Consider the following 63290-nt stretch of genomic DNA (forward strand, 5'->3'; position numbering starts at 1 on the left):
TCAGTTTTAAAGTTAAACAAACACACAAAAAAGCAGATATTTGGGCCACACACACACACAAACACACCAGTTTTCAAGTTAAACAAACACACAAAAAAACAGAAATTTGGGCCACACACACACAGACACACATCAGTCTTAAAGTTAATCAAACAAAAGAACAGATAGTTGGACCACACACACACACACACACATCAGTTTTAAAGTTAAACACACAAAAAAACAGATAGTTGTGCCACAAACACACACACATCAGTTGTAAAGTTAAACAAACAAAAAAACAGATAGTTGGGCCACACACACACACACACACACATCAATTTTAAAGTTACACAAACACACAAAGAAACAGATAGTTGGGCCACACACACACACACACACCAGTTGTAAAGTTAAACAAACACACAAAAAAACAGATAGTTGGGCCACACACTCACACACATCAGTTGTAAAGTTAAACAAATAAAAAAACAGATAGTTGGGCCACACACACACACACACACACACACACACACACACATCAGTTTTAAAGTTAAAAAAAACAAAAAAACAGATAGATGGGCCACATACACACACACAGACACACACACATCAGTTTTAAAGTTAAACAAAGAAAAAAACAGATAGTTGGGCCACACACACACACACATCAGTTGTAAAGTGAAACAAACAATAAAACAGATAGTTGTGCCACACACACACCCACCAATTGTAAAGTTAAACAAACAAAAAAACAGATAGTTGGGCCACACACACACACACACACACACCCACACACCAGTTTTAAAGCTAAACAAACAAGAAAACAGATAGTTGGGCCACACACACACACACACACACGCACATACACATCAGTTTTAAAGTTAAACAAACAGAAAAACTGATAGTTGGGCCACACCCACACCCACATACACACCAGTTTTAAAGTTAAACAAACAAAAGAACAGATAGTTGGGCCACACTCACACACACACACACACACACACACACACACACACATCAGTTTTAAAGTTGAACAAACAAACAAAAAAACAGATAGTTTGGACACACACACAGACACACACATCAATTTTAAAGTTAAAGCAACAGAAAAACAGATAGTTGGGCCCCCCTCCCCACACACACACCCACCAGTTTTCAAGTTAAATAAACACACAAAAAAACAGATATTTGGGCCACACACACACACACACACATCAGTTTTAATGTTAAACAAACAAACAAAAAAATGGATAGTTGGGCCACACACACACACACATACACACACCAGTTTTAAAGTTAAACAAACAAAAAACCAGATAGTTGGGCCACACACACACACACATATACACACATCAGTTTTAATTTTAAACAAACAAAAAAACAGATAGTTGGGCCCCATCCCAGAGTTTCTAATTCTGCAGGTCTGCAATGAGGACTGAAAATTGCTCCGTACTGTGTTTTGCATGGATTATCTCATTTAATTCTCACACAACCTTTTGAAGTAGGTACCCTTCATACTTTTTCTCAGGGAATTTCTCTTCTGCATCTTGGATCTGCTGTTGCTGCTGCTAAGTTTCTTCAGTCGTGTCCGACTCTGTGCGACCCCATAGAAGGCAGCCCACCAGGCTACCCCGTCCCTGGGATTCTGCAGGCAAGAACACTGCAGTGGGTTGCCATTTCCTACTCAAATGCATGAAAGTGAAAAGTGAAAGGGAAGTCGCTCAGTTGTGTCTGACTTCTAGCGACCCCATGGGCTGCAGCCTACCAGGCTCCTCCATCCATAGGATTTTCCAGGCAAGAGTACTGGAGTGGGATGCCATTGCCTTCTCCGATCTTGGATCTGAGAATAATAAATGGCCATCTTGGTGGTAGTCTCACACTGGTCACTACCACCATCTTGACGTGGGTGTCTGTTTGTGCACAGAGATTCGTACGCTTTTTTTTTTTTTAATTCTTCTCAGGTCCAAGATGCAGAAGAGAAATTCCCTGAGAAAAAAGTATGAAGGGTATTCTGATCTTTTGGCCCCATCTGGTGGTTTCAGGTTTGACTGAACCAAATACTGCTCCCCCTGCTGGTGAGAATGGTGCGGTCCGTCAGAAGACCCCGGATGTCGCTCTTCGTGAGGCGGTTTTTTTCTGAAGAGGTTCTGAAGAGGTTCTGCTGAGGCGGTTGTTCCGAGGCGATTATTCCGAAGTGGTTAGTATCCCCTACTCTCTGCCCCTTTTCTGGGTTTTGTTTGTTTGTTTTGTTTTCTGTTTTCATTTCTGATTGATGGGGAGCTCCTATTCAATGTAAAGCATTTATTCCAGCCCCCCGGTGACATGTTAAAAGTAAACATATTTTTCTAGCTATTGAGTCTTTTGCCACATATATATATATATATATATATATATATATATATATATATATATATATATATATACATACACACATATAAATATATAAATATATAATTATATCCTGTGTCAGAGCTGGAGATGTGGCTGAGGGAATTCGGCTGTTAATCGGATTTTTTTCCCCTCTGTCAAACAAACTTGTCTTGGACATCTGACAAAAATACTTAAAATATAGTATTAACTGGAGACAGAGTTTTTATCCTTCCCTCCAGATAGAGTCATTAGTAGTGAGTGAATGTTTTAAACAAAGACCTTGGAGGAGAGGAAGGGGATCTTGGAGCACGAAGCCTCTGCGGTTCCCTCACAGACCCTGTAAGGGGGTTCCCTCCTTCCCCAACACGCACACTTAAGGATCATTAAAATAGGATGAAGACTACCCTAGTATTCTGCTTTGCGCGTGTAGTGTGGCCCCGCGGGGCTATCAGGCTTAGACCTTTTTTTTTTTTTTTTAATTTTTATCTAAGATGACAAAGAGGGTAATGAGTTCATATGACCACTAGGGGGCCTCAGCTGCTTGGAAAACGTGTTTGTACACAAGCTTGCTTTGCCAAGTGACGTGAAAGTTGCTCAGTCATATCTTTGCGACTCTTTGCGAGCCCAGGGACTAAACAGTCCTTGGAATTCTCCAGGTCAGAATACTGGAGTTGGTAGCCTTTTCCTTCAGAGGATCTTCCCAACCCAGGGATCGAACCCAGGTCTCCCTCATTGCTGGCGGATTCTTACCAGCTGAGCCACAGGGAAGCCCAAGAATACTGGAGTGGGTAGCCTATCCCTTCTCCAGTGGATCTTCCCAACGAAGGGATCAAACCCAGGTTTCCCTCATTGCAGGCAGATTCTTTACCAACTGAGCTATCAGGGAAGCCCTCAAAGTGAAAGTCGCTCAGTCTTGTCCAACTCTTTGCTACCCCATGGACTGTAGTCCATGGAATTCTCCAGACCAGAATACTGGAGTGGGTAGCCATTTCCTTCTCCAGGGGATCTTCCCAATCCCGGGATCGAACCCAGGTCTCCTGCATTGGTGAGTCTCCCAAATTGGTGAGTCCCTCCCTGCTAGACTCACTCCCCATCCTAAAAACTGTTTGTATATGTTGTATTTATTTATACTTTTCCTTAATGGCCCCATCATAAAGATGTGTATAGGTTCGAGGAAACGGCGAGACAGTCCAACTCCGTAGAGAACCTAACAGGGCCTCACGTACTTAGCCATTCAGTAATTACTCTTGGTGATATCAGTGATTTTGACAGTAGTGATTGTGTTACAATAATCACTCAGCATGTGTCCTCTGAAGCCTTTTTTAGTTTTATATTCAGCTTGCTTTGGGGCTTACACTATGCCTTGTGTTGTAGTTATTTCATTAGGTGCTTTATCTTTCCAAATACAGAAATGTTTCAGGAGAATGACTGTGTTTTACTCATTTTCATTTACACTGCAAGAGATAGCACTAGGCTGGTCTATATTAGTGAGTGCTTAAGGATATTTACATAATTGAACATTAGTGTGTACACCTGAAACTAATATAATGTTATATATTAATTCTTTTTCAATAAGGAAAGAAAGACAACCATTGGTAATGGTTGTTCAAGAATTGCTATGCCCAGAACCAGACAGAAGTGCCTGGCCACGGCCAAAGATACTGGATCATGTTGGTCCAAAATGCCTGGTTTATTTCAATACCTTCCTAACTAGTTCCACTGAGTGTTTCCTTCCACTCTTGAATAAAATATTTTTTAAAGAACAAATATATTTTTTTAGCCACTGTTATGTTTATAACAGCTTTATTGAAATGTAATTTAGATACCACATACTTCATGTAAGTGTACAACTCATTGATTTTTAGGATACTCATAGAGTTGTGCAGATATCACCATAATAAATTTTAGAACATTTTCATCACCAAAAAAGAAACCTTGTACCCTTTAGCTATCACACCTCAGTTCCCCCAACCCTGTGCCGCCTCAGCTTTAGACAGCAACCATTCTAATTTCTGTCTCTATAGATTTGCCTGTTTTGAACATTTAATATGTGGAATCATACAGTATGTGGTCTTTTGTAACTGACTTCCTTCACTTAGAATAACTTTTTTCCAGTAACGAGTTGTGACAACACGTGTGAAAGGTTCATGAAGGAAGGAAGCTCATTAGAGACTTGGTATCAAGGATTTTTATTGGGGGCTGGTCATGCAGGCACCCTCTGCCTAGCACATACCAAAACTCCAGAGTCCCAGGAGGAAAGATGGTGTTCATCAGAAACCATGTTGTTTGTACAAACAGTGAAAGTATAGTGAGCTATTCTTGTCAATTAAGGTGGTGGGAACCCTCCCCAAATCCAAGTTCCGAGATCCTAGCCAAGGGCCAAACTTACCAACAGGATTTTCAAATGATAACATTCTCAGGCCTGTTATATTAACTCTTTTCTACACAGATTTTGATAGGGATTGCATTGATCATTTTGAGGGGAATTGCCATCTTAACAATATTAAGTATACCAACCACTGAACATGGCTTGTCTTTACATTTATTTAAGTCTTTAATTTCTCTCAAAGATGTTTTGTGGTTTTCAGTGTGCAAGTCTTGTAATTCTTTTAATAAATTTATTTTGGACTATTTTATTCTTTTTGACACCATTGTATTCATTTTCAGATTGTTCCTTGCAAGTGTATGGAAATACAATTGAGTTTTGTGTATTGATCTCGTATCCTACAACCTAGAGCTCATTTGTTAGCTTTAATAGTTTTCTTTTTGTGTGTGTGTGGATTTATTAGCTTGTTAATATGGTGGATTATATGGATTTTTAAAAATTGAAGTATAGTTGATCTACAATATTACATTATACAGATACATAATATAGTGATTCACCATTTTTAAAGGTTATACTCCATTTCTAGTTATTATAAAATATTGACTATATTCCATTTATTGTACAATATATCCTCATAGCTTGTTGTGTTGTTTAGTTGCTAAGTTGTGTCCGATTCTTTTTGACCCCATGGACTTCAGCACACCAGGCCTCTCTGTCCTTCACTATCTCCCAGAGTTTGCCCAAGTTCATGTCCATTGAATTGGTGATGCTATCCAGCCATCTCATCCTCTGCTGCCCTATTCTCCTTTTGCCTTCAATCTTTCCCAGCATCAGGCTCTTTTCCAATGAGTGGGCTCTTTGCATCAGGTGGCTAAAGTATTGGAGCTTCACAGAGGTTAAAGCATCTGCCTGCAATGCGGGAGACCCGGGTTCGATCTCTGGGTTGGGAAGATTCCTCTGGAGAAGGAAATGGCAACCCACTCCAGTATTCTTGCCTGGAGAATCCCATGGACGGAGGAGCCTGGTGGGCTACAGTCCATGGGGTCGCAAAGAGTCGGACACGACTGAGCGACTTCACCTTCACTTTCACTTTCAGCATTAGTCCTTCCACTGAGTATTCAGGCTTGATTTCCTTTAGGATTGACTGGTTTGATTTCCTGGCTATTCAAGGAACTCTCAAGAGTCTTCTTCAGCACCACAGTTAGAAATCATCAATTTTTCAGCACTCAAGCCTTCTTTATGGTCCAATTCTCACATCCATACATGACTACTGGAAATACCATAGCTTTGACTATATGGACCTTTGTTGGCAAAGTAATGTTTCTGCTTTTTAATGCACTGTCTAGGTTTGTCATAGCTTTCCTTCCAAGGAGCAAGTGCCTTCTCATTTCATGGCTGCAGTCACCATCCACAGTGTTTTTGGAGCCCAAGAAGAGAAAAATCTGTCACTGCTTCCACTTTTCCCCCTTCTATTTGCCATGAAGTGATGGGACTGGATGCCATGATCTTGGTTTTTTTTTTTTTTTAAATGTTGAGTTTTAAGCCAGCTTTTTCACTCTCCTTTTTTGCCCTCATCAAGAGGCTCTTTAGTTCCTCTTCACTTTCTCTCATTAGAGTGGTATCATCTGCCTATCTGAGGTTGTTATTTCTCCTGACAATCTTGATTCCAGTTTGTAACTCATCCAGCCTGGCATTTCACATGATGTACTCTTCCTATAAGTTAAATAAACAGAGTGACAATATACAGCCTTGTCCTACTCCTTTCCCAATTTTGAACCAGTCCGTTGTTCCATATCTGGTTCTAACTGTTGCTTCTTGACCCACATACAAGTTTCTCGGGAGACAGGTAAGATGATCTGGTATTCCCATCTCTTTAAGAATTTTCTACATTTGTTGTGATCCACCCAATCAAAGGCTTTAGTGTAGTCAATGAAGCAGAAGTAGATGTTTTTCTGGAGTTCCCTTGCTTTCTCTATAATCCAACAAATGTTGGCAATTTGATCTCTGATTCCTCTACCTTTTATAAATCCAGCTTATACATTTGGAAGTTCTCAGTTCTTGTACTGCTGAAGCCTAGCTTGAAGAATTTTGAGCATAACCTTACTAGCATGGGAAGTGAGCACAATTGTCCAGTAGTTTGAACATTCTTTAGCACTGCCCTTCTTTGGGATTGGAATGAAAACTGACCTTTTCCAGCCCTGTGGCCACTGCTGGGGTTTCCAAATTTGCTGACATATTGAGTGCAGCACTTTAACAGCATCATCTTTTACAATTTGAAATAGCTTAGCTGGGATTCTATCATCTCCAGTAGCTTTATTGGTAGTGATACTTTCTAAGGCCACTTGACTTCATACTCTAGGATATCTGGTTGTAGGTGAGTGACCACATTATTGTGGTTATCTGGCTCATTTAAGATATTTTTTTGTGCAGTTCTTCTGTGCATTCTTACCACCTCCTCTTAATCTCTTCTGCCTCTGTTAGGTCCTTACTGTTTTTGTCCTTTATCTTGCCCATCCTCATATGAAATGTTCCTTTGATATCTCCATTTTTCTTGAAGAGATCCTTATAGCTTATTTCATATATGATAGTTTTGTGACTCAATTCCCTACCCCTATATTGCCCTTCTCCCTTCCCTATCTGCATTGGTAACCACTAGTTTGTTTTCTATATCTCTGAGCCTGCTTCATTTTTGTTATATTTACTGTTTCTTTCTTTTTTTTTTTTTTTAGATTTCACATATAAGTGAATCACATACAGTATTTGTCCTTCTCTGTCTGACTTTAATACCCTCCAGGTCCAACTATGTTGCTGCAGATAGCAAAATTTCATTCTTTTTATGGCTGAATAGTATTCCACTGTGTGTGTGTGTGTATGTGTGTGTGTATCTCACATCATCTTTATCCCTTTACCTGTTGGTAGACACTTAGGTTGCTTCCATACCTTGGCAATTTGTAAATAATGCTCCTATCAACATCAAGGTACATGTATCTTATCTTTTTGTTTTTCAGATATATACCCAGAAGTGGAATTGCTGGGTCATATGGTAGTTTTGTTTTCAGTTTTTTTTGAGAGCCTTCCATACTGTTTTGCAGAGTGGCTGTACCAGTTTACATTCCCACCAACAGTGTACTAAGGCTTCCTTTTCTCAACATCCTCACAAACACTTTGTTATGTATTGCCTTTTTGATGATGGCCATTTTGACAGATGTGAGGTGCTATCTCATTGGGGTTTTGATTTACATTTCCTTGATGATTAGCAGTGTTGAGCATCTTTTCATGTACCCATTGTCCATCTGCATTTCCCCTTTGGAAAAATGTCTATTCAGGACTTCTGTCCATTTTAAAATCAGAGGTTTTTGGATGTTGTGTTGTATATAGCTTTTTTTTTCAGTGCATGTTCTAATTATTCCATTATATATACACAACATATCACAGTCGACTGTAGTTGGCATTTTATCAGTTTGAGAGAGTGTAAAACTTCCTTCTTTTATCCTCCTACATCGATATTATTGTTTTAAACATGTCCTCTACATATATTGAGAACTGCATCAGATAGTGTTATACATTTTGCTGTAACTCTCAGACATAATTGAGAAAGCAGTATCAGAAGGAGGGTCCATTGTATCTACCTGTATTTTTACTCTTTCCACAGTTCTTTCTCCCTTATGTTATTAACACAAGATTCCTTCCATGACTATTTTTTCTACCTTGTAAACTTTCTATTCTTTTAAGAGGAGCATCTGAGAATGACTTCATTTCCCCTTCACTTCTGAAGGATATTTTCCTTAGATATAGAATTCTCAGTTGCCAACTGACAGCTCTTTCCTCTTAGTACTGGAAAAACATTGCCACCTTCTTCTGGCCTGCGTGGTTTCTATTGTCATTTGACAAAATTTTGCTCTATTAGAAAGGTATCATTTCTCTCTTGCTGCTTTCAAGGTTTTTTGTTTTTTTTTTTTGTCTTTAGTTTTCAGAAGTTTGATTATGATGTTTTTGTTTGAATTTCTTTGGGTTTATCCTCTTTGTGGTTTACTTACCTTCTTAAATGTAGGTTTATGTCTCTCTCAATTTTGGAAAACTTTCAGCCTTATTTCTTGGAATAAATATTTTTGTAGAAAAGATTACCAGAAGTAGAATCTCTGGGTAAAATGGTTCAAACTTTTAAAAAAGTCACTATATATTTTCAAATAACGCTCCTAAAATTGGTAGCAGTTTTTATTTCTGCAGACAATGCAAGTGCCTGTTTACTCACCCCTTTACCAACAGAAGTTATTATTAATCTATTAAAATTTTGCCAATATCCTAAACAAAATGCATTGCTGTTTTAATCGACATGTATTTTTAGTGAAACTGAGCATATTTTTATGCTTATTGACCATTTATGTTTCTTCTCTAATTGTTCATTTACTTATCAGGTTTTTTTTTTGATGGATAGTTCATCTTTTTCTTGTTGATCATGCAGTTCTCTTTGTACATTTTGGAAATTATTCCTTTGTCACGTGTGTTGACAATGTTTTTAGCCAGTTTGTTGTTAGATTTTTTAACCTTGTTTTTGTTTACTTGTTTTGCCAAATACTACTTAATGTTACTGAGACTTTTGCTTAAAAATCTCTAAATTTTTGTCCTGTTTAGAAAGGTTTTCTTTATTCAAGATTATAAAAATATTTTTTATATTTTATCTAATATTTCCATGGTTGCATTTTCACAATTAAATGTTGGATCCATGTGAAATATATTTTCATGTTAAAGTGAAGTAGATAAGAGCAGATGTTTCCTACCAGGTTTTAATACAGGAATGTAGTGGGGAGGGGAAAGGAGAGTTCATGACAATTTTGTATGCCTAGGTTGGAGGGAAATACTGGAAAATGGCAGTGTCAAAGAGCTATCTCCTTTTTTCTTAGTATTCTCTCTGAGTGCTGCCCAAAGGAAAGGTTAAGTCAACTGGAAGTTTGAAAGTTGAGATAATTTTTTTTTTAATTTTTGGAAAAATTATAATTTTTACTCAATAACTTTTTTTGTGAAAAACTGGAAGGAAATAGGAAAAATAAATTTCTCATTTTGTGATTTTTTGTGTTGCTATTGTTTTGGTGGATGTACCTTTTCCTCTTTTGACTAAAGAAGATTTATAGTGACTTGTGTTAATACTGTATTTCCTTTATAGTGCATCCCAGTAGGATGCTTGTCCACAGCAATGACCCTTAAAGGAAGATAACCCATTTACTTGGTTAACAAATATTTTCCAGTCATCTGTCCAGGAGACAGGTATGGGGTAGTGCTTTGTCTTTGGTCTCTGGAATCAGACTGTGTGGGTTTAAATCCCAGTCTGATAGCTTACTAGCTGTGTGATCTTGGGCAAGTTACTACAAGCTCCTCTTCTGCGAAATGTGCTGTGTGCTTATTCACTCAGTTGTGTTCGACTCTGTGACTCCATGGGCTATAGCCTGCCAGGCTCCCCTGTCCATGGGGATTCTCAAGGCAAGAATACTAGAGTGGGGTTGCCATGCCCTCCTCCAGGGGATCTTCCCAACCCAGGGATGGAACCCAGGTCTCCTGCATTGCAGGTGGATTCTTTATCAGCAGAGCTACCAGGGAAGATCTTCTGCAAAACAGGAATAGTAACAATTCATTGTATTGTTGTGAGTGTCAAAACAGTGTTATACATACAGTAAGCAGTTGATAAATGTGAACTCTTCTTAATGCTAATCACTGAAGATAGAGCACAATGCCTGTGGTCCTTACAGTTGTGGAGCTTGCATTCTTGAGTGATGAGATAGGTTCAAAAATTAAAAATTGCAATAATTACTCTAAAAGAAATGTAAGGGTTGAGATAAAGTATAAGGGAGTGGGAGAAGAATCCTACTCTAGATAACATGGTCAAGCAAGGCCTCTCTGAAGAGAGGATAGTTAAGCTGAGACTTTAAAGCATGAGAAAAAAAAAGTGATTTAAAGAAGAGAGGGAAGAATATTTCTGACAATGGGAACATCATGTGTGAAGATCCCGAGGAGTGTGATTTTCTGTATATTCAAAGTTTGGGAAGAAGATCATTATGGCTGGAGTGGAGTAAATGAGAAAGAGAGTGGTATGAAATGAGGTTAGTGAGATAGATAGGACTTGTAGTCCAGGGTAAGGAGTTTGGATTTTAATTCTGTGGGTAACTACAAAAGCAGGAGAGGGACATAATTTTTGTTTTTTGTTTTTTAAAAAGGTTAATCACATCATTGTATTGTATTTGCATTAGAGATGAACCAGATTGGAAAGGGGTAGAACAGCTTGGAGGCTTTTGACAGTGGTCCCACTGAGAGATCATGGTGGTAGTGGAGATGGAGAGAAGTGGATGGATATAAAATATATTTTTGAGGTAGAATCAACAGGACTTGCTAAAGGATTGGATTTGGGAGGTTAAGGTGGTGGAAAAGAATAGAATCAAGGATGATACCCAGGTTTCTGGCTTGATTAACAGGCTTGATATGGTACCAGTTTCTGAAATAGGGCTTCCCTGGTGGCTCAGAGGTTACAGCATCTGCCTGCAATGTGGGAGACCTGGGTTTGATCCCTGGGTCAGGAAGATCCCCTGGAGAAGGAAATGGCAACCCACTCCAGTATTCTTGCCTGGAGAATCCCATGGACGGAGGAGCCTGGTGGCTACAGTCCATGGGGTCGCAAAGAGTCAGACACGACTGAGCGACTTCACTTTCACTTTCTGAAATGGGGAGCATTGGACGAAGGATCAGATTTGGTGAGGTTGTGAATATGTTGAGTTTGAGATATCTATTAGACATCCAAGAGGAGATGTGGAATTATTAGTTGGATTTATGAGTCTGGAGTTCAGGGCCAGCTTTTAGGTGATATTTAAAGTCATGGATTTATATGTGATAACCTAGGGAGATTAAAAAGAGACAAGGGCCTGGGATCATGTGACTACTTTCCCTTTAATGTAAAAGCTATGAGATACTATCAGTAAAAGGAGAATGGACTAATAATAAATGTAAAAATGTAGTTTAGTAGTAGAGTGTCTGTATATGCAGGAATTCTTAGATTTTATTCCTGGCATCTCCACTTTTCTCTTTCCTTCCTTAGAACATAGAGCAGGGTGATAAACTCTTCAAGTCTATTATCAGTTACTCATATATTTTTTTCTAGCTCCTGGACAAAAGCAGGTGCTCAATAAATGTTGAATGAATTAATTAATGTACTAATGAAATAAACGAGAATATCAATGGTAGTACCTGCTTTGCCACAATGCAGCATTTTGATATTGGGCAGTTAGCAATCATGGGGCTTCACCGGTGCCTCAGAGGTAAAGAATCTGGCTGCAATGCAGGAGCTGCAGGAGACGCAAATTCGATCCCTGGGTCGGAAAGACCCCTGGAGGAGGGCATGGCAATCCACTCCAGTATTCTTGCCTGGAGAATCCCACGGACAGAGGAGCCTGGCAAGCTCCATAGGGTCACAAAGAGTCGGACACGACTGAAGTGACTTAGCATGCATGCAATTAGCAAGCTACAGTTTTCTTGTGTCTGTAAAATGGCAATAATAAAAGTACCTACCTTTTGGGACAATGTTTAAAACAATTTAAAAAGTTATAGCAATCAGCAAGTTAGTGCTCAATTAATGTTTTAGCTACTATTAGCTATCTGCACTATGGGTGCTATCCATAAAATAGGGGCAATAATTTCTGCTCTGCTTCCATCACGAGGCCATTTGTGAAGCCAGCAAGAGTTAACGTTCAACTCTATAAAAGCTTATTATTGTTGTTGTTGTTATTACTTGGCCGCCCTGCGGTTTTCGGGATCTTGGTTCCCCCACCAAGGATTGAACCTGGGCCAGGGCAGAGAAAGCAGCGAGTCTTAACCCACTGGATCGCCAGGCAATTCTCCAAAGCTTATTTAATTGCTCAGGACTTTAATTGCGCACATAATGCTGCCACTCTCTCCGTCCTCCGGCAGGGTTATTTAAATAAAAACACGTCTTTAAAGGGACCCAGTACTCCCTTTGTCAATCCAGTCCGGTCTAACCAATGGTACTCGAAACCACGCCCCATTGGGAAGTCTATTAGCCTGAGAGTTCACTTTAAAAATATCCAGCCCGCCCCTCCTTGCTAGGCTGGCGCGACTCAACGGCACGCTGATTGGCCCCTGCTGGCCAATCACCACTGCTCTTCTTCCTGGGCTGTACTTTTCAAAATTCTCGTGGATAAATTGAGACGGACGCCGGTTGCTGCAACGCGGAGCTCCGGTCATATCCCTGGCCTCACCTGGCCTAGGAGTGCGTCCGTGATCTTTCCTGTTCTGCCCTCAATCTCGATATGAGGTAGGCGCCTTTGAACTTGTCCTGACTCGAATGTCCGGCTCTGTCGCCCGCGGGTGGGTCCTTGAGGCTCACTCCAGTCCCTGTAATTTTTGCCGGAATGCGTCCTGCCACGAAACTTTTGCTTTCTCCTGTCAGCAGTCTGCGGAGAGAGTCCTGCCCAAGGTTGGGCAGGGAGTGTGTTTTAGAGGGTGAGAAGGCAAAACAAACAAACAAAACCCAAACTGGTTCCCGGCTTTTAAATGGAGCTACCGCTGCAACATTCCTGAATCAGAGTACATTTCTGTAGTCTTTTCCCAAGTGAAGCTGTACAGAATCAATTTAACCTACAAAACGTACTTGAGTTAGAGAATGCAGCGCGAGGGATATCTTAAACACGTTGAAGGATATGAGGGGGGATGGAAACGTGTCTTTTCTCCCTTGTCTCCAGTCAGTCCGTCAGTTGTGTGCTCAGTCGTGTCCGACTCTTTGCGACCTCATAGACTATAGCCCGCTAGGCTCCTCTATCCGTGTAATTTTACACGCAAGAATACTGGAGTGGGTTGCCATTTCCTCCTCTTGGGGATCTTACCGACCCAGGGATCGAACTCAAGTCTCTTGTGTCTTCTGCGTTGGCAGGCGAGTGCCTCACCACTGCGCCAGCTGGGAAGCACCGTTGTCTCCACTAGCTAGTGATAGAAGAGAGTTGGTGAGACTTACGATTTTCACCTTCAGTCCCATCCAGCTCTGGCTTTCCATGGCTCTCTGCTGTGGACCTCCTGGAATCCTAGAATGTCAGAAGTTGAAGGGATCCAAGAACAATGCTTCTTAAACTTTAAAGTGCATACAAATCACCAGGGGAAGTTAACTTTCACTTTCAGATTTGGTAAAGCCTAGCTTGGGAAGTGGGAGAAGGCAATGGCACCCCACTCCAGTACTTTTGCCTGGAAAATCCATGGACGGAGGAGCCTGGTAGGCTGCAGTCCATGGAGTCACGAAGAGTCGGACACGACTGAGTGACTTGACTTTCACTTTTCACTTTCATGTATTGGAGAAGGAAATGGCAACCCACTCCAGTGTTCTTGCCTGGAGAATCCCAGGGACGGGGGAGCGTGGTGGGCTGCCGTCTATGGGGTCGCACAGAGTCGGGCACGACTGAAGCGACTTAGCAGCAGCAGCAGCTTGGGGAGTGGGAGAAGGCAATGGCACCCCACTCCAGTAGTCTTGCCTGGAAAATTCCATGGACGGAGGAGCCTGGTAGGCTGCAGTCCATGGAGTCACGAAGAGTCGGACACGACTGAGCGACTTCACTTTCACTTTTCACTTTCCTGCACTGGGGAAGGAAATGGCAGCCCACTCCAGTGTTCTTGCCTGGAGAATCCCAGGGATGGGGGAGCCTGGTGGGCTGCCGTCTGTGGGGTCGCACAGAGTCGGACATGACTGAAGCGACTTAGCAGCAGCAACAGCTTGGGGAGTGAGTTTAAATTGCTAACAAGCTCCCAGGTGATGCCAATATTGCTGGCCCACTGACGATGATTAAATGTCCAGGAGACTCTGGTCTCACCATCTCATTTTCTTAGGTGAAGGAAGGAAGGCTGGAGATGGTAAAGGGACCATCCAGTGTCACTCAGCCAGCTAGGGACAGGATCAGAACTACACTTAAGGCATCCTCCCCAGCTCAGTGCTGCTTACATTGACATCGTCCTGCTTTCTCTCCCCAGTGTCTTGCTGTCTGTAATCTGCCTTTGTATATAAAAAGAAGTTGCTACTGTTTCCTGAGACTGTCCTATCTACAGTTTTGGACTCTGAACAATTGGGCTTCTGAACAAGCCAACTTGTCCCTGTGTGGGTTTCAACACCAGCCCTGGGATAGAGCCTTTAACACTCATCAGTGTGTATGTAGTGGAGAAGGAAAGTCTGAAAAGTGGAGAGGGTTCTAATTTTCTTGTCTAAGTAAGGCTGAGGGTTCTGTAGGTAGTAGAAGTTGAGAGTGTTCTGCAGAGTGTCCTTTTATGAAAACATGCTTTTGGTGGTGTAATCCCCTCCCCTCTCCTAATGGCAGGGAAATTAGTTACTTAAGCCAGATTATTGTTCAGGATAATGAAAGTGATAAATGACCATCATCTGAAAACTGATTTTCTCTGAGGTTTAGTCATGCTGTGATGTCATCAGCCAAAAGTTTTCTGGCCTGCTGACTCCAGTTCAATTGTTTTCTTTCCAGCTGAAAGATAAATATTTGGGAACCCAAGTCTTTGGTCATCCATAAAGAATTGTATGAGGTGTGAACAATAATAATGGAGTGAGTGGTTTTCATACAGTCCAGTTAAGGCTGGGTTCACTCAATTTAGCTTTATTTCTGCTTGGCTGAGTTTTGAGGGATGAGATGGAAAATGGGTTTGGATTTGGAGGAAGAAAAGGAGAGTACAATGCACCATGTATTCTGAGGACATACCAGGTTAAGCTTCGCACGTGCAAATTTACATTTGAGCCATACAATACCTCTGCAAGTAAGAGGTGGTACATGGCTCTTTTGCAAATAAGGAAACTGAGGCTCAAAGATGCTAAATTGGCTGATTTAGAAGCCCAGTTGCTTCTTTAAAAAGAAGTCTGTGGTCGTTCTAACTCAGTACTCCTCATACTACCACTCTGTGGCCTTTCACTTTGTTCTGTGGGCTGTTTTGGAATCTTTTCACATACAGTCAGAGAGACTTCATGGTATTTTAGAAAAGAGCCCTGGAAAGAGCTGGGTGATCTATGCTGCTCAATAGTTTGTTCTGTGTAGTAAATAACTTTTAACTCATCTGAGACTATGAAGTGGAAAGAATTGTACTTGCCCTGCTTACCCTGCCAGCTCGGGGAGGATTAACTGACATAATAAATGTGAAGGCACTTACTTGTCCTGACTTTTCCTCGCCAACAGAATGTTTAATATTGTCCATCCAAAGCAAAACCCAAGTTAGCCTTTCTCTTTTCTTCAGCCTTTCTCTCAAACTGCAATCTTCTCTGCAGTCTTCACAGCATGGTCCCAGCCCAGCTCTCAGCCTGTTTCTAACTCCTCCCAACACATTATACTTCACACTCTGGGCAACTTGGATGTTTCCAAACCTGCTGTGCTCTACACGTTCAAGCCTCTGCCTGGGCTCTGGCTTTCTTTGCCTGGAAAGCTCACCTGTCTACTTGGGAACCTTTTTATCATATTAAGTCCAGATCAAATATAGTCTCCTCTGTGAAGCCTTCCTCTACCCACTGTCTCCCATAAGATTACTGACTTTGCGTTATGTTTCTAAAGTACTTTGTGTCTGCTGCTGCTAAGTTGCTTCAGTCGTGGCCGACTCTGTGCGACCCCATAGACGGCAGCCCCCCAGGCTCCCCTGTCCCTGGGATTCTCCAGGCAAGAACACTGGAGTGGGTTGCCATTTCCTTCTCCAATGCATGAAAGTGAAAAGGGAAAGGGAAGTCGCTCAGTCGTGTCTGACTCTTAGCGACCCCATGGACCACAGCCGCTCCTCCGTCCATGGGATTTTTCCAGGCAAGGGTACTGGAGTGGGGTGCCATTGCCTTTTCTGGATGGCTGTTATTAAATCATTTGTCACATTCATATGTTGCTGGTAGAGCTGTGCCTGTGAATACTTCCAGGATAAGATCCATGATTTATTTGTGTTTGTCTCCATTGCCTGATGTATCTTGTACATAAATTTGTTGCATTGCCTTGAGGGTCTCTCTTATGGAAGCCTGTTCTTTGTCAAATGTCATTGAACTTGGATACTGAATATGGGTGGGTTCAGAAGAGCAGTTGTATCTGAGTGGGAAGGGTCTCTCTTATATTCAAGAACTGATTCCTCCTAATGTGCTTGTAAGACACTTAAGTGTATCATAACATAAGACACTTAAGTATATCATAAGTTATGATAGTGAGTTCTTAGTTTAGTTTGAGAACTCACAAGCTAAAGTATAGAATGGGGTCAGACATTGAGGTGGGGTGAAGGTAGGACTCTCCTAAGTTCTGTAATGACTTAAATTTTATATGTCAAATGAATTTCACCAAGTAAGTTCCTTCTGCTATTATCTTTTTCTTCCCACCAGTATTATCTTTTGATTTGATTTTTTTTTACCAGATGTCTGAAACTGGACTGCAGTTTCTTGATTGAATACAGCCTAGAATACCTTCTGGCCTATTCTGCATGTGTGTGTGTGCAGTGCATTCTTTTGCCTTCTCTGTAGCATCATTATTGCTGGGGCCAGGACCCCATGCCTTTTAAAGAACATTAACCCTACCAGTGAGCCTCCATACTATATGATTTGTCATGATCTTGATTATTTTCAACTGTTAATTTTCCTCTAGTGTTCCTAGGCCTAAGCTAGGGGCTAGGCCACAGTCCCAGTACCCACAGCGGGTGGCAGGCACTGTGCTTGGCTTTTTACACAGAATATCTCATTTGATTTGAACAGTGCCCTGCAAAGATGCGTATACTTAACCTCCATCTTGCAGATGAGATAATTGAAGTCCAGGGAGGTTAAGTCACTTGCCCATGGTTAAGTGTGGTACAACCAAGATTTGATCCCAGATCTGCTAACATTGAAGTCTGTTTTCTCCTAGGGATGTTATAGAGAGACTGGGTTTTCTCAAGGATCTCCAGAGAATCGGTGCTGTTTCTGGTGAATGTTTTAAAGAGTCTTTTTCTGATTGCAGCCCTGCCTTGGATAGATGCTGCTGAATCTGTAAGAAATGTCGGTGCCACTACCACCCCAACACTCCAAACGTGAGACTAGGAAATCTCAGTCCAGCATTGTGCCCAGTGATCATGAACCATCTGAAAAGGTTAGAGCAAGCTGTCCCTCCCAATAGTGTCTCATTTAGCCTCTTTTCTGTGTTGGCTTAGTCCCTATCCTCCCCTCTATATCTTTTGGAATATGTGTGGTTAATCTGAGAAAGTGAGAAGGCATGGCAAACCTTGTAGTTGGAGGAGACCAGCAAATTATAACTTGGGGAGAAAGCATAAACTCTTCTTTCCCATAAGTGCATGGCTAAGATGAAGGGTGTCCTCCACAACTTTCAAAAGCAAACAATACTCAGTTCTCATTAGGGTCCCATTTAAACTCTTATTTTCTCTGAGAGGCTCAAAGCACCTTGCCAGGTGGCTGCTTAGTACATCCTGGGGAGAGTATGATGATTAGGTCAACAAATGTATTATAATGCTTTTTACAGCTATTAAATTTGAAGAATGGGTCCATTTTGAGCCTGCTGTTTTGACCTTGTGAATAGTTTGACATTGACATTCCAAGCTTGTGATGTTCTGTGTTTGCCATCAGTCATATTTTAATCAGAATTTTACTAATACTGATGAATTGTTGCTAAGAAAGTGTTTCCCGGAGCAAACATCATTAGGCCAATTTAATTTCCTTGATTGGTTTTCTCTCAGCACAGATAAACACTTTCTAATCATTTTCATTTTTGTCTCACTAAAATGGTTTTCTCGGAGGTTAGGGAAAACAAGTGTATTTTTCCTATGTAAATTTGGCAAGGAAGATTTGCTATATTGATCAAATTTTTGTTCATATCAAATTTTATGATTAGAGTTCTGCCACTGTACATTTTCTTTTGTGGCAGTTATTTTTCCAAATCCAACTTTCTCAGGGTGTATTTTGCAAATATAAATTTTATAGGATTTAGTTTCACCATTAATTTTATTTGGGGCTGGTTGTTTCTGCCAGTAATATTAAGCAGGAGTGGGATAGCAGACCATAGTTAATTTCTTAGCTAATTTGTGAGAAAATAATAATTTATTCTTTGCTAATTATTTCCATTAGGATTGTTTATCATGAACTAGATGAAAGACTAACAGTTTACTTATTTCTTAGCTTAAACAGTCAAAAAACAGAAGTAATTCTTCTCAGCTCTTTCAGAATTGCTCCACTGTACTAGAATTGGTCTATTGCAATAAGAATCCAATTCTCTAAGTTTCTAATCACTTACTGTGTTATGTACTAACTGTACATAATGTAAAGAGAGAAACAGAGAAAATAAATGGTCTGACCTCAGTGTTCTGTTTCACATTATAACAACTCTCTGACATAGGTAAGGCAGAGTTCTCAATTCATAAAGGAAATCTGATACATAGGACACTTTCACCAAACAAAAACTGTTAGGGAATAGAGAAACCCTACAGTGTGATTTACCTTAACCTTTAACCCCATAGAGATAGTCTTGCTCATTTGGTAGTGGGATAAGGCATTTCAGATAAACACTAGCTAGAAAGAAAGCTCTCTTTGCTCCAAAATATTCACCCTGCCTCCTTTTCCCCATTCCTCCCTTGCATACACTAAAAGGGATAAATATGAATTACCAAACTCCTTTCTTAAAATACAGAATTTTCCTTATGAGGTTTAAAATCACATTGGACCATGTATTTTTAAAATACTATTTCTGCCCATTTACAGCTTATATAGACTTTTAAAAAATATGTATTCTCTTATTTGATCCTCAAATAAGGTAGGTCATCTTTCCAGTTTTACTGATGAGAAGATTGAGGTTCAGAAATTAAGTGACTTTTCCAAGGTCAATCGCTAGTAAAGGACTGATCCTGGATCAGTATCTAGGTATGTGTGTGATTATCCTTATTGAGAATGTCTTAAATCAACTACTTAACATAAGAGACACTTAAATTTTGTTAAATTATTGAAGTAATTTACCTGGGAACGCCCATATTAAATGAATGACTGGGAGTTGCAAGGTGGTGGTGATGGTCATGATTAATCTTGGCTAGGATAGCCATAGATATGAGAGGAGTAAGAGAGAAAATTAGCTTCACCAAGCTATTTTGCTCATTTTAAGAGTTACAATGAAGGTTGTCCTGTCTCCTCACAGCCTTGTCACCATCATCAATGATTATTACCTCCTTCAGGGACTCTCTAAGCAGCAGTGAGTGCCAAAACTTTCTTTTGTTGTAATTTATTAGGGTTTATTATAGACATTCCCAATTGCTTGGAGATTCAGGCTGTTGAGCTCCAAAGATGACCTGAAGTCCCTGAAAAGACTGTTCACAATTGGATATACTCATTTACCTTTTTCACTTTTTTAGAAAGATGAGAAGTACCAAGCAAAGATATCTCCATCTTCACCTCAGGGACCACTCAAAAAGAGATCAGCTTTTGAAGATCTCACCAATGTGAGTATGCTAGTTCAGTCCTATGGTGTTGCATAAGGTTCAAACAACCTCTTCCTTGAGGGACCTTTCTAGTTTACCAAACCCTGACCCTCTGTAGAATGCTGAGAGCCAATTCCAATTTTATTTGGAATCAGTGACCCAATTTCAGAAACTGTAGGGGCTTTTCTGCTGGCACATACCATCTGTATTAATTGGTGGAGCTCTCTGAAAGCCTCAGACAGAATGATGATCAGATGTGAAATTGTAGACAGATATGAGAACTATGAATTCTTACATTTAGGTAAAGTCCAGAGATGGCTCGACTGGCTGCCTTAGCCTTGGAGGCAAGTGTCAATACTATGATGGGTTCATTGTAGTCTAGGGCAGTGTTTATCAGTTCAGGCACTATGGGCCTTTTTGAATAGGACAGCTTTTCTACTGTGTAGGACTGAATGACTGGGAGTTGCACCACCTTGCAACTCCCAGTCATTCAACCAGCATTCCTGGCCCCTGACATTAAGTTCCAGCAGCATCCCAGTCATAGTGACAGTCAAAACTGACCTCTGATGTATGGAACCATTGATGACCACAGTTCCATAATTTGGTTTTCGACTAAGGATATCTAGAGACTCAATTGTGACTAGAATTCTTGAGTTTACTTCCAAGTTACCTCCCTTCTGGTGTTATTAAAGTACTAGCAAAAAATCAAATTTAATAGTTAGAATGTTACTAATTGAATATAGATAACCTTTGGTCTTAGAAATCAGTAATAACTGATACCTCCTGAGTGTTTACCACATCCCAGGGATGGCAGAGCCTGGTGGGCTGCTGTCTATGGGGTCGCACAGAGTCGGACACGACTGAAGCGACTTAGCAGCAGCAGCAGCAGGCACTATCCACCCACTTAATACTCATAAAATCCTATGAGGCAGACACTAAAACTATAACCCCTTTACAGCTGAAGACATGGCTAGTGTTGGTTTTGAAGTCCGTTTCATCTAGGATACAGAGAACCCTAGTGAGATCTGTCCTGCCTTCTATAATAGAGTGTTATTTTGTGGCTACCAGAATTCTTACATTTACTAGGTAATATTTTACTGCCTTGGGCAGGGTTGGATAAGCATTGGCAAAGTTCTCTCCTTTATATCTCTGCTCTTTAGATGCCATGTGACCACTTTTGTGTTAAACCAGTCTTTTCCCCATGCAGATTACAACATGTGTAATTGTGTTACAGCTTCCTGCATAATCAGATTTACTATATACTGGTTGAAAGAGCTGCCTCCCATACAGACCTGTAAAGTTAGATTCATTTCCTGACTTATTTTACCATGGCTCTTGAAACTTTGTTGAGATAAGGTAGCCACATAAGTCAGGAGCAGATGCAGCCTATCTTAGCGTAGCTTCCCTTGGCCTCCAGAGTCCCTGATGGCAGTGCAAAGAAAAGCTCTAACAGCATATGAGAAGCTTTCCTGTTGTGTCTCAGTACTTTTTTATTTGTGAAATTTATGTCATCATCGATAAAGAATAAGCAAATTAATAGGAAATACATGCTAGGACTCTCCTGGTTCTCCAACTGAATTCACCATCTGTTAGGTCACATACTCCTCCAGGGTAGGGAAAAAGCAAGGCACCCCTGGGAAGTATCTCTGCCTCTAGCTTTTCAGAAGCTCAGAAAGCCCATTTGCCCTTTTGCCTTCAAGTTCTGCTTATTTTGAATTGTCTTTGGTGCTTTCCAGAGAAAGTTCCGTCATTACAATATACGTAAGTCATTCCAGGATTGAACATTTCTGCAGATGTCTGAGCTCATCTCTTTAAGGGTTGAGGATTCCTTTCTCTCTGAATTTTGGGGATTCCCTTTATGATGATTTGCTTTTTCCTGTCGGTATTACTGTGTCTTCATGTCCCCATATCTGTCTTCTCCTCAGCATTCACCACAGTGAGGTTCTGGCTGGCCAAAGGAGCTGATCTGTTTTAGTTATTTAGTCTGCTGTGAGTTTTCTTTTTTCCCTTTCCTTTATCCTTCCAGCATGGGAAGGACTTTTGATTTGTTAGAGCTGATCCTGAGCCATTGGATGCAGAGATAAGGTCTATTTCCTAAATTATGTTTTGTCAGTAGGATTTTCATCTCTATTTTCCTATTTCTCGGTGAAAAAATTAGGGGGAAATACTGGTAAAGGACCCCTTGAGCTTAGATCTGAAAATATTGGTGCTTTGAACCTTCACATATGGCAAGTAGAAAGTTTCACTCTGGGAATTAGAGTCTCCACCTCTCTCGTGCCAAGAATGCACATCTTTTCTAATTGTGGATCTCGGCTGGACACAGAAGGAGTTTGTAACTCTTTAGGTGAAATTCAAATACAAACTGTGCCAAACTCTTTGGAGAGCAGAAGTGGACAACAACCCGAGGGCCTAAGAAGGAATTCCCTGCTGGATTGTAGTAGCTTATTATGATATGATGATACAAAGGCATAATTTTTTTATATTTCATTTGGAAATAATTTCATTTATAATAAGTTGCAAAAAGAATAATACAAAGAACACACATATACCTTTTACTTAGGTTCACCTATTATTAACATTTTATCCCATCTTCTTACATACATCATGGCCCTTTATCCCTAAGTACTTCAGTGTGTATTACCCCAGAGAAGTAGTCTTATATAACCATAGTGCAGTCAACTTCATAAATTTACACTGATGTAATGTTTTTATGTAATTTATTGCCCATATTCCCATTCTTCCCATTGACTTTGTAAAGTCAACGTTATAAGCATTTTTCCCCCTCCAGGGAAGGATCCAGTCTAGGGTTGTTTACTTGTCATGTCTCTAGCTTCTTTTAATCTGGAATGCTTCCATAGCTTCTCTTTGTTTTTTATGACATTTTTGAAGAATAAAGTCCCACTCAATCCCCCTTTTAAAAATAGAACATTCCTCATTTTATGTTTTTCTAATATGTCCATGAGATTAGATTGGTGTTATACATACTTGACTGGAGTACTGTATGGGTCATGGTCTGTCCTTAGGGTATCACAGCTGGAAGCATACAATATCCATCATTGGTGAGGTTAATTTTGATCACCCAGTCAAGATGTTGTCTGGTTTCTCTGCTGCATAATGACTGTTTTTTTTCCCTCTTGCAACTAACAGTCTGTGGGACACACTGTTAGGAGCCTGCAAATAACTGCTCTTCATAAACATGCCCCCTAGATTTAGTATCCATTGATGATTTTTGCCTAACCCAGTTTTTATGGTGATTTTTCCAGCTGTAGTTCTTGCTCCCCATTTACCAATCTGCCTTTGGCATTCTATAAGCAGAGCCTTCCCTTCTTCCCTATTTATTATTAATATAGACTTATGAATTTTTATTTTTCAGTGGTTTGTTGTTCATTATTATGTTATTTTGGTGTTCAAATTGGCCACTAGGGTCCCCTTGAATCTAATTACTGTGTCTTTGTGACATACTCTCATCATTTTTTTTTGCATTTTCTTCCAGCATAACAGGATGTCTCAGACTCATCATGTGCCTATTTTTATCTCAGACAGGGAGTCGACTGTTTTTCCAAAAAATTCCTGCTCATTTGAGTGGGGAATAGTCCTAGAGACTAAGATCTCAGTGCTAGGTGTGCTACTGGGGTATCTGCTTTTTCTGCCCTTTCTGCAGAGAGTTAGGAAATATCTGGATGTAATATATATATTTGTTGTTCTTTTAGTCACTAATTCGTGTCCAACTTTTTGTGACTCCATGGACTGTAGCCTTCCATGGCTTCTCTGTCCATGGGATTCTCCAGGCAAGAAAACTGGAGTGGGTTGCCATTTCCTTCTCCAAGGGATCTTCCTGACCCAGGCATGAAGCTGGGACTCCTGCATTGGCAGGCGGATTCTTTACTGCTGAGCCACCAGGGGAGCCCACATATACATTATACATACATACATATCTGTACTTAAAGATACACACACACACACATATATCTATATATACAAGTAACACACACTCCTATATATATATACATATACCTGTGTAAGAAATTATGAGTCTACACAGCTCCCATTCCAATGCACAAGATTCTTTCTTATATTCCTCAGTCCATATTTGTATGTACCTTCTTTACAGTGAGAACCATGGTTCCTAAGATCACCAACATATTTACCCAATACTGTAATACATCTAAAAGTTTCAGAATTACTTCTTCCACACTACCATAATAAACTCACCTATTAAAAAGAGTTCCAGATTTATTTGTGATGTTCCCTACCACCCCACAAACCCATCCTGATTGAGGAAGTATATATTGAGGGTATATAGTCTGTGTTTACTTGGATTAGCTGTTTCTTGTATTTTCTTCTGTTTTCTTTCTTTTGTCCTTCAGTGTGGTTATGGTATTTATTTGGAATATAATTAGATTCAATTTGTTTTATTTTAAAGGCATAATCTTTAAAATGATTTTTTTATTGATGTTATTCACAGTCCCATGATTTCTTCTGCTGTTTAATAAAATTAGTCATGATTAGAGTCTTTGGTGGAGCTCCCCAGAGCCCCATGTTAAATAAATATCCCCTCAGTGGGATGGGATAGATGTATCACAGATAGTGATGTGTTAGAGGTCTGTCCTGAAACACTAGTTGATCTTGGCATTCTCAGGCAGCAAAGCCAGTTATATGGTCTTTTTCCCCCTCTGAACGTCTTATGGGGTCAAAATGGAATATGAAGTTTACAAAATATCTTTTTGGGAATTTGCCAGCCAGTATGGAGATCAACACTATATTCTATATATCTTGAAAGTGAAGTTTTCTCTCCATTTCCTTGCTTCCTTCTCCTGACTACTCCCCCCCCCCGCCTTTTTTTGCAGGCTCCTCAAAGTCAACATGTCCAGCCCAAGAAGGAAGCCAATAATGAGTTTGTTAAAGATACTTCCAAGAAGAGAAACAAGGAAAGGTTGCCTGAAAACAATAAGATGAATATAAAAAGGTGAGTAGAGGGAACTCAGAGGGCATTGCTTTAGATGGTAAAGGAGAGGGAGTGACATCCTTTTGACCGCCTTTTGTTCCCATTGAGAACATTGTTAATGAGCCACAGTGGTGAGTACTATATTAATCCTGGGTGCTTAGATGGTCTAAGTTGCTAAAGAATTTCAGGCCTCTTGTCTCTCCCTCCTCTGTCCCTCCCTCCCTCCCTCCCTCTGCCCCTCGCCCCCTGTTGTGTGCATATTGAAAGAGCTGTTGTCATTGAGGAATTTGCCAAGAGATCTTGTGTTCATATTTCCTCTCTTTTGGTGATTCAGTCCCTGATTGAGCAAGTCTGGGCTCCAGAGTGTGGAGCCAGTTTTCAGGGGATTCTCAGCAGCCGATTAATAGCTTGCCAGTCTGCTTATCCCATAAGAAGTCTTAGGGGGAGGCTTGTTTCTTGTTACTCTAGAGAAATTACTGTCTCCTTAGGCCAAAAATGTGTATTTTCCAGCTGTGTTTAGGGAACTGATAACAGGTTCTGCAAGTAGATATGAGTATTCTCACCTAGGATTTGGGAAAATGATTTACTCTTAGGAAAATTTTTATTGGAAGAAGAATTAGAAAGTGGAGTAAGACCTTTCTATATCCTCTCCTCATTCCAGTGGGAATTACTTCTTTTAGGAAGAATAGATTTCCCAGTCCCCCTTTCTATCTTCCTCCCCACCCCTTCCCAGCTCCAGACACTCACCAGTCTACTATCTGTTACGGATATACTTCCGTGGATATGTCTCCTCTAGATGATTCATATAAATGGAATCACATAATATCTAGTTTTTTGAGGTACTTTTGTTCAGATTGATCATATTTACCAATAATTCTCTTTTCTTGTTCTGGTTTCTGGTCATCCAGTGATTTGGTCACACCAGGTTAATCATTCTAATTGAAGTGAAGTCCTATTCAAAACAAAGCTTTGCATCTGACACATGTCAACAAATGTTTATTTTGGTCTTTTTATTACCTTCACTGGGAAAGCATCTTGTGAATAGCCTAGGGTGAAGGAAATATGACTAGATACCATGAACATTAAGTACCAGACCAACTTTCTCTTATAAGCTTTCATAAGCCTTTTATAAGCCTCTCTCTTATAATCGTCTCTCATAAGCCTTCAAACAATATTAATTTCAATCTGAATTTCACCAGATGCCTAGTGCTGATAGACAAAGACAAATGCAGCTAGTGAGAGAAACTGATACATAAGCAAATCACTCATACGATGTGCTAAGTATTATAATAAAAGCCTTTTTATATAAATAAAGGTAATAAGTCATATATGAAAAAGCAAGATAAGGATTTCAGGGGGAATTTTTTTAGAAAAGTGTGAGAACCTAGATCATAGAAACTATACACTATGCTACTTAGTAGATTTACTATGTTACCCATTGATTTTTACCCTCTAGTCTGTCTCTTGGGGTTGCAGTCCTTTCCCTTTCCATACATTTAGTAACTGTAGTGACAAAATGAAATGATAGGTAAGGATTCTAGGAACTACATTCTTCTCACCCAGACATTGTTTCCTTTGCAGATGTAAGGTAGAACTCTCACCAATAATAGTCTCAACCACCATGGTGCCAAACATTATAGATAATCTTCTCACTCTGGATATGTCTACCAGCTCCAAGACACCCAATACTGAGGAAACATCTATTTTCAAAGAGCCATTCATTTTAAAAGAGGAACCCACTTCTGAGGATGCAGTCCTCACGAAGAGGTCATTATCTTCAAAGAAGTGCACAAATCAGGAGGTAATATCCTTCTTGAAGAAGCCACTGTCCTTGCAGGGGAAGAGTGACAGTGATGTACAGCCAATGACTTTTGGGAAGAAGCGTAAAACCGGGGAGGCAGCCATCACCAACAGGACATTATCCTTAAAGAATATGTGCCAATATCAGGGAAAACAGTCTTGCTTGGGGGAGGAGTTGGCCTTGCAGGACGTCAGTGTTGAAGAGGATTCTTCCTTTATGGAGCTCCAGAATGTTAGTAAGAAGCCTAAAACTGAGGAAGCAACCTTCACCAACCCATTATCATCTTTAAAGAAAAAGTATACCACTCAGAGGAAGATGTCCTATAGGAAAAATCCTCTAGTACTGCAGAAGACCACCTCTGAAGAAAAGCCACTCACTGAGGAGTCTTTTAAGAGAAAGCCTAATGCTGAGGAGGAGTCCTTTTTCCAGGAGCCACCTGCACTGCAAGAGAAGCACACCTCTGAACAAGAAATATCCATCTTGAAGAAATCATTGGCCTTTCAGGAGAAGATTGACACTGAAGAGAAATCACTTTTTAAGGAACCATTGGCTTTTAAGAAGCAATCTACCACTGAGGAGACAGCCTTCACCATGAGGCCATTATCTTTAAAGAAAAAGTGCACTACTCAGAGGAAGAGGAAGATGACCTACATGAATAAGACCGCCTCTGGAGAGAAGGCACTCACTAGCCAGTTACTGTCCTTTAAAAAGAAGCCTACCCCTAAGGAGGAGTCCTGCTTCCAGGACCTCTCAGTGCTGCAAGAGAAGCATACCGATGATGGAGCAGTGACACTTTTGAAGAAGCCGTGGGCATTGCAGAAGAAAGATGATGAAGATGATTTTCTTATGGAGCCACTTTTCTTTAGGAAGGCTCATACTACTAAGGAGGCAACACTTCCCAAGAAGCCACTACCTTTAAAGAGGAAGTGTACTACTCAGGGGAAGATGTACCACTTGAAGAATCCACTAGTATTGCAGAAGGTCACATCTGAAGAGAAGTCACTCGTTAAGGAGCCATTACCCTTTAAGAAGCCGCCTACCACTAAGGAATCCCTTTTCCAAGAGCCATCAGCATTGCAGGAGAAGCACACCATTCTAGAGGAGGCATCCATCTTGAAGAAGCCCTTTGTCTTGCAAAAGACTCCAGCTGAGGAGGAATCAGTTAAAAAGGAGACTTTGACTTTTAAGAAGTTTACCATTGGGGAGGCAGCCTCCACCAATATGCTGTTATCTTTAAAGGAGAAGTGTACTACTCAGGGTAAGTCCTGTTTGATCAAGCCACTAGTATTGCAGACCATTTCTGAAGAGAAATCACTCATTAAGGAGCCTACCACTGAGGTGGAGTCCCTCTTGAAGGAACCATCTGCACTGCAAGAGAAGCACACCACTCAGGGGGATGTGGCCCCCTTGAAAAAGCCATGGGCATTACAGGAGAGAATAGACAGTAAAGATGAATTTCTTATGGAGCCACTGTCATTTAGGAAGACACAGACCACAAATGTGGCAGTCTCTACCGAGGAGTCATTATCTTTAATGAAGCAAACGTGTGCCACTCAAACAATAATGTCTATCTGGCAAGAACTGTTGGGGTTGCAGAATATGATTGGTAAGAATTCCGTTATGATGCCAGTATCATCTAGGAAGAAGTCTTCAACTGATGAGGCAGTTCTTACCAAGACAACATTATCTCCAAAAATGAGGCAAATCACTCAGTGGAACACGGTCATAGAGAAGACCGCCTCTGAAAAAGAGTCACTCTTTAAGAAGTTGTTGCCCTTAAAAAAAAAGTATACAACTGAAGAGGGGCTCCTCTTCCAGGATCCATCTGTATTGAAAGAGAAACACACCTCTCTGCAACAGGCGTCCCTCTCAAAGAAGCCATTGACCTTAGAGGAGAATATTGCCACTAAAGAAGAATCAAATGTCAAAGAACTGTTGACCATGGAGAAGTCCTTGGTCTTGCAGAAGACTGATACCAAAGTGGACTTCTTGAAGACGCTGTTGGCTTTGCAGAAGAAAAGCACCACTGAAGAGAAATTCTTTTTCGAGAAACCATTGGTTCTGAAGGAAAACTTCTCCCCCGAGGCAGCAGCCAGCATAGAGGGACAATCATCTTTTAAGAAGCAGGCCACTGCTCAGGGGGAGGTGTTCCTCTTGAAAAAGCAGTCGACCTTGCAAGAGAACATCACCAGTGAAGAGGAGTGCATTATTAAGCAGCCACAGGCCTTGCAGGAGAAGCCCAGCATTGAAAAGGAGACCATCCTGAGGGAGTCCTTGGCCTTGCAGGAGAATTCCATGATTGAGAAGGAGGCTGTCTGGAAGGAGCCATTGGCCTTGCAAAAGACTCTCACTCACAAAGAAGACCCCTTTCTCAAAGATTGCACCTTCCAAATTGAAACCAGCCCAGATGTGTCCACCACCATCCCTGAATTTGGAATAGGCTTGTCCAACACCATCACCATGTCTTGCAGTACCATAAGCAAGTCCAGTACTTGTGAATCCAGTTCCGATAAACCTTCCTCATCTTGTGACAAGAGATCACAGCAGGAGGTATTCTGCTTTCTTTCTTCTTAAATTAGATGAAGTGTTCTTTTTTGTCTTGGAGGTGGCTGCTAGCAAAGAGTTTTTTTTTTTGCCTTCCTAAGCAATTGAGTTGTATATAGTAAGTGATATTAAACCGAACTGGCCTTGTAGAATCTCTTGACTTCATGATTGGCATAGTGATACACCTGAGCCACTAGAAAGTATTTATTCCAGGGACACCCTCAAGGGTCTGGAATACTCTGTGTGTGTGTATTTCAGTAGTGGTTAGACAATTTCAGGAAATTGCCTTTCTTAGTAATTGCAATCTGCATTACATAGGACCTTAGCTAAAGATAAGTTAAATTCACAGAGGCATCTTCCAAGGAAGATGGTTTATAAGTTGTAAATTAGAAGGAAAATGAGATGAGGTTTGGTACCTGGGAGGAGAAAACCTGGCTGTAGGCAAAATAGCCTGGTTAAAGGTATAGAATGGAGGAAAAGGCTAACAAGATGAACTGGGCCCGATCAAAGCATTGAAACATAACAGGTGACATAAGCTGGAAGATTGTAAGATCACAATGTCTTTCTTGGAGAATCTTGTGCTTACCTGTAATAATAGTGCCTGGTTCTTAGGGCAGAGCAGGTATGTACAAGGATTAAGTATTTCTTGGTTACTCAACAGTATGCAGATTACAGGGCAAAGGCTTGAGCTGAAGATAAAAGTGGGAAGAAAGGAGTAATTTTTTGTGTGTGTGCTAAGCTTCTCTTGGAACCTTTTTCCTAATATGTCTTTTTGATGATTTCCAAGCAGATGATCCCACTGGGGAATACTGATATAGACTGCAGCGACCCACTTTTCAGCTCAGTATATGCTAAGGATATCTTCAGTTACATGAAGAAAAGAGAGGTATGTAGGGGGTGGGGTGAGGGGAAATAACTTTCCAGTTCTCATTTTCTTACCATACATCCTTCAATGATGAGGAAAATAATAACAGTAGCAGCTGATGTCTCCTGGTAGCATACTATGAGTTAAACATTGTGCTAAGGGATTTATAAACATTATCTTGCTTAATTCTCCCAATAGCTTCATGATGGTAGGTATTACTATCTCCTTTTTATAGTTGGGGGAAACTGCTCAGTCAAAACAACTAGTGTGTAGTACATCTGGGATATGAACTAGAGTTTGATTACCTTAGAAACCATAAGCCCGCACCAATTGCTTAGAAGGTAATCTCAGGCACAAAAATTGTCAAGTGAGCTCTTTCTGAGTGACTTAAGAGATCTTTCTCCTTCTCTATGCAGTTTTCTGACATTGCATGTAAAACCAGACTCTTTGTTCCAGCTCTCCAACTTGGTGAAATTTTCTTTCTCCTTTCAAATCTGCCAGTCTCCTTTACCACTAATGTTCATCAATTCCAAATTTTCTTCTCTCTCTCAGTGGAACAGATGGGACCAGGGTTATGTACTAACTAGAATTTTAGCAGGCCATTCATAAGAGGAATGATGAATGTCTCATCTTCTCTCTAGAGACGTGGTAATAGATGAACTGACTCCAGAGCCTGTACTTTGTCTAGTATATCTTGGAAGAATCAAGAGATAATTTTGCTATACTAAAAGTGTGGGCCTTAGCTCGGCAGTATTCGTTTCACTTAAGATCTTGTTAGAAATGTAGAAACCTAACCTCACCCCAGACTTTCTAAATTTTAAAGATCTCAGTTCAATTCAGTTCAGTCGCTCAGTCATGTCCGACTCTTTGCGACCCCATGAATTGCAGCACGCCAGGCCTCCCTGTCCATCACCAACTCCCGGAGTTCACTCAGACTCGTCAGTGATGCCATCCAGCCATCTCATCCTCTGTCGTCCCCTTTTCCTCCTGCCCCCAATCTCTCCCAGCATCAGAGTCTTTTCCAGTGAGTCAACTCTTCGCATGAGGTTTCCAAAGTACTAGAGTTTCAGCATTAGCATCACTCCTTCCAAAGAAATCCCAGGGCTGATCTCCTTCAGAATGGACTGGTTGGATCTCCTTGCAGTCCAAGGGACTCTCAAGAGTCTTCTCCAACACCACAGTTCAAAACCATCAGTTCTTCTGCGCTCAGCTTTCTTCACAGTCCAACTCTCACATCCATACATGACCACTGGAAAAACCATAGCCTTGACTAGATGGACCTTTCTTGGCAAAGTAATGTCTCTGCTTTTCAATATGCTATCTAGGTTGGTCATAACTTTTCTTCCAAGGAGTAAAGCATCTTCGAAGGAGTAAGGAAAGATCCTCAAGTATCTTTCAAATATGTATGTTAAAGTTTGAGAATGACTCCTCTATACAGCATGGTATCGTGCTTTTGATTGAATTGCAAAGAAGGGGCAGAATCTTGTTGGTATTCATCTATAGTCATAGGAGTATTCCTGCCTATATTTCATATTCTGCTAAACTCCGCAATATCCACCCTGACACTTGAATACCATGTGTGTTCATTTCCCAAGGATAACTGACCTTGTTTGGGAAAGGATACTTTCCTCTGCCTCTATTTGATACCAGCTAAAAATAATGAGTTAGAACTGGGAAGAAATTACTTAAGTTATAATTTGTTTTTAGATATTAGTTGCTTATAGCTTTTCCTAAGTTATAATTTTGAACTACAAGAAGAGTTTATCTGTTAATATTTCTTTCTTACTGCCAGGAAAAGTTTATACTTAAAAAATATATGACCAGGCAGACTGATATCGACAGTGACATGAGGGCCATTCTTGTGGACTGGTTGGTGGAGGTGCAGGTAAGCCTGACAACTGCTGCCTTAAGGGGCTGCTATTCTCTTTATTGATTATTCACTCAGCATTGCCAGGTCTCAAACAAGAGTAAAAATTTACTGAGTCTCCAGAGCTGAATAAGCCAGGATTCCTGCCCTCAGGAAGCTTATGACCTAGGGGACAAGATAAGACATGCAGGCAGATAAGAATAATACAAAGTAGAATATACTAAGTAATATAAGAATGCTATTAATAAGACACTGTGAGAACCCAGTGGAAGGAGAGAGATTTCTAGAAAAGGTAATCATGGTATGGTAGTTCAGTCATTCTCAAAATCTTGTAAAAGTATATGTAGTGATTGGATAAGTCTTTCAAGCTTTGGATGGGATGAGTAATAGGAAGGACAGTATAGCCCCAAACAGGGCAGATGGCTGTTTGTTCAGAGTTGACTGTTGAGGGAATATTGTTGTGAATACTTAATTATTACTTTACACTAATGAAGGTGTACTAGTACATGGATGTCAGTGAATATTTGTTGAATGAATAGAATTGAAGGGGTTGCTCTGGAGTTTGCAAGGAAATAAAAGGCATAGTCTGTGCTCAGCCGAAGAAAACGTAATATTGTTAAATATCCTTTAAATACCAGAGTAATGGTTCAGGCTCGCTTTGGAGTGACAAACCAGGGAAATGTGGTAGATATTGTATATTTGAAGATCAGCAAAGCATGAAAATGTCATTCTATTGAAATGATGAAAAATAGTAAATTAGATAAAGTAGAATCTGAGTAGATCTTAAATGAGTAAAATTGATCACAAATATTGCTGATTATTACCAAACAAGAGATTTCTAGTAGACTGCCAGTGGACTTTGTTTTGATTGACACTTTTTATAAATTATATAGATGAGAACAGAGAAGATCATCTCATCAGATGGCATGAAACTGGGAGCAGTTGTTTGTTGTTGTTTAGTTGCTAAGTCATGTCTGACTCTTTAGAGATACCAGCTGGAATGAACTGAATTTTTTAAAAAAGTTTTCGTTATTTTTATTGCACAAAAATTCACATTTATTATAGCCAAGTAAGAAATTATGATTACTTATGATCCCACAACCTACAAAGAGTGTTAATATTCATGTGTGTTTATTATGCCCCCATTTTAAAAATGGTACACTGATCACAGAGTCAGATGCCCAGGTCCTGTCTGAGACTTATCATATATTTTTTAAGTTCCATAAGCCATGCTAATGTATACCTTTGATAGAGAATCACAGTTGTAAAAAATGTGTTCCTATATATATTACTTTTGTAACTTTAATTTTTATATCTCAAAATAGTAAAATTGACTTTTGGTATACAGTTCTATGAACTTTTAACATTTTGAAATAATAGATTCACAAGAAGTTGCAAAAAAAATAGTATATAGAGAGGTCCTGTGTACCCTTCACTTGGTTTCTCCCAGGGGTAACATTTTGCATAACTGTCATATAATATCACAGTCAAGGTCCAGAGGCTTTATTTATATTTTACCAGTTTACATGCTCTTATTTCTTTGTGTGTTTAGCCTATATAATTTTATCACGCATGTGAGTTTCATAAGCACCATACCACAGTTAAGATACAAAATTGTTCCATCACCAGAATGATCCCTTGTTTTACTCTTTTATAGCCACAGCCATCTCCCTCCCCTCACCTTCCTGTCCCTGGAAACTTCTAATTTGCTTTCCATTTTTGTAATTTTGTGATTTCAGGAATGTTATATAAATGGAATCATATACTGTGTAACTTTTTGGGATTGACTTTTATCACTTACCATAATTCCTTTGAGATCTATACAAGTTGTGTGTATCAACAGTTTATTCCTTTTTATTGCTGAGTAGTAGTCCATGGTATGGATGTACCAAGGTTTGTTTAAACCTTCCCCCATTAAAGGACATTTTGAATTTCCAGTTTCTGAGACTGTGAGAAGAATGTCTATAAATATTAATGTACAGGGTTTTATGTTAATACAAGTTTTTATTTCCAACATCAACACCCAGGAGTGGGATTTCTGGGTCATATGATAAGTGTATGTTTAACTTAATGAGAAAGTGCTACAGAATGACTATCATTTTGCATTCTTACCTGCAATATATGAGAGTTCTAGCTGCTCTGCATTCTTGTTAGCACTTAGTATTGTTTGTTTTTAAACTTTGGCCATATAGATGTATAGAGGAATCTCATCATAGTTCTAATTTGTGTTTCCTCAAGGGCTAATAATGTTGAACATACTTGTTTGTATGAAGTCGTTTTTGATGAAATGTCTATATCTTTTGCCCAGTTTTAAATTGGATAGTTTATTTTCTTTGTGTCAAGTTATGAGAGTTCCTTATATATTCTGGTTACAAATCCTTTGTTGGATGTGTGATTTACAAATATATCACACCAGTTTTTTTTTTAATCTGTGTCTTTCATAGAGCAAAAGTTTTTAATTTTTATAAAGTTCAATTTTTATATGTTATCTTTCTAGGCTTAGTCACTCAGTCATGTCCAACTCTTTGCAACCCTATGGACTGTAGCCCGCCAGGCTCCTTGGTCCACAGGGATTCTCCAGTCAAGAATACTGGAGTGGGTTGCCATGCCCTCCTCCAGTGGATCTTCCCAACCTAGGGATTGAACCCAAGTCTCCCACATTGCAGGCGGATTCTTCACCATGTGAGAACTCTGCTTAAATCTAGGTCATGAAATTTTCTCCTGTATTTTATATGAATGTTTTAAAGCTTTAACATTAAATCTATAATCCATTTTGAGTTGAATTTCTATAAGGTATGAAGGTTTTGAAGTCAGTTCATTGTCTTGCATATGGATGTTTAACTGTTCTAACACCATTTGTGGAAAAATATACTTCTCCACTGAATTGCTTTAGGACCTTTGCCAAAAAAACAATTTGCCTTATTTGTGTAGGCCTATTTCTATACTTCTTTCTACATTCTGTTTCATTGATCTGTGTGTCTTTCTCTTTGCCAATATCACAGTCTTTATTTCTGTAGTTTTATAATAAATCTTAAAACTAGCTAATGTGATTCTTCCAACTCTAGTCCGTCTTTTTTTTTTTAATTGTTTTAACCCCACTTAGTTTTAGAATATCATTTTTATATATTTCTGGATTATATTTGCTAATATTTTGTTGAGGATTATTGCATCTGTTTATGATGAATGTTGGTCTGTAGTGTTTTTTTGTTTTTTTGGTACTGACTTTCTGGTTTTGGTATGAGAATGATACTGGTTTTATGAAATGATTTGGAAAGTATTTTCTTCTATTTTCTTGAAGACGTGTAGAATTGATGTTTATTCTTTCAGTGTTTAGTAGGATTCACAAGTAAAACCATCTGGGCCTGAAGGTTTTTCTTTTCTCTGAAGAATTTTATCTAAGAATATAATAGTTATGTGATTATTCAAGTTATTATATCAGATGACTTTTGGAAGTTTGTGATTTTCAAGGAATTGGTCCTTTCATTTAAGTTGTTGAATTTATGTTCATAGCATTTGCTGATTATTTAGTCGTTCATTCTTGATATTTAGTAATTTGTGTCTTCTCTCGCTTTATCAATCTTGCTAGGAGTTTATCATTTTTATTGATCTTTTCAAAGAACCAGGTTTTGGTTTCATTTGTTTTCTCTATTTTTCTGTTATCAGTTTAACTGATATGTGCTTTAATTTTCACAGTTTCCTTTCTCTTGCTTTGGGTTTAATTTGCTCTTCTTTTCCTAGTTTGAGGTAGAAGAGTAGATTATTGATTTCAGACTTCTTTTCTTCTTTATAAAATATTTCTTTCTTTATTTTATTTTTGGTGTGCTGTGTCTTTGATGTTGCGCAGGCTTTCTCTAGTTGCAGTGAGCAGGGTTACTGTCTAGTTGTAGTGCATGGGCTTCTCATTGTGGGGGCTTCTCTTGTGGAGCATGGGCTCTAGGGCAAGTGGACTCAGTAGTTGTGACACACTGGTTTACTTGCCCCGTGGCATGTAGGATATTACCAGACCATGGATCAAACCCAGGTCCCCTGCATTGGCAGGCTGATTCTTAACCACTGGACCACCAGGGATGTCCTAGGACTTTTCTTCTTTTCTAATATAAGCACCTAATTGCTATAATTTCTCCCTAAGTACCACTTTTAACTGCTTGAACTATTTAGAAGTTTGTTTAATCTCTAAGTGTTTGGAGATTTCACTATTATTTTTCTGTTATCGATTTGTAGTTTAATTCCACTGTGGTCAAAGAAAACAGTTTGTATAATTTTTAATTACTTAAAAAAGTTTAAGGTTGATCAGAATATGGTCTGTCTTGGTGAATGTTACATGTGCACTTGAGAAGAATGTGTATTCTGCTATGTTGGATGGAGTGAGTGTTCTATAAAATGTCTGTTAGATTCAGTTGGTTCATGTTGTTAATTTCCTTATTATTTTTGCTGATTTTCCATGAACTAATTCTGTTACTGAGAGAAGAGTATTGAAGTTTTCAACTACGATTATGAATTTGTCTGTTTCTCTTTTCAGTTTTGTCACTTTTTTCTTTGTGTATTTTGAAAATCTGTTGTTCAGAGCATATGAGCATATATTTTTAGGATTGTCATGTCCTCTTCATAGTTCTTTAGGACTTGCTTTTTTTTTTTCTCATGTAATAATGCTCATGTAATTGCAAATATCTTTCTAGTTAAATTGACATTTCTACATCAATTTTGTCAACTGTATAGTATTCTGTTTTCCCATCTAAGTACTAACCAGGCCCAACCCTGCTCAGCTTCCAAGTTCAGATGAGATCAGGTGTATTTCGGGTGGTATGGCCTTAGACCGTAGTATTCTGTTCAACTGGCATTATTTACTCAGTCTCCTATTAATGGGCATATAGGTTATTTCCAATAACCCTGTAGTGAACATGCATACATTTGCATTGCTCATAGATGTACTTTTGTTTTTCTGGAATAAATTACTAGGAATAGAAGTATTAGACCAACAAAATGCATATTTAAAATTTTTGTAGGTAAAAAACTATTTGCGGGGGCTCTCAATAACTATTTATTGCTTTAAAAAATTGAATTTATCCAATTGTGTATAGACAACTATGCTTGTGAAGTGTCTTGCCCAATTGTACGTTTTCAGTTCAGTCAAGTTCAGTCACTCAGTTGTGTCTGACTCTTTGTGACCCCATGGACTGCAGAATACCTGGCCTCCCTGTCCATCACCAACTCCCGGAGTTTATTCAAACTCATGTCCATTGAGTCGGTGATGCCAGCCAACTATCTTATCCTCTGTCATTCCCTTCTCCTGCCTTCAATTTTTCCCAGCATCAGGGTCTTTTCAAATGAGTCAGTTCTTCACATCAGGTGGACAAAGTATTGGAGTTTCAGCTTTCAGCAACAGTCCTTCCAATGAATATTCAGGACTGATTTCCTCTAGGATGGAATGGTTGGATCTCCTTGCAGTCCAAAGGACTCTCAAGAGTCTTCTCCAACACCACAGTTCAAAAGCATCAATTCTTTGTTGCTAAGCTTTCTTTATAGTCCAACTCTCACATCCATACATGACCACTGGAAAAACCATAGCTTTGACTAGATAGACCTTAGTTGGCAAAGTAATGTCTCTGCTTTTTAATATGCTGTCTAGTTGGTCATAGCTTTTCTTCCAAGGAGCAGGTGTCTTTTAATTTCAAGGCTGCAGTCAACCAGTGATTTTGGAGCCCCCCAAAATAAAGTCTGCCACTGTTTCCACTGTTTCTCCATCTGTTTCCCATGAAGTGATGGGACTGGATGCCATGATCTTAGTTTTCTGAATGTTGAGCTTTAAGCCAACTTTTTCACTCTCCTCTTTCACTTTCATCAAGAGGCTTTTTAGTTCCTCTTCACTTTCTGCCGTAAGGGTAGTGTCATCTGCATATCTGAGGTTATTGATATTTCTCCCAGCAATCTTGATTCCAGCTTGTGTTTCTTCCACCCAGCGTTTCTCATGATGTACTCTGCATAGATGTTAAATAAGCAGGGTGACAATATACAGCCTTGACGTACTCCTTTTCCTAAAGAACAACATTAGAACAATACAAAAAAGGAAGATTATATATACACACACATATATATACATATATATGTATATATATGTGTGTATATGTATATATATGTGTATGTATATATATATAGAGAGAGAGAGTAGTAAGAGTGTGCTCTAATTCCTCCATTGTCCTCTCCACACAGTGAACACCAGCCAGTCTGTGTACTGAGGAAGTCCTCCAATATTTCTAGGAAGGTCTCTGGACCTGCTGTGGGGTCAGCTCAGTCTCAGATCTGGTCTTACTCCAGGTTATGCTTGCTCCCAAAGTCCACAACTGCCTGCAAATTCCACAGTCTCAGGCTAATTGTGTGCATGTAATCCGCTGCAGCTGTGACTGCAGTAGTTTATTACCTCCCTCTTTGCTCACACAGCCACTGGTGCTCCACTTTGGTTTCAGACCTGCCTCTGCTTGTAGGCCGCCCTGTTGTGTCTGTTTCCCACCCAAACTAGTGGGGGCAAAGGTAGCAGCTTTTTAGGGCTCACTTGCTCAGTTGGGCTGTGGAGAGGGAGGGTTATGGAAGCCACAGTTGGGGTGTTTGGGGAGTGTTTCCTGGGACTCAGGCCTGCAGGAAGTTGCTAAAGTTCTTGGTGGGTCATGTGCTCCCACAGGAATTGGCCTTGAGTTGTATGTCCCTTGGCAGAGCCAAGCAGTTTAGGCTCCCCAGAAGATGCGGGCAGTAACCTTTGCCTGCTTATGGCTTGGTGGCAGCTACTACCTCTGCGGTCAGGACTACAGTGATGGCATTTAGTCCCTGTCTCAGGCACTCCCCCTGGCTTTGAGTCTTCGGCAGTGGCCAGTCAGCTTGCATTCTCCCTCTGGGATTGTAAACTACAGTCACATCTAGTTCCACCTGTGGCGCTCTTGCTGGCTTGGCATACTTTGGTGGCAGCCAGGCATACCTTCTTCTGGGGTCAGGCAGTTCACAGCCCTTGGCATTCTCGGAAGTGGGTTCCTGGGATCTGTGAGCTTGGGGAGTTAGGAGTTCTTGTGGCAACAAACTCTTGCCTCTCTGGGAGGCCCAGGCTTTTTCCTGGACTTCCTCAGCTGTGTTGTACTAGCCCCTGAGTATCTGCATAGCAGTCAACCCCAGTTCTCTCCCTGGGGCCTGAGCCCTGAAGCCTTAATCCTCAGCACCCAGCCCCCCTCTTGCCACGGTGGGCGTGCAAGCTGCTTCTTGGCTGGGAAGTGCTGGCTGGCAACATCTCTGTGGTGAATTCTCTCTGTTTTGCCTTCCGAGCACCTAGTGCTGCATTATCCTTGAGGGTCTGAAGCTCCCCCGTCCCCACCCGTGCTGGAGTGTCCAAATGTGCAGAACTTTTCTGCCTTCATGGCTCGCTCCCTGGGTGCAGGTCCCTGTTCCAAACTCCCTTGTCTCTTTTTATCTTTAGCTTTTGCCCTACCTCATTCTGAGGAGATTGGCTTGCCTTTTTGGAAGTCTGAGGTCTTCTGCCAGCATTCAGAAGGTGTTCTGTATGAGTTGTTTCACGTGCACATGTATTTTTGATACATTTGTGGGGAGGAAGGTGATCTCCCCATCTTCCTCCTCTGCCATCTTGAAAGTTTCACACCTAAGGTCTTATTACTCTTCTTGAGTCATTTTTGTAGTTTATATTTCATTAAAAATCATTGATTTCATGGATATTTTCACAGATATTACTATAGATTGCATATGGTATTCTTTTGCAATCCTTTGTAATTATTTCTTTTCTCATTCAAAATGTGTGTGATGTGTTATCTCTCTCCCATGTATTTCCATGCCTTTTTTTCCTCAGTTTTCCTCAAAAAAGATTGATTCAGTCCTCTGGTCAAAGAACCAGCTCATGGATAAATATATAACTCTTTCTTTGAAACGTAATTTATTACCATCTGCTTTCATCTTTTTTATTTTATTAAGCTTTATTTGCTGTTTTTCCCTGGCATCTTAAAATGAGTGCTTAGTCTAATTTAATTTTTTCTGACTTCATAATAAAAGCCTCAAAACTATATATTTTTTTCTAAGTAAAGTTCTGACTATATCCTACCAGTTTTGAAAGATAGTATTGTAGCTATCTTGTTTTTTCTCAATAAGTTGCAATTTTTATTTTCCCTTTGAGCCAGGCTTTTTTCTTTAAGAATAATGCTTATGATTTTTTCAAATGCATTGCTTGTCTTTAGTTTGTTTGGTTTATCCTTTTATTGCCAATTTCTAGATTTATTGTATTGTGTATTGAGTATGTGACCTGAATGATAATTTCTGCATTTTTTTTAGTTAATGAGATTTTCTTCATGGCTTCAGATATAATGGGTTTTTGTAAATAGTTCACTGATGTTTGAAGAAAATATGTATTCTCTTTAGGGTATAAGAATCATTATATCTATTTTGGCTTAATAATTATTATATAATTTATATGCTAATTTATTTTTTCTGCTCAACTTACCAAAGTCTAAGAGCAATGTGATAACCACCTGTAATCATTGTTTAATTAATTTATCCTGGCATTTCTTCACCCCCTCCATCTCACCTTAACCACTCTGTTCTATACAATTTTTAAGCTACAAAATTAATACATGTTTAAAATATGTATTTATATGTTTGTGTGTATGTACAAAAACTACTGTTTTACTCTATCCTTATTTCTCAGAGATAACTATAATTTAGAATGTATCCTTTTTGTCTTGTTACTTCTATTAAGTTTTTGACTATCCTTTCTTTAAAAATGTTGAATTATATGAATAATACATGAATGCATATACATACACACATATATAAAAATATAGCTTTTTACTGAGTGTGGGTTTTTTGATATCTTTTGTTGCATGAATAGGTCATGTGCCACTTGCTCTTTCCTCTTAATAAGTCTTAATAATCTTCCCATATAAGTAGATCTGTACTTATAGATAATATTCTACCATATGGATATTGTTGTTGCTTACTTAACCAACCCCTTTGGACCTGATCTATTAATTGACCCTCAAGAAAGATAAGATAACCTGCATACTTTTAGTTTATTTCTTCTGCTGTTTTGAGTCAAAGCAGTCTAGACTTTTAGATTCAGATTATTATTTAATATATTACCTTCCCTATAAATAATTATTTTTACATGTCTATATGTAGATCTTTTTTTCCTTAATTTTATCTGGTATGTTGTGGGTCCCTTCGCTCTAAAGGTTCAGTCTTTCTTTGGCTCAGAGAAAATTTTATTATTTTTCTCTCATTTTGATTTCCCGTGTGTGTGTATGTATCTCTCCAAAATCTGTTCTCATTGAGTCTCAAGTTTTTATTCAACTTTCTTTTACATCTCAGTTCTGGGAAAATTTCTTAAAGTGGCCTTTGAATCATAGATTTGGTTTTTTTCATAATCTAATATACTGTTCACTGCCTCTATTGCATTTTATTTATGTAGATATTTTTTCATTAGAAATTAGTCTTTCTAGATTCTCTTTTCATAGATTCAGTGTCCTCTCAGATCTAGTTGAGAGTTTACTTTAAAAAAAATTAATTTATTTGAATTGGAGGCTAATTACTTTACAATATTGTGGTGGTTTTTGCCATACATTCACATGAATCAGCCATGGGTGTACATGTGTTCCCCATCCTGAACCTCCCTCCCACCTCCCTCCCATCCCATCCTTAAGGGTCATCCCAGTGCGAGACAGCAAGAGACACAGATGTAAAGAACAGACTTTTGGACTTGGTGGGAGAAGGTAAGGGTGGAATGATTTGAGAGAATAGCATTTAAACATGTATATTCAGCTCAGTTCAGTCGCTCAGTCATGTCCGACTCTTTGCAACCCCATGAATCGCAGCATGCCAGGCCTCCCTGTCCATCACCATCTCCCGGAGTCACTCAAACTCATGTCCATTGAGTCAGTGATGCCATCCAGCCATCTCATCCTCTGTCGTCCCCTTCTCCTCCTGCCCCCAATCCCTCCCAGCATCAGAGTCTTTTCCAATGCGTCAACTCACTGCATGAGGTGGCCAAAGTACTGGAGCTTCAGCTTCACCATCATTCCTTCCAAAGAAATCCCAGGGCTGATCGCCTTTAGAATGGACTGGTTGGATCTCCCATATGTGAAATAGATCTCCAGTCCTGGTATGATGCATGAGACAGGGTACTCACGGCTGGTGCACTGAGAGTTTACTTTTAAAAAATTTATTCTATATCTTTGAAGTGAAAAGATTTCAATACATAGACACTTGCTCTGGTTCGTCAAAGCATTTCTCCTTGAAAAATTACTTGTTCTTTTTCATATATCTGGTAGATTTTCTCTGTTTATTCATCTTTATAGAAGGTGGTCTTTGAGTTTTGGAACTTGGGATGAATTTTATCATATGCTTCCTAACATATATGAATACATACACGCATATTTTAAGCATATATTAAGTTCAACGTTAAGAGTAATCTTTGTATTTTCTATAGTTTTGATTGATTTATCGTTTCCTTTTGTTTCTTATCCATTTCCAGATATGGAAAAGAGTTGTTTTTGAAGAATTGGAAGGATATGCCTGACAAAGGCAGTTGTGAGGGAGAGAACCTTGCTCCTATGATGAAAAGCTTCTCGTCCTCATTTTGTATAGCTGATTGGAATTATCCACTCTTCTCTAACTGGCACAAAGTTAGGCTCCTAATTTGAAGCCTGATTCTGAGCAGTCAGAAAAACCATATCATGTGAAAAATAGAGGAAGTCAAGTTATTTGGTCTAGAATGAAGATGTATAGGAAACATAATAACTAAAACAGTAGCTGAGAGGCTGTCACAAGAAGGATTAGACTTGTTCCATGTAGTCCCAAGTGGTAGAGTTATGTTAGAAGAGTCTTGTCTCACATTCAAGGAAGGAAGAGTGCTGTAACTGACACAGCTGCTAATTTAAATATTTATTGACTCCACATTTCAACAATTCATTCAGATACTACCTACTCTTTTTGATGTTATCATTTGATAATGATGTACTGATGGGTGGCCAGTGCCTATGTGAGGTACTGCAAGGAGGCTATGCATCCACTAGCTTTGTTGTTTGCTCACAAAGGCATCCTCAGAGAATTGCTGTTTTTCATTTTTACACTTTTTTTCCTGTAATTATTTGACCTCAATTTCTTGACACTTAGAGGTGATAGTCATTACTTTTCATCTGCATGAACTTTCCCCATCCCTTTCTTATATGTTCCTTTGGAAAATGTAGTAGGCAGAATAAAATGCCTGCATCCTAATCCTCAGAATCTGAGTATGTTACCTTATATGGGAATGGAAAATTAGACTATGGAATTAAGATCATAATCAGCTGAATTTAAGGTAGCGTGACTATACTAGGTTATCCAAGTGGGCCCAATTATAATCACAAGTGTTCTTAAATGTGGAAGAGAGAGAGGCAGAGAGTAATGCAGTATAGGAAAGACTCCGCTGCCCACTGCTGGCTTTGAAGATGGAAGGGGCCACAAGCCAAGGAATATGGGCAGTTTCTAGAAGCTAAAATAGATTCTCTACTAGAACCTTCAGAACGAAACATAGCCCCACTTTGCACTTTGATTTTTTTAGTCCAGCAAGCCCAATGGACTTATGACCACCAGATCTGTAAGGTAATAAATCTGTATTGTTTTAAGCCACTAGTGAAAGTTGCTTAGTCATGTCCAACTCTTTGCAACCCTGTGGACTATACAGTTCATGGAATTTTCTAGGCCAGAATACTGGAGTGGGTAGCCTTTTCCTTCTCCAGGGGATCTTTCCAACCCAGGGATCGAACCCAAGTCTCCCTCATTGCAGGTGGATTATTTACCATCTGAGTGTGATAATTTACTGCAGAAGCAGTTGGAAACTAATAAAGCCAGATTTCTGAGAACATCCAGGCCATATCCCAGGAACAATAAGAAAAGCTTCATGGTATTTCTGTTATTCAGAAATGTAATATATCTATCACTGAACCAATGTATTCAATCATTATCTGGTAATTATTTGCCCATCCAGTTATATATCCATTTCTCCAGTGCTTTTTATGGACCTCCATTTGGTTATCTAGCCTCTGGTCAATAATATTAGCCAATGAAAAAGGAGGCCCAAAGAAGTAAGTAAGCTTACATTAAGGGCAATATCTACTCAGTAGAAAGAAGAATTTTCTGTTAAAACCAGGTTCTATTTGGAGGTTCTGTGGCAGAAACTGAGTAACTATTTGGTGGAGATGTTAGAGGGGATTCACACATTGATTAAGGTGTTGGACTGTTACCAAGCTCATTCTGCTTCCTGCACAATACAGTAAATCGGGAGATGAGGTGTTGGGGCAAGAAATAGTGACCTTTATTCAGAAGGCTGGAAGTCTGAACCATCTTGCCAGGGTCTAGATGTTAGTTTCTTTTATAAAACAAAGAGGAGGTGAGGTGAGAGGTAAAGTAGCAGGCCATAAGTGGGGGAGGTGAGAGGTAAAGTAAAAGGCCATAAGGTGTTGCAAATATTTACTGGTTTCTGCCAGGAGGGGTATGTTAATTTCTTCTTTCTGGCAGTCATTCACAGGTGGGCTGAGTCAGGATGTTTTCTTTGAGCTGAGTTTATTTTAGTTTAACATTCAGGCCTGGGTGGGGGGCAGGATTCCTGCAGATAGGCCATTGTGTATGCTTTAAGCTATAGGCAACATCTCTTTACAAGTTACAAGTTAATCAACTTGTAGAATAAGGAACAGAATACAAAGGTTAAAGTAAAAGAAACAGACCCAATATGGAGTCAGATTTGTTATTCCCTATCACAGGGCTAGTATAAATTGTATTGTTTTTGAATCCTAAGAACCCAAGGTGTTGTAAGGAAGAAGCCTCAGTGAGGATTGTGTAGGACCACCATGAGTGCAAATTGTGCCTACACACAGCGTCCAGGCAAGGCAAAAGCAGGCATGGAATCTAGATAATATACTTATTTGCTAAGCTGTGCATTCTGACTATGGGGTTGCTATGCCCTGAGGCAAAGGCACCTTTTGCTAATTTACATAAAAGTATTGTCTACTTGATAAAATGTGTGCCTGTAGGGCTGCATTCACCCAGAGACACTTTTTTTCCTATTTTGCACAAAGATGCCATATGAGCTCGCACTAACTGTGGGACTGGGGCTATAGGAGAGTTTCTTGGACTTGGTGAAGGCAAGAATAAGGATAAATAAGAGAAAGAAGGAAAGGAAGGTTATGCTACTAATGCTTTAATCTCTTTCTGGCTTCTTTAGCCCCTCAGCTCACTTACAAACTGTACTATTGGTACTTGCTCCCAGTCCATATATTCTAATAGCATATCTAGTTGGGAAGAGAAACTAATGAATGAATAAACTAATAAACAAGTCCCTTTATTTCAGAGCTAAATAAACGTCTCTTTTGGGAGTTCATTGTATGGGGTAATAGTGTTTTTTGTGCTGGTCTCAGCCTATCAATAACTGATGTCATGGCTGTGGTTCGTATTATGATAGCAAAACACCCTTCAGCAATAATGATAGGAAACTTTGAAAAAATACAGGTTTATTAATTACAGGGCTTGGAAATTACAGAGCACAGCTGGGTACTCATGGTGAAGTTGAGGTTGGAGGGAAGGAGAGAGAGAAACAACACACATGTAAACATGCGGGCCAGGGGGTTCTGCTTTTACTGGGTCAGAGGTGGGGGCCTAGGGTTTCTGGTGCTTACTCTTTATTGGTAAATTTAAAACATAAGAGTAAGAATTTAAAGCCTGGGAAGAGAAAAATAATCAGTCCAAATGATCAGTTATCAAAACCAACCAAGATCTCTAAAACAAAGAAGCCTCAGTGGGGAAGGTGGCCTGACTATCTTGTCTTGTGACTGGCAGTGTGTTCATTGGACATAGCCATTCTTGAAGTGGATATCTCTTTGAAGTGGATACTTTGGCAATCAAAACTTAAGCCAGGTGCTGGCATTACAAAAAGTCAATGCTTAGGGTTTACACTATAAAGTAGCAAATGCGGAGAACAAGAATCTAAGTTTTGGAGGTGAAAGAGAGAGGGTGGCTTCACTCAAGGTGCTCATAGAGAAGGCAGAGCATCTCCCTCTGATGTAAGATTTGTCATTTACCCAAATGTGTAGGGATAGGTATTGCCAGGGTCCTCAGAGGCACGAGAGATACAGCCAGGCACCTAGCTGAAGCATTTCTTACACTTATAGCAGTTTCAGCTGGCTAGGTCTTGTAGTTACAATGTCCTCAATACCACAGACCAGGTAGTTAGATCCATCTGGATATGGCTTTGGAGTTGGACAACATTCAGATTCCTGCCTTGTTTGTGTATTCCTCCAGATGACCTTTGAGATGAGTCATGAGACCCTGTACTTGGCAGTGAAGCTGGTAGATCACTACCTTATGAAGGTAATATGCAAGAAGGACAAGTTACAACTCCTTGGTTCCACTGCTTTTATGATTGCAGCAAAATTTGAGGTGAGCCCAAATCCATGGGACTTGGAGAAAATTAATTAATTTCTGTCCAAGCCATGTGTGTGTGTATGTACATGTGTGTGCACATGTGTATAACATGCATGTGTATATATATTATATACATACATACCACATGTATGCATGTGTATACATTTGCATATATGTGTATCTGTGTGTGTATACAGTTACATTCATGAACACAATTAAGTTTTCCTATCAAATTTTTGTCTGTCTTCCATGGCAGGGAAGCTGGTATTGGGTGCAAATGGTGGTGTATTTGTTTCCTGGTATCAACAAAGTTCTCCTGTTTCCTCTTTGAAAATGTGTGTATGTGGACATATTCCTAGTTAAATGAGTTGTTCTTTTTAAAGCTTCCTTCTGTACCATTATTCTCTGTCCTCACCCCCTTTTCTTCTTCCAGCAACTCCATCTCCTTCTGGTAGAGTCTTGAATTGCATGTATAAGGAAGCATTTCCAAATCTAGGTGCTGGAGACATTTAAGAGAAAATGGCCTAGTGTAGATGGTAGTGAGTCCATGTAAATTACTTTTGAAGTAGCATTATAAAAGCAAGTAGCTGGCCATAATCCATCTAACTACTTTATCTGATTCTTTCCTCTTCCTCAGGTACTAAATGGTCTTGTTCAACTCTCATTTTTCCTTCAGATAGGCTAATAGTAGAAAACCTTATGGTTTAGGAACAGAGAAGTAGTAACTTCCACTGAGTGCAAAAACCTTTAGAACTGTGGATTTGTTTTTGTGTTCCCTCCTCAGCTGTATCCCTAAGTAGCTTTCCACTTCCCTTCTTCACTGCTAGCTTGTACCTCGATCAGTACCTCCCTCTCTAACTCGAACTCTCCCTCCTTTGCTCCTTACTTGCTTCCTTCTTGCGCCAGTTCTGGCCCACATCCCCGCTTCTGGCCCTCACTCCATTTCCACACTTACTCTGCTTGTGTGCTCATTACACCTCTGCCCTTGCTCCATAGCTCCCTTCCTCCCTCCAGCCTTCTTTCAATTCCTTCCTTGATCCCTCATTCCATGCTTTGAACACTCACTCCATGCTGAGCTCCCTCCCTCCCTCCATCTACCCACCCACTTCTTGCTCTTTCCAGCCCTCCTTTTCTTTATCTTTCTCTCATTACTCCCTCCCCTCCTCACTTGCTCCCTCCGTCCATGATCCTCTCCTTCCTACCCTGGTTCTGTCCCTTACTCCTCCATGCCTCCCTCCCTCCTACCACCCTCCTACCCACCCTGTTTCTCCCTCCATTGTATGCTCCACCCTCCCTCCCTTTCCTTTGTTCACTCTCTTTTCTCCTTCCCTAGCTAACTCTCTTCCCTCTGTCACACACTCTTGCTCTTCCTTCTCTCTCCTTCCTGTTGCTCTGCTGGTGCCTGCTCCCCTCCCTCTTTCTCCCCTCCCCCTTCCCCTCTTACCCCTTTCCTTTCTCCCTCTTCTTTTTCTGCTGGTTCCTTCTCTCCCCTCCCTACTTGCTCCTTCCCTTCCTATCTCCCATCCTTGCTCCATGGTACCCTGACATCATGACTCCCCACCCCCCCCTTAACTTCCTCTCAACCCTCCTTCCCGGTTTGCTTTCTTTTTCTTCCTTCTCTCTCTTCTCCTTCTCTCTCTCCCTCCCTCATTCTCCTGATGTTTTTCCTCTCTGGCTCATTTCCTTCCCTACTCTCTTACTGTCTGGTTCCTTTATTCCTCCTCTCTCCTTGCTCCCTCTCTGCTCAACTCTCTCTCCCTCACACTTGTTCTTTGTTCCACTCCATCCTCTTTTCCTTCCTGGCCTCTTCTTTCCCTGGCTCTCCCCCTCATTCCTATCCTCCCACCCTCCTTCCTGCCCTTGCTTCCTAACCTTCTTGCTTTTCTTCCTCTTTCCCTTCCTCTTCTCTCACTCTCTCCCTTGTCCCCTGCTTCCCTCTCTAGCTCATTCCCTTCCCTGCTCACTGGCTTCCTGGTCCATTCCCTTGCTCCTCTTCCTCTCTCTTTTTCCTTCTCTCTCTCCCTGCTCCTCCCTCTGCTTACCTAGGGATGTCCTTGTGGATTGAGCAAGTATTCCCTGCCTCAACCTCAAGGGGGTTAAAAAGAAGCTAGGGATCCCTGACTAGCCAAGCACAGGAGGGAGAAGGAAAGTGCAAGATGCTCTTGTTAGCAACTTTTGGAACCAGGAGTGCCTGTCTTTTAGTTGTCAGGACAAAGGGCCCCCACTAGGTTTTTTTGGAGCAGGAGTGTCTTCCCCTCACAAGACTGAGAAGTACAGAAAGACTTTTGCAAGGGGAGGTAAGGAGATGATACGAGAAGAGAAGAAAGGAAGGAGCCACTGGTAAGTAGAGCAGTAGAAGGGAGAATTTCTCGTTCTGGCCTTGTCACTAGGTGGTTGTGTGACCTCAAGCAAGTCTCTTTCTCTCTCTGGCCCTCAATTTCCTTGTCTGCAAACCCAGAGGATTGGTCCAGTTTGTGATCTGAAGATAGGGAAAGTTGTGAGAAGAATGCTGGAGTGGGCAGTGAGGTGCAGCTAGAGAAAAGATTCAGGGGTCGTCCTACCTCCTCTTCCTCACCCCAAAGATAAATTTCAACCTGCAGAGGGCAGGGCATGGGAAGGTGCTCCTGAATGGGGAGAGAGGTGGTGTTCTCACTCTCCATCTGCCCTGGATCTTCCCAGTCTAGCCCCCCTTGCATGTCCTCCCACCACCTTCAGTCTCTGCTTGGGTTCCTTCTGTGCCCTTCTCTCTGTCTCTCTTTCAGTGCCTATTACCCCAACAGTGACCCCTCCCAAACATCCTTATTCATTGCTTAGACTAGGAAACAAAGTGTGGGCTTATTTTCCATCCCTAGCTCCCCTTTCTGTGGTCTCTTTCCTTCCATCCCCCTCAGAGCAGGCCTTAGCTTTCCCGTTTCTGGCTCTCTCTCATCAGAAGAGAGGTCAGTGCTTCCAGTCCATGTGCTATGTTGTGCCGCTTCCAGCGCTGTAGGAATCTACCCCAAAAGGCCTTGTCCTCTCTCCTCCTGTGTCTCTGATTTTGTTTTTCAGATGGACTGCTCACATCAACCAGATGCTGGCTCTCAGAGCTACCCTGAAGGTTTATTCCAGGGAATGTTATTACCTCCTATCATTCACCCCCTCTTCCCCTGCCTTTCATCTCCAAGCAGAGAGGAATGGGTTGTCTTTGCCTGTTTGTGACTGCCTCTCCTCTCCACCCATAGGAGCGCTGCCCACCTAGTGTGAATGACTTCCTGTACATCTGCAACGATATGTATAAGAGAGACGAGATGCTCGCCATGGAAGCCAGCATCCTGAAAATCCTCAAATTTGATATCAACATTCCCATCGCCTATCATTTTCTGCGCAGATATGCTAGGGTAAGAGGGAGGAAGCACATCTTCATTTTCCCACTGCTGAGTTAGTCCCCTCCATTCCCAGAGTGGCTCCCTGAGTGGTAGGGAAAGGGACAGCTGAGGACAGGGGAGTTTCTTCAAGCCACCCTCCTAGAATGGTGATCTTCATGGAGTGTGGTGGTGGTGGTGGTGGGCAGAGAAAATTGCAGATTTCAATGGTATGCCTGTAAAGTTTTGAGGTGAGGGCAGAGTAGGGGAGGGGAAGAAGATTCTTTAATCAGGAAGGGACACATGGGAAGTTTAGAGGAGATGCTAGCAAAGTTCTTTTCCTTCACCTGAATATTGCTTACAAGGGAAGTCACTTTGTAATTATTCACTTATTCTACAAGTGTGTTTTGTGGAAGGTTTTGTGTGAGTGTATGTATGTATAAATATACATGAAAAGTGTTAGTCACTCAGCCGTGTCCAACTCTTTGCGACCCCATGGACTTAGCCCACCAGGCTCCTCTGTCCATGCATTTCTCCAGGCAAGAATACTAGGGTGGGTTGCCATTCCTTTCTCAAGGGGATCTTCCCAATCCAGGGACTGAACCTGGGTCTCCCGCATTGCAGGCAGATTGTTTACTGTCTGAGCCACCATCAGTTCAGTTCAGTTCAGTTCAGTCGCTCAGTCGTGTCCGACTCTTTGCGACCTCATGAATCGCAGCATGCCAGGCCTCCCTGTCCATCACCATCTCCCGGAGTTCACCCAGACTCACGTCCATCGAGTCCGTGATGCCATCCAGCCATCTCATCCTCGGTCATCCCCTTCTCCTCCTGCCCCCAATCCCTCCCAGCATCAGAGTTTTTTCCAATGAGTCAACTCTTCGCATGAGGTGGCCAAAGTACTGGAGTTTCAGCTTTAGCATCATTCCCTCCAAAGAAATCCCAGGGCTGATCTCCTTCAGAACGGACTGGTTGGATCGCCTTGCAGTCCAAAGGACTCTCAAGAGTCTTCTCCAACAGCACAGTTCAAAAGCATCAATTCTTTGGCGCTCAGCTTTCTTCACAGTCCAACTCTCACATCCATACATGACCACTGGAAAAACCATAGCCTTGACTAAACGGACCTTAGTTGGCAAAGTAATGTCTCTGCTTTTGAATATGCTATCTAGGTTGATCATAACTTTTCTTCCAAGGAGTAAGCGTCTTTGGAAGCCCATAAATATATATGTGTATATATGTGTCTCTCTGTGTGTGTATGTAATATATATGTATATATTATACATGTTTGTGTATATATATGTGTGTGTGTGTATGTGTGTGTGTGTGGATTCAAACAAGAAAAGATTTCTAGTCTGGAACCTGGTGCAAAGATAGCAGTTGGAGGCCTTTGGCTTTTCAAAGGATGGCATATACAGAAAGGGGAGGTGGGAGGGTACCATAAGTACAGTTGGTATTTTGGCTTAAGATCCTAAAGATGGCAAACACCATTGTTGATTTCAGAATCTCCCCTCCTAAAGATTCTGCTTTAGAGACAGGGTCCTTAGTGTGAGTCATGGTGGCAGAAGTACATCACTCAGGCAGAGAACCATTTAGGCCCAAGGTAGGATAACTGGAGTGAGTGCAGGGGTCATCTGCTTGGTGCCAGTGTTCTGTACTGATTGCTGAGTCAGTCTTCTTCCTGCCTTTAGTGTGTCTATGCCAGCATGAAGACACTGACCTTGTCCCGCTTCATCTGTGAGTTGACCCTGCTGGAATATGACTATGTCCAGGAGAGGGCTTCCAAGCTCGCTGCTGCCTCCTTCTTCCTGGCCCTCTGCATGAACAAGCTCGGACACTGGGTAAACACTTGTGGGCAGTGGGGAAGACCGGGTAGGGGATTTAAAAGCACAGGCTCAGCTCTGGAGGAAGGTATAAGTTAGGGTTGTGGGAGACTCTGTGACAAAACTGCTGCATATGTGCTGTTATGAATCCTTTAACATCTTGACCTCTTAGGGGCCTGGCTACCTAAAGGTTTTCTGTAGCCCTGGTTTTGAAGTATTTTATTTCATTTTTCTTTGTCACATTATCATTTGTTCTAAAGACAGCTCACCTGAAAGCCCAATATCACAAAACAGACTAATGTGAAATTATTTTTATTGTGGCAGGGGGTGGGGTAGACCCACTTCTTGCCTTACCCTATGCCACCCCTGCTCCTAGCAGTCCTCTCAGAAAGCTTGGCCCCATACAGGAGTGCTCGTTGGAACAGGATTTGGCAAGTACTGACCCAGAGAATAGAGCAGTGAAAGTAACTGTCTGTGTATATAACAGGGGACTCAGATATAGACTATAGTACTCTTCTCTGAAGCTGAAGGCCTTCACAGCCTCCTTCCCCAATACAAATAAAATGTATATTTGATGCTTTCTTAATTTTATGAAAAATTGTGAATGAAAACAAGTTTAGAAAACTATGAACTTTTTGAGGTGTAAATGAAATCCAAGTAGAAGAGTTTGTTCACAAATGAGCATACTCTTCCCAACCTCCCCTAGGCCCCTCCAGCCTAGAGATTCTAGCACCACTACTGATGGAAGAACCTCTGTGTGCTGAGAAAGAACCCTAAAAACAGTTGTGTGAACTTGGACAGGCCCTGAAATGTCTTGGGACAGAGAAAGCATTCAGTAAATGGCAGTGATGATGATGAAAAAGAATATGTAATAATAGTTAGCATTTATTGAATGCTTAGATGGTAGTCTAAATACTTTGTGTATTAACTCACTTAATCTTCACAACAACCCTATGAAATCAACAGTATTATCCCTATTGGACAGATAAGAAATAAGTTCCCGTGTTTGGCTAATGAGAGGCAGAGCTAGGCTTTGAGAACTACGAGTCTGTTCAAAGTATATACCTACTCTACAATCAGAATGGATGTGGCCGTAGCTCTGGAGTCATGATCCTGGAGGCCCTATGCTGACCCAGGCTTTGGATCCTGGGGAAGATTGGTAGTCTTGGTAGGGAGGACGGTTGAGAGGCTCAGGGCAGCAAACTTCTTGCCAACCAGCATAGAAATATTTCAGTATTTTAATATTTGATGTGGATGTACTAACATCAGCTAAATGTCAGTCCTGATCTGAACCCAGGTAGTCTGGCTTCACAGTCCTGTACACTACTATATGTGTGTGTGTGTGTATATATATATATATACACACACACACATATATACATATACATACATACTGCTATAGATGAGAAAGGCTTCACACAGAATGTGACTTTTGAGTTGGGTCTTGAAAGATGAGTAGGAACATGTGAGAAGGGACATTCTAGGCAGAGGGAAGAATGATTGAAAAGACGTGAAGGCAATAAGGAAACTGTGATTTGGGGGAGGCAGATAAGATATTTCCTATGGATAGAGCAGGGAATTATTAACACGGAATGGTGAGAGGTGAGAGCAGCATTCCAATGACTGCCTTTGCCTGTGGCAGTGGTTTCCAATATTCCGTAGAGCCCTGAGATTCCTGCAGAAGTATCTCAGGGCCATGTAAAAGGGAAAGGGATCCAAATTGGTGGACTTCTTATCCCCTGCCGCCAATTCCAGGTAAGATAGTTGGGAAAAAAAATGAGTTCAGGGAGAATAATATAAGACGTTTGAAGAAAACTCCTGCTTTGCAGAATAATAAATCTTCCTTTCTCTACCCGTGGAACTCCCATTAGACTTTTAGCACCTATTGTAGATGTCCACTTCTCTACAAAGCTTTCTGTGGCTCTCCCAGACAAAAGTCATGGGTCCTACAGCTCTCTTCCTCTAGTGTCCCATGCTCCCTTCCCTGGTAGCACTTCCCACACATTTTGTAATTCTCTGTGTGCATGTCTGTCTCTCCCACTAGACTATACACTCCTCAAGGGTAGGAGCCTTAGTCATCCTTGTATTCCCAGCATTGTGTATGAGGCTCGGTTAATATTAATCCTAGCTCATATGGTATGGGCATATGCTAGACTCTGTTTCATGTGCTTTATGTATATTAGCTCATTTAATGCTATTATATAATTACTGTGATGATCCCCATTTGACAGATTTAGAAACAGTGGCACCAAGAAGTTAAATAACTGGTTCAAGGTCATGTTGTAGGTAGAGCTGGAATCTGAACCCTAGCAGCTTGCCTGCAGAATCTTTGGTCTTAAACACTCTGCTATACTCCTTTTGCCACATGCTAGGCATCCTTAAAGTTGAATGAGAAAATAAATACATGAAATGATAGTTGTTTGAGCCAGAGGGGAAGAACAACCTAAAGTTCCTGATTTTTGTTGGGACCTCAAGTTTGTTCTGAGGTTTGCCTAGCCATTGGCTCTTAACCTGAGAGTGCCTAAGTTATAAAGTCTATCCTGTTCCTTGAATTCTCAGTGGATTTCAGTTTAAATACCTATGACTGGGCCTTGTATCCAGCTGGTAACATATGGATATGGCCATTCCACTAGCTTGCAGATGGAACATATTTTTCTAGGTAGTACCCTATAATTATTGGCCAGTATCTGTGCTGTATGAGTCTGAATTGTTTGACTATCTTCTCTGCCTGTACTATGGATAGGAGGTTTGGACTTGGGTGTTGGAGACAGGAAGGGTCTGCTTCCTGTCATAAATGTCACTGTTCATGTTGTTTCTTCCAGGCTCCTATCCTAGAGTATTACAGTGGCTACAGGATCTCTGATCTTCACGCCTTGGTCAGGCAGCTGAACATCCTACTGACTTTTCATTCTTACAATAGGCTCAAGACTGTATGTTCCAAGTATTCGCATGAGTAAGTATCAGTCTCCAGTTGAGGTTGGGTTTATGCTTTGTCATGGGGAGGCCCAGATGAGCCTCACTTAAGGGGAAAGAAAGATTCAGATACTTTTTTACCTTACTTTCTGTTCCAGAGTTAAAGCAAGATAGGGAACCAAGGGCCAATGTCCCACTTATTCCATGGAGCCTCCTTGCTTTGGCCTGTTTCACACTGACCAGACCCCTCTTCCTTTTTCAGGATGTTCTTTGAAGTCGCCAAAATCCCACCCTTGGACATGTTGGCACTGGAGAAAATTTTGAGGTGTTGCTAATTCTGAGGCCGAGGGTCTGGTACTCTGGCAGCAGCCACCAGGGCTGGGCAGGCGCATAAATAGGCTGTATTTATTCTGTCTTTGGATTTGTCTTTTCATCACTTTTCCTCGTTTTTATACTGTTTGTCTTTTCCCAAACTGACAGTGTTGTAAGTATTTAAATTTTTTTTGTACAAAAGAAAAGTTGTTGTAATATTTGATTATAAATTTAATAAAAATAATGGTTGTTGTTAAAATGACTCACTTCCCCTTTATTGCTCAGGAGCCCCATACGTAGCCCACAGATGTATTTTCCTCTGCCCAGTAAAGGCTGTGCCTCAGGGTCTGGCTTATCCAGTTTCCCTCTTTATTTGAAGGTCTTCCCTTCAAAGGAAGAGGAATTGAGCTAGGTGTACATTGATGGATGAGTCTGTAGAAGGAGCACCCTGGTGCTGGGAGGGGCAGTCCAGAGAGAGAGACCCCTTACAGACAGACAGGCCTCAGTGTTCAGATCTGGGGCAGCTGGATGTTTGGCCCAATATCCACCAGTCCCCTTTTCTGGTTGCCTGCTTTCTTTGCTTCTTCCTACATGATGAAAAGGTAAGGATCAGGATTTTCACTGAAATGTACCCCTACTTTTGCAGTTAGGTGACTTTCTAGAGTCTAAATTAAAAAAAAACTTGGCGTGGTGCACTGAAGTCTCTTTTGGTCCTTCAGTCAAGAGGAGAAATTTCCACTGGTGAAATCTGCAAGATGTCCCATGAATGGAAGCATCAACCACTTGCTCAATCCTTCCTTCATAAAGCTTTCAGGAGGTTCTACACTCTCTATCCTATGTTTGTGGTGAGGTATACTGATACAGCACTTCCCTGCTGGCTCAGACGGTAAAGAATCTACCACTTCAGTTATTAACAGAGGACTTGGACATCCTCTATGCCAGTTGATGAAGAGCCACTGCCCCAGTCTTGCCTCTAGGGCTTCTAGGACCTCCCATAATCTAGCAACTGAATCAGGTAATGTCTGTCGTAGCAAGAGACCTCCAAGGCTCTGTTCTAGTATTGTGACAGGCAACTGTTGTGATTGCTCTATGGCTGATTATCACTTGTCAAATATTTTGAAATTTAGTCCTAGAGGTAGGTATCTGGTAGAGGGGGAAGTCATTGAAGACTCTCCAATTCTCATCTGAGCCCCCAGGCTAGTCTGGTCATATCTCCTTCTCTGATAAGTTGGACACAGGAGGGAGAGCATGCCATGCCTTAGATTCTTACCCATTGTGTTAATTTTCCATTCTGTCTCCCAGCTTGCTTTGTTTTGGTGACCAAGTATCATTAGGTTTATGCCTGTCCCCTCCCGCTGCCTTGCAGAGTGACTGAAGGGTACAGCCAGAGATGCCCAAGTTGCTTGGCAGTGATTTAGCTGGTACAGCCAATTTTGTATAAACATGTGAAAAGCACTAGGCTGGAAGTCGTCTTGCAAATCTCCAACCTCACTAAAAGGAGATCTCTTGTCTGTACCCGCTTTTTAATCCTGCAGCTTCATCAGGGGGAACAATTGACTGTTTTACTTTCTCTCCTTTTTTCCACCTCTGTTGTTCTTTAGTAATGCTAATGAAACTGAAAGTCATTTTTGTTGTAGTTGTTGCACATGTCTCAAAATTTATTTTACACATCACTACTTCAAAAGTAAGTTAGCTCTTAGACCTGGATCTTGTTATTTAATGCCTTACTAAAGAAGCACATCTATTTCTTTATCAAGATTTTGTGTTTATCTTTTGATTCCTCTGGTTCAATATAACTGATTTTCTTTGAACCTTATGCATTTTCAACAGTTTTATTGACATATAATTCACCCACTTATAGTGTACAATTCTATAGTTTTTAGTATATTCACAGAGTTGTACATCTATCATCACAGTCAAATTTTGGAACATTTTCATCCCAATAGAAACCCCATACCCATTAGCAGTCAGTCCCCATCCCACCCCATCCCTAGCCCCTAACCCTAGGCAGCCATTGATTTACTTTCTGTCTCTGTAGATTCACCTGGACATTTCATATGAATTAAATCTTACAGTGTGTAGCCTTTTATGTTTAACTTCTTTCATTTAACATAAGATTCATCCATGTTGTAGCATGTGTATTTCATTTCCTTTTATTGATGAAAAATATTCCATTGTATGTGCTGTGGTTAGTAGCTCAATCGTGTCTGACTCTCTGTGACCCCATGGACTGCAGCCCACCAGGCCTCCTCTGTCCATGGGGATTCTCCAGGCAAGAATACTGGAGTGGGTTCCCATGCCCTCCTCCAGAGGATCTTCCCAACCTGGGGATTGAACCCAGGTCTCCTGCATTGCAGGTAGATTCTTCACCGACTGAGCCACCAGGGAAGCCCATTCCATTGAAGAGATATAGCATATTTTTTTTACCTAATCATCAGTTGATGGGAATGAGGGTTTTCACTTTTTGGCTATTATGCATGATTCTGCTTTGAATATTCATGTACAAGTTTTTGTGTGCACATATATTTTCATTATTCATGGATATTTACTGAAGAGGGAAATTGCTGGACCATGTATTCCTTTACATTACCATCAGCAGTGTATGAGGGTTCCAATTTCATTACCTCCTCTGTGACACTTTTTTATTATCTGTCTTTATCATAGCCATTCTAGTGGGCATGAAAGTGGTATCTTCTTGTGATTTTGATTCACATTTCCCTAATGGCTAAAGATGTTGGACGTTTTTATCTTGTGCTTATTTGCCATTTGTGTATCCTCTTTGGAGAGATATCAGTCCAAATTCTTTGCCCATTCTTATTTGGCTTATTTACTTCTATATTATTGAATGGTAAGAATTCTTGACATAATCTGGGATTATATTTATGATTTCAAATATTTTCTCTAATTCTGTGAATTGTCTTTTCACATCCTTGATTGTGTTAATTGAAGCATAAAAGTTTTTAATTTTGTTGAAGTCTAAATTTATCCAAGAAACCATGATCTGTCAAGATCATGAAGATTTACCTGCATTATTTCTTCTTGGGAGTTTTATAGTTTTAGTTCTTATATTTAGGTCTTAAATCAATTTTGAATTAATTTTTGTATATGGTGTGATCTAGGAATCCAATTTCATTTTTCTGCATGTGGATGTGACCGAATTGGTTGCCTGGACCTATGCTTGGGTCCTAGCCTGGGCTCAGACCTCTTGTCTTCCAGGGAGGTTCTTTTTCTGATCAGATTTGCACAGCTAATAATGAAACCAATTCTGAGACTAAAACTGCTGCTGCTGCTGTTTAGTTGCTAGGTCATGTCTGACTCCTTGCGACCCTATGGACTATAGCCCACCAGGCTCCTCTGTCCATGGGGTTCTCTAGGCAAGAATACTTGAGTAGGTAGCCATTACCTTCTCTAGGAGATCTTCCAGACCCAGGGATTGAAACTGGTCTCCCACATTGCAGGCAGATTCTCTACCATCTGAGCCACTGGGGAAGCCCCAAGACTAGAACAGCACAAGCTTTATCTGATGCCTGAATAATGGAGAAGCAGGAATTTAGCTTGCAAATCAACTTCTCAACCTGCTTTGGGCAGAGACATCATATATATATGAGAATTTCAATGTAAAAGGTGGGTAATTGGAAAGAGAAGGAGGGATATTCTTGACTTACCTTAGAGCAGGGGTGTGGTTTGGACCAGAACTGAGGCAATACTTTTTAGTCCTTGTATGAGTTTTTCTGGTGGTTGTCATGGTAATTGGCTTGGGAAGATCCCCTGGAGAAGGAAATGACAACCCACTCTTGTATGCTTGCCTGGGAAATCCCATGGACAGAGCAGTGGTGGTGGGCTACAGTCCATGGGGTCACAAGAGTTGGATACAACTTAGGGACTAAACCACCACTACCGCCTGGAAAATACACAGCACACCTGGGGCCACACAGAAAGATCAAGGGTTTGGGGAGAGAGAAAGAGAGATACAGAGACAAAAAGGGAGAGGAGAGAGAGGGAGATAGAGTGACACAGAGACAGAGAATGAGTGAGCAAGCTTTTATTGAAGGTGGAAACCTAGGATTTCTGGGGCTCTCTCATTATTGGTGAATTTTAAAATGCAGGAGTGGAATTTGAAGCCAGAGAAGAGAAAAAATAAGCAGTCCAAATGGTCAGGTATCAAATCAAACAAGATTGCTATAACAAAGGAGTAGGAACTAGGGTGGGGGTGGCTTATGTTTTTTGAGGTTGCCATCTTTGAAGTGGGTGCCTCTTTGAAGGGGATGTCTGGGCAATCAAGGCTTAAGTCAGACATATGCATTACAAAAAAGAGAAAATCCAAATGTCAGGACTTATACTGCAACATGATATGTCTTTCCATTTATTGAAGTAGTTCTTTTCAACAGTGTTTTACAGTTGTCAGAGTATAATTTTTTTATTTCTATTGTTATATTTATTCCTAAGTATTTTTTAATGGAGCCATTAAAAGTCTTGACCACTTTGAATTTCTTACATGTTTCAATTATGGCCTTGTAAGAGGGTCACCTCTTTGAGTCTTAATCAATTTTACCTCCCAAATATTTCTTGAATTGGCATTCTCATCATCGTCTCTATTACCAACTGCCCAGATTTGAGATCTCATCTGTTACCTAGATTACTATAGTACTTTCCTAACTGATCTCCCTATCTTTAGTGTTGTTCCCTTCAAATTCACCTTCCATATCACCACCAGAGTGATTTATTTAAAATTTAATTCTAGATTATAGTTCTGGGTAAGATGGTTAAGTACTTGCTACTCTTTGTCCATCACTGAACACAGTCATAAAACCTGGACAGAATTCATGACACAGCTGTTTGAGAATACTGAAAAGTAAATAGCTGTGGGAAGATTAAAGAAGAACATCAGAATTTGAGAATCCAACAAACCAGTGGTGAGTTTCCCACTCCCCCTACCCCATTCCCCAACCTGAACTTGATCCATTTGAAAGTGATTACTGTAGTACAGTCAAAGAGTTCCAGGAGACGCCCTCTAGTTCTTGTTTGAGAAGTGAGAGAAGGGGGAAAGTCCTCCATTTTCCCCTTTATTTCTCTTCTCTCACATCCCAGCCTTCAGGCAATCATGCAGTGGCAGCAACAGTGGCAGCAGTGAAGCCGTCGGAACCAGTACTCTTGGAGAGGGGAACCCTTAGTCTCTGTGTGATGAAGCTCCGGCCGTGAGAGCAGAACCACTTACTGTTGCTTTTTTTATCCCTCTGTTTTCCGACTGCTTGTTTCCAGATGTGGCACAATTGCAGAAGTGAACAATTTCCAACTGGAGGCCTGAAAGGGAAATCGCTGGTGAGACTGGAGAGGTAGGAGTTCAGGAAAACGACCCCATAATGTATTTTGTTAATGAGCTCCTGGATACCCACCACTAACCTGTGCCTATGTTGATTAGATCCCAATGAGCATACCAAAGAACTGAGATAACTGACTTTTATCTAGATTCCAGACTGATGACTTAGTGACACATACCAGACAAATCTGAGTTAACATTTGAAAACTGACATTGAACCACCAGCCCACAGCAAGCTGGTGGGAACATATGGCCTGAACCTAATCAGATTAACTGCTAAAGCAAAAATATAAATGCTTTCCATACTTAGAGTTTTGTAATATCATGTCTAAAATGTCCAGGATATACTCCAGAATTATCAGGCATAGAAAAAACCACAATGATTTCAAGTTGCATGGCAAATAAATACATTTAAAATTAAAAAAATAAAATAATTAAAAAACAGCCACAACCAAAGGCTGCAATGTTGCACTTATCTGAAAAAGACTTTGTCAATTAACTATTAAAAATTCAAATGGATAGCACAAACACTCTTGGAACAAATGTTAAAATACAAAGCCTAATCAGATAAATAGAAGATATAAAGAAACTAGGTGACAACTTCAGAATTGAAAAATGCAGTTGTTGTTTAGCTGCTAAGTTGTGTCTGACTCTTTTGCAACACCATGGACTGTAGCCCCCCAGGTTCCTCTGTCCATGGGGTTTCCCAGGCAAGAATACTGGAGTGGGTTGCCATTTCCTTCTCCAGGGGATCTTCCTGATTCAGGGATCAAACCTGTGTGTCCTGAAATGGCAGGCAATTTTTTTTTTTTTTAATCACTCAGCCACTAGGGAAGCCTGAAAAATACAATAACTGACATTAAAAAAAAAATCACCAGATGGGCTTAATAGCAGAAGTATGATGTCAGAGGAAAGAGTCAGTAGACTTCATTTTTTAATGAATTTATTTAATTAGAGGATAATTACTTGATAATATTGTGATGTGTCTTCCCCAATGCTGAATCCCTCTACCACCTCCTTCCTCACCCTATTCCTCTGGGTTGTACCAGAGCACCTGATGAGTGCCCTGCTTCATGCATCGAACTGGCACTGGTCATCTATTTTACATATGGTAATATACATGTTTCAATGCTATTCTCTCAAGTCATCCCAACCTCGCCTTCTCCCACTGAGTCCAAAAGTCTGTTCTTCATGTCTGTGTCTCTTTTGCTGCCTTGCATGTAGAATCGTCAGTACCATCTTTCTTTTTTTCTTTTTTTAAATTTATTTATTTTAGTTGGAGGCTAATTACTTTACAATATTGTATTGGTTTTGCCATATATCAACATGAATCCGCCACGGGTGTACACGTGTTCCCCATCCTGAACCCCCCTCCCACCTCCCTCCCCATCCCATCCCATCCCTCTGGGTCATCCCAGTGCACCAGCCCCAAGCATCCTGTATCCTGCATCGAACCTGGACTGGCAATTTGTTTCATATATGATATTATACATGTTTCAATGCCATTCTCCCAAATCATCCCACCCTCTCCCTCTCCCACAGAGTCCAAAAGACTGTTCTATGCATCTGTGTCTCTTTTGCTGTCTCACATACAGGGTTATCGTTACTATCTTTCTAAATTCCATACATATGTGTTAGTATATTGTATTGGTGTTTTTCTTTCTGGCTTACTTCACTCTGTATAATCGGCTCCAGTTTCATCCACCTCATCAGAACTGATTCAAATGTATTCTTTTTAATGGCTGAGTAATACTCCATTGTGTATATGTACCACAGCTTTCTTATCCACTCATCTGCTGATGGACGTCTAGGTTGTTTCCATGTCCTGGCTATTATAAACAGTGCTGCAGTGAACATTGGGGTACACGTGTCTATTATTAACAGTGCTGCAGTGAACATTGGGGTACACGTGTCTCTTTCAATTCTGGTTTCCTCGGTGTGTATGCCCAGCAGTGGGATTGCTGGGTCATAAGGCAGTTCTATTTCCAGTTTTTTAAGGAATCTCCACACTGCTCTCCGTAGTGGCTGTACTAGTTTGCATTCCCACCAACAGTGTAAGAGGGTTCCCTTTTCTCCACACCCTCTCCAGCATTTATTGTTTGTAGATTTTTGGATAGCAGCCATTCTGACTGGCTAATATGGTACCTCATTGTGGTTTTGATTTCATTTCTATAATAATGAGTGATGTTGAGCATCTTTTCATGTGTTTGTTAGCCATCTCTATGTCTTCTTTGGAGAACTGTCTGTTTAGTTCTTTGGCCCATTTTTTGATTGGGTCATTTATTTTTCTGGAATTGATCATAAACTCTAGATCACAAAGAAGCAACAGTTTTTCAAGTGTTGAAAGGTTTATCAGTTCGGATATACAGCAAGAAAATATCCCTCAGGAATGAAGGTGAAATTTAGAACACAATTTTAGATAGAGGAAAGCTAAGAAAATTCATAGCAAGCAGACCTTGTGGAAAAGAATTGCTAAAGGAATTTCTTTATCAATTCAGTTCAGTCACTCAGTCATGTCCAAATCTTTGCATCCCCATGGACTACAGCACGCCAGGCTTCCCTGTCCATCACCAACTCCCGGAGCTTGCTGAAACTCGTCCACCGAATGGATGGTGGTTGTTTGATGGTGGTGATACCATCTAACCATCTCATTCTCTGTTGTCCCAGTCTCCTCCTGCCTTCAATATTTCCCAACATCAGGGTCTTTTCCAATGAGTCAGTTCTTCACATCAGGTGTCCAAAGTATTGGAGCTTCAGCATCAGTCCTTCCAATAAATATTCAGGACTGATTTCCTTTAGGATTGACTGGTTTGATGTGCTTGAAGTCCAAGGGACTCTCAAGAGTCTTCTCCAACGCCACAGTTCAAAAGCATCAATTCTTTTTTAATGGTCTTGGACCATCTGTCACATCCATACATGACTACTGGAAAAACCATAGCTTTGACTAGGTGGACCTTTGTCAGTAAAGTAACATCTCTGCTTTTTAATATGCTGTCTAGGTTGGTCATAGATTTTCTTCCAAGGA

The 63290-nt window shown here is 40.6% G+C and overlaps 1 protein-coding gene across 1 annotated transcript; it reads left to right on the forward strand.

The window, feature by feature from the left end:
- The first annotated feature begins 17691 nt into the window (after positions 1–17691).
- On the forward strand, positions 17692–54977 carry CCNB3 (cyclin B3). Its single transcript, XM_052663701.1, has 11 exons — positions 17692–17784; positions 20045–20131; positions 24958–25076; positions 26637–29406; positions 30191–30286; positions 32058–32150; positions 46443–46580; positions 49787–49942; positions 51592–51741; positions 54546–54676; positions 54899–54977. The coding sequence occupies exons 1-11, from the start codon at positions 17692–17694 to the stop codon at positions 54969–54971; spliced, it is 3906 nt and encodes a 1301-aa protein (XP_052519661.1). The 3' UTR covers positions 54972–54977.
- Positions 54978–63290: the final 8313 nt, after the last annotated feature.

Source organism: Budorcas taxicolor, chromosome X (assembly GCF_023091745.1).
Source record: "Budorcas taxicolor isolate Tak-1 chromosome X, Takin1.1, whole genome shotgun sequence".
In the NCBI taxonomy this organism is placed as follows: domain Eukaryota; kingdom Metazoa; phylum Chordata; class Mammalia; order Artiodactyla; family Bovidae; genus Budorcas; species Budorcas taxicolor.

Bases quoted from the DNA above. Each gene is read 5' to 3' on its own strand.
- CCNB3 (XM_052663701.1), top strand. From the start codon at position 17,692: ATGTCGGTGCCACTACCACCCCAACACTCCAAACGTGAGACTAGGAAA. The intron at 46,581-49,786 runs GTGAGCCCAAAT...CTCCACCCATAG, and splicing joins TGATTGCAGCAAAATTTGAG to GAGCGCTGCCCACCTAGTGT. The intron at 51,742-54,545 runs GTAAACACTTGT...TGTTTCTTCCAG, and splicing joins TGAACAAGCTCGGACACTGG to GCTCCTATCCTAGAGTATTA.